At 39.9% G+C, this 72,089-nt stretch overlaps 2 protein-coding genes across 2 annotated transcripts; one reads left to right on the top strand and one right to left on the bottom strand.

Moving 5' to 3' along the window:
* Window positions 1-20,995: 20,995 nt before the first annotated feature.
* Window positions 20,996-32,417, top strand: LOC308397080 (uncharacterized protein; the record flags this gene model as incomplete). The annotated part of the gene is made up of 7 exons (XM_080882796.1): window positions 20,996-21,292; window positions 21,740-21,838; window positions 28,670-28,777; window positions 29,011-29,177; window positions 29,300-29,498; window positions 29,598-29,688; window positions 32,145-32,417. 7 exons carry the CDS (start codon window positions 20,996-20,998, stop codon window positions 32,345-32,347), a joined length of 1,164 nt encoding a protein of 387 aa, XP_080738922.1. The 3' UTR covers window positions 32,348-32,417.
* A 1,953-nt stretch (window positions 32,418-34,370) lies between these two features.
* On the bottom strand, window positions 34,371-37,787 carry LOC308396691 (serine/threonine-protein kinase pim-1-like; the record flags this gene model as incomplete). Its single annotated transcript, XM_080882201.1, has 9 exons — window positions 36,666-37,787; window positions 36,037-36,273; window positions 35,786-35,911; window positions 35,568-35,662; window positions 35,382-35,429; window positions 35,079-35,297; window positions 34,809-34,989; window positions 34,552-34,722; window positions 34,371-34,462 (listed from the first exon to the last, which is right to left on the bottom strand). Exons 1-9 carry the CDS (start codon window positions 36,724-36,726, stop codon window positions 34,371-34,373), a joined length of 1,230 nt encoding a protein of 409 aa, XP_080738327.1. The 5' UTR covers window positions 36,727-37,787.
* Between the last annotated feature and the right edge of the window lie 34,302 nt (window positions 37,788-72,089).

Raw genomic sequence — 72,089 nt, 5'->3', positions numbered from 1 at the left:
ATGTGGCGCCGTTTAAAAACTGAAACATGCCGACCATAGTTATATTGTGATGTTTCGGAGGTAAAACGTCAGTAAAACATCGACCTGTCCTCTACCATTTGTTAGAAGGCGACTGTGTTCTTCATTGTAACCATGAGTTAGAGTTGCAGTAAGCAGAATGAGTCGTTTCTGTCGTGCGATATGTGGGTATCGCTTCTCGGCCTTTTGGCTAAGATCAAGTGTAGTATCTGTTCTTATCAGTTACAAGGCGAGAAGCAATGTAGGATGGCGGCGACGTCGGCCAATTTTTCGGAGAGGAATACATGGTCGTATGGAACGAGGAATACCTTGAGATTCGAACTAATGGATAAAGAAAAGGATTTCCATGACAGAATTAATTTCGGACGAAGGATTCTTTATGATGCATTGAAGGTACAACCAGAGGAAATCTACTGCCTCCAGCAAAGCACGGCAAGTAAGCACTATGACGTGACTTTTTGCACGGGAGAGTACGCGGAGGAGGTGAGAAAGAGATGTGGTACAGAAGAAAATGAAGAACTAAAAAAATATATGGTAACCCCGTTATACAGGAACGATTATAGGATTTTAACGGTGCACATGTATAATCCCTGGGTTACAGAAGAGACCATTAAGTACTTCCTGGGGCGGTACGTTACAGTGCTCCCAGGGGTACGAAAAATAAAGGACGGGCTAGGCCTATGGACTGGAAAAAGACAGTTTCGGGTAAAACTTAAAATGGATATGACAACGGAAGATGGATACTGCCACCCGCCTGCAGTGTTTTCCATCGGAGCAGACAGAGGTTTTTTGGTGTATGCAGGACAGCCACAAGCATGCAGAAAATGCGGCAGTACGGGACATAATGCAGACAATTGTGAGCAGGTGAGGTGTAGGAGCTGCGGGAGAAATGGCCATATCACAAGAGACTGCAAAGAGCCTAGAAGGTGTCACTTATGTGGCTCAGATACACATATGGCAAGAGATTGCACTAGGCCCAGATCATATTCGGAAGCAGCTAAAGCAGGGACCGAGGTAGAGCGGTATGAAGAAACGGATATAGGAACAAATATTGGGGAAAGCGCACAAGAGGCGCCACCAGCAGAAAGGAATCAGACTAATGAGGAAGAAGGGGGGGGGGGAGAGGATGGGGCCGAACAAGGAGAAGAAGAAGGCGATAAGATGGGGGAGAAGCAGTGCGAAGAAGGACAAATATGGGAAGTGGCAGCTAAGCCACGAAGAAAGTCGGCCAAAAGGCGTAGGAAAGTGAGCTCGGGAGTCCCTCCAGGAGAGACTAATTTGAAAGAAGGTAAAGGAGAGCGGATGGAAGAGGGAGGGGAGATGGGAGCGTATGTGTTGAGAGGGACGCAGACTGAATGTATGCACACACCAATGAGTGATTTAACGAGTGATGGAGACGTTGAAGAAGAAGAAGTAGAAAGTGAAGAAAAATCGGAAGATTCATTTATAAAAAATTTGCTGGCGCAAGTCAACATGGACTAATAAGGGAGGGGAAAATGGACGACAGAGGTTTTTCTTTCTTTTTCTTTTTCGGCTCTAATTTTGTAAAGTTTTCCTTTTTTTCAGGGGATATGAAGATCAAAAAGACAACTAGGAGATGGTATCTGTTTTTTCTTTTGTTTCTTTGTTATAAAATTATTAAGTGCCCTCTGCTTAGGTGTATAGATACCCCTTTTTTTACTACAAAATGGTGAGGTTCCGAATAATTACGTTAAATGTAAGGGGGTTAAAAAATGCCAGAAAAAGACAAATGGTATATGAATTTCTGTTGTTTTATAATTTTGATGTATGTTTATTACAGGAGGTACATTTGAAGGACGAGAAGGATGTTGTTATTTTTTCGGAGCAGTGGAGGGGGGGTGAATCGGCATGGAGTATAGGAGGAGTATATGGGACAGGGGTGGGAGTGTTGTGTGGAAATAAAAGTATAAAAATAAAAGAAAGTTATACGGTGATACAGGGAAGAGTGATGGTGGTAGATGTAGAAAAAAACGGGGTCCAAAGCCGGATAATAAATGTGTATGCACATGTGGATCCAAAACAAAGAAGAGAACTCCTTTTGTCGATGGACACTTGTTTTATTACAAGGAAAAATATTATAGTGGGAGGGGATTTTAATGTATCTTTAGAAAAAGAAAAATTTTCTCTCCCATTAAAGACATTTATAAGACAATACGGGTTAACGGATGTTATGGGCAGACTTCTGGGGAAAAAAGTAGGGTATACATGGAGGAATACAAGGGGGGTACAGAGTAGGTTGGACTATATTTTGATAGATAAAAAGTGTAAAATTAAAGGGGGAAAAACGATTCCGGTTCTACTCACGGATCACCAGGCGGTAGAGGTGGATTTGGAGATAGAAGGGATGGAATACGGGAAGGGATATTGGAAATTAAATAATGAGGTGTTAAAGGAAAAAGATTATAGGGATAAATTTTTAGAGATCTTCCCTTTATGGGTGAAAGTAAAAGAACTTTATGGAAAAAAAGGGGATTGGTGGGAGGATGTAAAATGCAAGATAAAAAAATTTACGATAGAATATTGTACAGATAGATCTAAACGTAGAAAAGAAGAATTTAATATGTTACAAAAAGAAATAGAACATATTTATGTTATACAAAAGGAGGGGAAGGAAAAAAATGTAGATTTGAAAATTGAAGACTTAAAGGTGAGGCAAGAAGAGTTATTAGAGAGGAAGGCAAGAGCAGAAACATATAAATTAAAACAGAAAGAGTATGAGGAAGATGAAAGGTGTTCCGCATATTTTTTTAAAAAGATGAAAAGTAGGGATAAAAGGGGGGTTATAGAGAAATTGGAAAAGGATGGGAAGGAGATTATAGGGAGGGAAAGCATGTTGGGGGTAGTAAAAGAATATTACGAGGATTTATTTAGAAAAGAAAAAGTAGGGACAGAAAAAAGAGATGTTCTTTTGGGGTCATTAAAGAGGAGATTAGTAGAGGAAGATAGGGAGTTTCTGGAAAGGGAAATAACGATGGAAGAGGCATATAAGGTGGTAAAGGGAATGAAGGTAAATAGGGTACCAGGAATAGATGGATTAACGAAAGAATTTTATGAGGTATTTTGGGGAGTGATAGGGTTACATTTGTTGGAGGTCTTTAAAGAAATATTAGAGGGGGAAGAGATGGCGGAGAGTATGAGGACGGGTGTGATTTCGTTATTATTTAAGAAAGGGAATCCTCATTTACTTGATAATTATAGACCTCTCACTATGTTATGTGTAGATTATAAGATTTTAAGTAAGATAATTGCAAATAGATTGGTAGGGGTAATGTCGGATATAGTGGGAAGTGATCAAACGTGTGGGGTGAAGGGGAGACAAATTTCATGGAATATACAATTACATAGAGACATACTTGCATATGTAAAGGATAGAAAAATGGCGGCAATCTGTGTAAGTTTAGACCAACAAAAGGCATTTGATAGGCTAGATTACGAAATGTTGTGGGAGGTAATGACTAAGATGGGCTTGGGAAAACAATTTATAAGGTGGGTGAGGATCCTTTATAAAGAGATATATTCAAAAATCAAATTGAACGGGTTCCTCACGGAAAAAGTTCATCAAGCGAGGGGGTTGAGACAAGGGTGCCCGTTATCGGTGGTACTCTATGTATTATATGTTGAACCATTGGCTTGTGCAATTCGGGAGAATAAAAGAGTGAGGGGGATAATGATGCCGGGGGGGGAATGTTTGAAAATATCTCAATATGCGGATGATACTATACTATATTTAGCGGACGACGACAGTTTAAGAGAAGTTGTGGAAATATTAAAAATATATGAAGAAGTTACAGGATCAAAAATAAATAAGGAAAAGACAAAATATAAGTACTTGGGGACGTGGGAAGGTAGGAGGGAAAATATTTGTGATTATACTTTGTGTGAAGGTCCTATGGACATTCTAGGAATTTCTTTTGGGAATAAGGAGGGCGATGCTATTTGGAACTGGAAGGGGAAGATGGCAGAGGTGGAAAGGAAATTACGACTATGGAAAATGAGGAAGCTTACAATTACTGGGAAGGTGTTAGTGATAAAGAGTGAGGTGGTGCCGAAATTATTGTATCTAGGCTATGTGTTCCCGATGTCACAAGTATTTAGAGCACAAATAATGAGGGGAATATTTAATTTTATATGGGGAGGTTACGAGTACGTAAAGAGAGTACAAATGTATCAGGAGGTTGCCGATGGGGGAAAAGGGGTACCGAACATTCCGTTAAAGTTAGATACGATTTTTTATGCAAATGTGTGTACGCTGTTAAAGAAGCCATATATTCATAAATGTCAGATATTGTTATGGTTCTGGTTAGCTATTCCATACCGGTTTTTAATTGGGTGGGAAAATCAGGGGCCGAAGGCAGAGACAAGACCAGAATACTTTCAGAGGATGGTTAAGTGGGGAAAGAGACATATAGAGTGCAGGGAGGTGGATACAATACAAAATCATAAACTTCTGTATAAAAAACTGGCGAGGAATGCTAACTACAACCAGGGGATAGTGAGTTCGGAAGTTTGGGAATACGCACAGGATAAGAGTTATAAGAATGTTTTGAAAGATTTTAATTGGATGCACCTACATAGGAAATTACCTGTAAGGACTACGATGTATGCACATAATTTGGGGAAGTTAAAAGAATGTCCGAGGGATAATTGCACAGAGGAAGAAACGATTGAACACGTCCTATGGGGGTGCAAATATGCAAAAAAGGTATGGGCTGGAATGAAGAGGAGGTATAAGGGACTAGAGGCTTTGACATATGAGGAAATAACTTATCTTAGGCCTAAGGATAAAAAGAAGGAGGAAAATAAAATACGTTGTATGTTGTTATCAATTACAAAACTTAAGATATGGAGGGCAAGACAGGGGTATATAAGGGGGGGGGGTATGAATGGAAAGAGATGGGAACAATAAAGGATATAGAGAGGGAATTTGAGGGGATATATCGGCATGAATTACAAAGATGGGGAATAGACACGATTAAGGACAGGTGGAAGGATTATTATGAATGATGTAAAAGATGTTTTTGTGAAATATGAAAAGAATTCAATGGAATGTTGAGCAAATGGAAATGTAAGATGGTGTTGTAAGTAAAAAAAAAAAAGAAAAAAAAAATCTGTTCTTATCAGTTTAATATCTGATACGTCCCCTACCCGGGGACCATATATTAAATTGATTTTTGGAGCAGGGAGATGGAATAGGGGCTTGCTCCGTCCACTCCACGCATCGACCTGGTATTGCAGTATTTCTAGGAACGGTGCACCCCCTGAAGCTGTGAAAAACAAATGTCATTTGACTCAACAGTTTGTGCAAAGAAATTTCTTATACGCTAGATATATGCGTGCGTCTGCATATCTGGACATTGTCTTCGTGTAATCTTCCAAGGTTAGTCAGACTGAAATGTTGCGACTTAATATTTGTGAATGACTTACATTTAACTATTACCAGAATTACTAAATCCTGCCACTTGGACTGACACGTGGCTGGACACACACTTTCTATGGGAAATCAAAAAAATATGTCGTTTTGAACTGCAGTTACACTATTCTGGCTCCAATCCTGCAGTTACCTCTGTTGTCCACTAGAGACCAATAGAAGTCTTTAAAAACCGGAGGCTGCCATCTACAAGGACTCATGTTGATTATAGGTTTAACTCTTCTCTTTCTCTACATACTGCAGCTTTCTGTCCTCTGTGGCTGTAAATTACATCGTTTGAAAAAAAATAAACCACACAATTTTTTCTTGGCTTTTTAGCTAAAATCACCTGTATTGTCTGTTGTTTCCATTTGTGGATGGTTAATAGTGCAGAAGATTGTTTTTCTGTTTTCAGGATTACATGAAAACATTTTGGAACAGATCATTTTTGCATATAATAAATCTTAGGATAGTATTGGTTTTGATGATTTATAAAACAGCTGTGTGCCGTAGCCCTGGTAGTGTGGATCCTTAGTGTGTAAAGAGTAGATACCTCATGTAATATGTGTGAATGAAAATCCATGGACTTTATAAGAGTCCTCCATTTATGGCTATGATCCTAACAAACAAGATTAATACGTTTCTTTCTCCTACCAATCTTCCTGTTTCCTAAAGGAACACGCATGCACAATATATATGCACCAGGGTGGCCGAGTGGTTAAGGCGTTGGACTTAAGCTCCAATGAGCGCATGCTCTCGTAGGTTCAAACCCCACTCCTGGTATAATTTGGAGCCTCATGACTGGTAAACTGAAATGTATCTATGGGAGCAACAATGATCAATTGGAGTTTTTAGGAATTTGCTGTGAGCAATACCCAGTCACCCCCAAAAAAGCTGGGATGAAAGACAAATGAGAGGTCTGTGCCAAGGTCGCTCAGTCTTACTGTACATGTTATATGTAGAACCGTTGGCTTGTGCAATTAGGGAAAGCCCAGACATAACAGGAATACAGTTACCGGGAGGAGAAACATTAAAAATTTAACAGTATGTAATTATCATATTATGAAAACAATTATAACGCCAAGAAAGTTATAAAAATGAATTGAAGACGCTCCGTCTCAACGACCGCTGATTGGACTGCAGGCGACCACGTGATTTTGAATCTCATTAACCGGCATGCGCTGACCGGCGTTTCAGAAACTAAAGTGTCGTCATATATGTGGCGCCGTTTAAAAACTGAAACATGCCGACCATAGTTATATTGTGATGTTTCGGAGGTAAAACGTCAGTAAAACATCGACCTGTCCTCTACCATTTGTTAGAAGGCGACTGTGTTCTTCATTGTAACCATGAGTTAGAGTTGCAGTAAGCAGAATGAGTCGTTTCTGTCGTGCGATATGTGGGTATCGCTTCTCGGCCTTTTGGCTAAGATCAAGTGTAGTATCTGTTCTTATCAGTTACAAGGCGAGAAGCAATGTAGGATGGCGGCGACGTCGGCCAATTTTTCGGAGAGGAATACATGGTCGTATGGAACGAGGAATACCTTGAGATTCGAACTAATGGATAAAGAAAAGGATTTCCATGATAGAATTAATTTCGGACGAAGGATTCTTTATGATGCATTGAAGGTACAACCAGAGGAAATCTACTGCCTCCAGCAAAGCACGGCAAGTAAGCACTATGACGTGACTTTTTGCACGGGAGAGTACGCGGAGGAGGTGAGAAAGAGATGTGGTACAGAAGAAAATGAAGAACTAAAAAAATATATGGTAACCCCGTTATACAGGAACGATTATAGGATTTTAACGGTGCACATGTATAATCCCTGGGTTACAGAAGAGACCATTAAGTACTTCCTGGGGCGGTACGTTACAGTGCTCCCAGGGGTACGAAAAATAAAGGACGGGCTAGGCCTATGGACTGGAAAAAGACAGTTTCGGGTAAAACTTAAAATGGATATGACAACGGAAGATGGATACTGCCACCCGCCTGCAGTGTTTTCCATCGGAGCAGACAGAGGTTTTTTGGTGTATGCAGGACAGCCACAAGCATGCAGAAAATGCGGCAGTACGGGACATAATGCAGACAATTGTGAGCAGGTGAGGTGTAGGAGCTGCGGGAAAAATGGCCATATCACAAGAGACTGCAAAGAGCCTAGAAGGTGTCACTTATGTGGCTCAGATACACATATGGCAAGAGATTGCACTAGGCCCAGATCATATTCGGAAGCAGCTAAAGCAGGGACCGAGGTAGAGCGGTATGAAGAAACGGATATAGGAACAAATATTGGGGAAAGCGCACAAGAGGCGCCACCAGCAGAAAGGAATCAGACTAATGAGGAAGAAGGGGGGGGGAGAGGATGGGGCCGAACAAGGAGAAGAAGAAGGCGATAAGATGGGGGAGAAAAATGGGGAGAAGCAGTGCGAAGAAGGACAAATATGGGAAGTGGCAGCTAAGCCACGAAGAAAGTCGGCCAAAAGGCGTAGGAAAGTGAGCTCGGGAGTCCCTCCAGGAGAGACTAATTTGAAAGAAGGTAAAGGAGAGCGGATGGAAGAGGGAGGGGAGATGGGAGCGTATGTGTTGAGAGGGACGCAGACTGAATGTATGCACACACCAATGAGTGATTTAACGAGTGATGGAGACGTTGAAGAAGAAGAAGTAGAAAGTGAAGAAAAATCGGAAGATTCATTTATAAAAAATTTGCTGGCGCAAGTCAACATGGACTAATAAGGGAGGGGAAAATGGACGACAGAGGTTTTTCTTTCTTTTTCTTTTTCGGCTCTAATTTTGTAAAGTTTTCCTTTTTTTCAGGGGATATGAAGATCAAAAAGACAACTAGGAGATGGTATCTGTTTTTTCTTTTGTTTCTTTGTTATAAAATTATTAAGTGCCCTCTGCTTAGGTGTATAGATACCCCTTTTTTTACTACAAAATGGTGAGGTTCCGAATAATTACGTTAAATGTAAGGGGGTTAAAAAATGCCAGAAAAAGACAAATGGTATATGAATTTCTGTTGTTTTATAATTTTGATGTATGTTTATTACAGGAGGTACATTTGAAGGACGAGAAGGATGTTGTTATTTTTTCGGAGCAGTGGAGGGGGGGTGAATCGGCATGGAGTATAGGAGGAGTATATGGGACAGGGGTGGGAGTGTTGTGTGGAAATAAAAGTATAAAAATAAAAGAAAGTTATACGGTGATACAGGGAAGAGTGATGGTGGTAGATGTAGAAAAAAACGGGGTCCAAAGCCGGATAATAAATGTGTATGCACATGTGGATCCAAAACAAAGAAGAGAACTCCTTTTGTCGATGGACACTTGTTTTATTACAAGGAAAAATATTATAGTGGGAGGGGATTTTAATGTATCTTTAGAAAAAGAAAAATTTTCTCTCCCATTAAAGACATTTATAAGACAATACGGGTTAACGGATGTTATGGGCAGACTTCTGGGGAAAAAAGTAGGGTATACATGGAGGAATACAAGGGGGGTACAGAGTAGGTTGGACTATATTTTGATAGATAAAAAGTGTAAAATTAAAGGGGGAAAAACGATTCCGGTTCTACTCACGGATCACCAGGCGGTAGAGGTGGATTTGGAGATAGAAGGGATGGAATACGGGAAGGGATATTGGAAATTAAATAATGAGGTGTTAAAGGAAAAAGATTATAGGGATAAATTTTTAGAGATCTTCCCTTTATGGGTGAAAGTAAAAGAACTTTATGGAAAAAAAGGGGATTGGTGGGAGGATGTAAAATGCAAGATAAAAAAATTTACGATAGAATATTGTACAGATAGATCTAAACGTAGAAAAGAAGAATTTAATATGTTACAAAAAGAGATAGAACATATTTATGTTATACAAAAGGAGGGGAAGGAAAAAAATGTAGATTTGAAAATTGAAGACTTAAAGGTGAGGCAAGAAGAGTTATTAGAGAGGAAGGCAAGAGCAGAAACATATAAATTAAAACAGAAAGAGTATGAGGAAGATGAAAGGTGTTCCGCATATTTTTTTAAAAAGATGAAAAGTAGGGATAAAAGGGGGGTTATAGAGAAATTGGAAAAGGATGGGAAGGAGATTATAGGGAGGGAAAGCATGTTGGGGGTAGTAAAAAAATATTACGAGGATTTATTTAGAAAAGAAAAAGTAGGGACAGAAAAAAGAGATGTTCTTTTGGGGTCATTAAAGAGGAGATTAGTAGAGGAAGATAGGGAGTTTCTGGAAAGGGAAATAACGATGGAAGAGGCATATAAGGTGGTAAAGGGAATGAAGGTAAATAGGGTACCAGGAATAGATGGATTAACGAAAGAATTTTATGAGGTATTTTGGGGAGTGATAGGGTTACATTTGTTGGAGGTCTTTAAAGAAATATTAGAGGGGGAAGAGATGGCGGAGAGTATGAGGACGGGTGTGATTTCGTTATTATTTAAGAAAGGGAATCCTCATTTACTTGATAATTATAGACCTCTCACTATGTTATGTGTAGATTATAAGATTTTAAGTAAGATAATTGCAAATAGATTGGTAGGGGTAATGTCGGATATAGTGGGAAGTGATCAAACGTGTGGGGTGAAGGGGAGACAAATTTCATGGAATATACAATTACATAGAGACATACTTGCATATGTAAAGGATAGAAAAATGGCGGCAATCTGTGTAAGTTTAGACCAACAAAAGGCATTTGATAGGCTAGATTACGAAATGTTGTGGGAGGTAATGACTAAGATGGGCTTGGGAAAACAATTTATAAGGTGGGTGAGGATCCTTTATAAAGAGATATATTCAAAAATCAAATTGAACGGGTTCCTCACGGAAAAAGTTCATCAAGCGAGGGGGTTGAGACAAGGGTGCCCGTTATCGGTGGTACTCTATGTATTATATGTTGAACCATTGGCTTGTGCAATTCGGGAGAATAAAAGAGTGAGGGGGATAATGATGCCGGGGGGGGAATGTTTGAAAATATCTCAATATGCGGATGATACTATACTATATTTAGCGGACGACGACAGTTTAAGAGAAGTTGTGGAAATATTAAAAATATATGAAGAAGTTACAGGATCAAAAATAAATAAGGAAAAGACAAAATATAAGTACTTGGGGACGTGGGAAGGTAGGAGGGAAAATATTTGTGATTATACTTTGTGTGAAGGTCCTATGGACATTCTAGGAATTTCTTTTGGGAATAAGGAGGGCGATGCTATTTGGAACTGGAAGGGGAAGATGGCAGAGGTGGAAAGGAAATTACGACTATGGAAAATGAGGAAGCTTACAATTACTGGGAAGGTGTTAGTGATAAAGAGTGAGGTGGTGCCGAAATTATTGTATCTAGGCTATGTGTTCCCGATGCCACAAGTATTTAGAGCACAAATAATGAGGGGAATATTTAATTTTATATGGGGAGGTTACGAGTACGTAAAGAGAGTACAAATGTATCAGGAGGTTGCCGATGGGGGAAAAGGGGTACCGAACATTCCGTTAAAGTTAGATACGATTTTTTATGCAAATGTGTGTACGCTGTTAAAGAAGCCATATATTCATAAATGTCAGATATTGTTATGGTTCTGGTTAGCTATTCCATACCGGTTTTTAATTGGGTGGGAAAATCAGGGGCCGAAGGCAGAGACAAGACCAGAATACTTTCAGAGGATGGTTAAGTGGGGAAAGAGACATATAGAGTGCAGGGAGGTGGATACAATACAAAATCATAAACTTCTGTATAAAAAACTGGCGAGGAATGCTAACTACAACCAGGGGATAGTGAGTTCGGAAGTTTGGGAATACGCACAGGATAAGAGTTATAAGAATGTTTTGAAAGATTTTAATTGGATGCACCTACATAGGAAATTACCTGTAAGGACTACGATGTATGCACATAATTTGGGGAAGTTAAAAGAATGTCCGAGGGATAATTGCACAGAGGAAGAAACGATTGAACACGTCCTATGGGGGTGCAAATATGCAAAAAAGGTATGGGCTGGAATGAAGAGGAGGTATAAGGGACTAGAGGCTTTGACATATGAGGAAATAACTTATCTTAGGCCTAAGGATAAAAAGAAGGAGGAAAATAAAATACGTTGTATGTTGTTATCAATTACAAAACTTAAGATATGGAGGGCAAGACAGGGGTATATAAGGGGGGGGGTATGAATGGAAAGAGATGGGAACAATAAAGGATATAGAGAGGGAATTTGAGGGGATATATCGGCATGAATTACAAAGATGGGGAATAGACACGATTAAGGACAGGTGGAAGGATTATTATGAATGATGTAAAAGATGTTTTTGTGAAATATGAAAAGAATTCAATGGAATGTTGAGCAAATGGAAATGTAAGATGGTGTTGTAAGTAAAAAAAAAAAAAGAAAAAAAAATCTGTTCTTATCAGTTTAATATCTGATACGTCCCCTACCCGGGGACCATATATTAAATTGATTTTTGGAGCAGGGAGATGGAATAGGGGCTTGCTCCGTCCACTCCACGCATCGACCTGGTATTGCAGTATTTCTAGGAACGGTGCACCCCCTGAAGCTGTGAAAAACAAATGTCATTTGACTCAACAGTTTGTGCAAAGAAATTTCTTATACGCTAGATATATGCGTGCGTCTGCATATCTGGACATTGTCTTCGTGTAATCTTCCAAGGTTAGTCAGACTGAAATGTTGCGACTTAATATTTGTGAATGACTTACATTTAACTATTACCAGAATTACTAAATCCTGCCACTTGGACTGACACGTGGCTGGACACACACTTTCTATGGGAAATCAAAAAAATATGTCGTTTTGAACTGCAGTTACACTATTCTGGCTCCAATCCTGCAGTTACCTCTGTTGTCCACTAGAGACCAATAGAAGTCTTTAAAAACCGGAGGCTGCCATCTACAAGGACTCATGTTGATTATAGGTTTAACTCTTCTCTTTCTCTACATACTGCAGCTTTCTGTCCTCTGTGGCTGTAAATTACATCGTTTGAAAAAAAATAAACCACACAATTTTTTCTTGGCTTTTTAGCTAAAATCACCTGTATTGTCTGTTGTTTCCATTTGTGGATGGTTAATAGTGCAGAAGATTGTTTTTCTGTTTTCAGGATTACATGAAAACATTTTGGAACAGATCATTTTTGCATATAATAAATCTTAGGATAGTATTGGTTTTGATGATTTATAAAACAGCTGTGTGCCGTAGCCCTGGTAGTGTGGATCCTTAGTGTGTAAAGAGTAGATACCTCATGTAATATGTGTGAATGAAAATCCATGGACTTTATAAGAGTCCTCCATTTATGGCTATGATCCTAACAAACAAGATTAATACGTTTCTTTCTCCTACCAATCTTCCTGTTTCCTAAAGGAACACGCATGCACAATATATATGCACCAGGGTGGCCGAGTGGTTAAGGCGTTGGACTTAAGCTCCAATGAGCGCATGCTCTCGTAGGTTCAAACCCCACTCCTGGTATAATTTGGAGCCTCATGACTGGTAAACTGAAATGTATCTATGGGAGCAACAATGATCAATTGGAGTTTTTAGGAATTTGCTGTGAGCAATACCCAGTCACCCCCAAAAAAGCTGGGATGAAAGACAAATGAGAGGTCTGTGCCAAGGTCGCTCAGTCTTACTGTACATGTTATATGTAGAACCGTTGGCTTGTGCAATTAGGGAAAGCCCAGACATAACAGGAATACAGTTACCGGGAGGAGAAACATTAAAAATTTAACAGTATGTAATTATCATATTATGAAAACAATTATAACGCCAAGAAAGTTATAAAAATGAATTGAAGACGCTCCGTCTCAACGACCGCTGATTGGACTGCAGGCGACCACGTGATTTTGAATCTCATTAACCGGCATGCGCTGACCGGCGTTTCAGAAACTAAAGTGTCGTCATATATGTGGCGCCGTTTAAAAACTGAAACATGCCGACCATAGTTATATTGTGATGTTTCGGAGGTAAAACGTCAGTAAAACATCGACCTGTCCTCTACCATTTGTTAGAAGGCGACTGTGTTCTTCATTGTAACCATGAGTTAGAGTTGCAGTAAGCAGAATGAGTCGTTTCTGTCGTGCGATATGTGGGTATCGCTTCTCGGCCTTTTGGCTAAGATCAAGTGTAGTATCTGTTCTTATCAGTTACAAGGCGAGAAGCAATGTAGGATGGCGGCGACGTCGGCCAATTTTTCGGAGAGGAATACATGGTCGTATGGAACGAGGAATACCTTGAGATTCGAACTAATGGATAAAGAAAAGGATTTCCATGATAGAATTAATTTCGGACGAAGGATTCTTTATGATGCATTGAAGGTACAACCAGAGGAAATCTACTGCCTCCAGCAAAGCACGGCAAGTAAGCACTATGACGTGACTTTTTGCACGGGAGAGTACGCGGAGGAGGTGAGAAAGAGATGTGGTACAGAAGAAAATGAAGAACTAAAAAAATATATGGTAACCCCGTTATACAGGAACGATTATAGGATTTTAACGGTGCACATGTATAATCCCTGGGTTACAGAAGAGACCATTAAGTACTTCCTGGGGCGGTACGTTACAGTGCTCCCAGGGGTACGAAAAATAAAGGACGGGCTAGGCCTATGGACTGGAAAAAGACAGTTTCGGGTAAAACTTAAAATGGATATGACAACGGAAGATGGATACTGCCACCCGCCTGCAGTGTTTTCCATCGGAGCAGACAGAGGTTTTTTGGTGTATGCAGGACAGCCACAAGCATGCAGAAAATGCGGCAGTACGGGACATAATGCAGACAATTGTGAGCAGGTGAGGTGTAGGAGCTGCGGGAAAAATGGCCATATCACAAGAGACTGCAAAGAGCCTAGAAGGTGTCACTTATGTGGCTCAGATACACATATGGCAAGAGATTGCACTAGGCCCAGATCATATTCGGAAGCAGCTAAAGCAGGGACCGAGGTAGAGCGGTATGAAGAAACGGATATAGGAACAAATATTGGGGAAAGCGCACAAGAGGCGCCACCAGCAGAAAGGAATCAGACTAATGAGGAAGAAGGGGGGGGGGGGAGAGGATGGGGCCGAACAAGGAGAAGAAGAAGGCGATAAGATGGGGGAGAAAAATGGGGAGAAGCAGTGCGAAGAAGGACAAATATGGGAAGTGGCAGCTAAGCCACGAAGAAAGTCGGCCAAAAGGCGTAGGAAAGTGAGCTCGGGAGTCCCTCCAGGAGAGACTAATTTGAAAGAAGGTAAAGGAGAGCGGATGGAAGAGGGAGGGGAGATGGGAGCGTATGTGTTGAGAGGGACGCAGACTGAATGTATGCACACACCAATGAGTGATTTAACGAGTGATGGAGACGTTGAAGAAGAAGAAGTAGAAAGTGAAGAAAAATCGGAAGATTCATTTATAAAAAATTTGCTGGCGCAAGTCAACATGGACTAATAAGGGAGGGGAAAATGGACGACAGAGGTTTTTCTTTCTTTTTCTTTTTCGGCTCTAATTTTGTAAAGTTTTCCTTTTTTTCAGGGGATATGAAGATCAAAAAGACAACTAGGAGATGGTATCTGTTTTTTCTTTTGTTTCTTTGTTATAAAATTATTAAGTGCCCTCTGCTTAGGTGTATAGATACCCCTTTTTTTACTACAAAATGGTGAGGTTCCGAATAATTACGTTAAATGTAAGGGGGTTAAAAAATGCCAGAAAAAGACAAATGGTATATGAATTTCTGTTGTTTTATAATTTTGATGTATGTTTATTACAGGAGGTACATTTGAAGGACGAGAAGGATGTTGTTATTTTTTCGGAGCAGTGGAGGGGGGGTGAATCGGCATGGAGTATAGGAGGAGTATATGGGACAGGGGTGGGAGTGTTGTGTGGAAATAAAAGTATAAAAATAAAAGAAAGTTATACGGTGATACAGGGAAGAGTGATGGTGGTAGATGTAGAAAAAAACGGGGTCCAAAGCCGGATAATAAATGTGTATGCACATGTGGATCCAAAACAAAGAAGAGAACTCCTTTTGTCGATGGACACTTGTTTTATTACAAGGAAAAATATTATAGTGGGAGGGGATTTTAATGTATCTTTAGAAAAAGAAAAATTTTCTCTCCCATTAAAGACATTTATAAGACAATACGGGTTAACGGATGTTATGGGCAGACTTCTGGGGAAAAAAGTAGGGTATACATGGAGGAATACAAGGGGGGTACAGAGTAGGTTGGACTATATTTTGATAGATAAAAAGTGTAAAATTAAAGGGGGAAAAACGATTCCGGTTCTACTCACGGATCACCAGGCGGTAGAGGTGGATTTGGAGATAGAAGGGATGGAATACGGGAAGGGATATTGGAAATTAAATAATGAGGTGTTAAAGGAAAAAGATTATAGGGATAAATTTTTAGAGATCTTCCCTTTATGGGTGAAAGTAAAAGAACTTTATGGAAAAAAAGGGGATTGGTGGGAGGATGTAAAATGCAAGATAAAAAAATTTACGATAGAATATTGTACAGATAGATCTAAACGTAGAAAAGAAGAATTTAATATGTTACAAAAAGAGATAGAACATATTTATGTTATACAAAAGGAGGGGAAGGAAAAAAATGTAGATTTGAAAATTGAAGACTTAAAGGTGAGGCAAGAAGAGTTATTAGAGAGGAAGGCAAGAGCAGAAACATATAAATTAAAACAGAAAGAGTATGAGGAAGATGAAAGGTGTTCCGCATATTTTTTTAAAAAGATGAAAAGTAGGGATAAAAGGGGGGTTATAGAGAAATTGGAAAAGGATGGGAAGGAGATTATAGGGAGGGAAAGCATGTTGGGGGTAGTAAAAAAATATTACGAGGATTTATTTAGAAAAGAAAAAGTAGGGACAGAAAAAAGAGATGTTCTTTTGGGGTCATTAAAGAGGAGATTAGTAGAGGAAGATAGGGAGTTTCTGGAAAGGGAAATAACGATGGAAGAGGCATATAAGGTGGTAAAGGGAATGAAGGTAAATAGGGTACCAGGAATAGATGGATTAACGAAAGAATTTTATGAGGTATTTTGGGGAGTGATAGGGTTACATTTGTTGGAGGTCTTTAAAGAAATATTAGAGGGGGAAGAGATGGCGGAGAGTATGAGGACGGGTGTGATTTCGTTATTATTTAAGAAAGGGAATCCTCATTTACTTGATAATTATAGACCTCTCACTATGTTATGTGTAGATTATAAGATTTTAAGTAAGATAATTGCAAATAGATTGGTAGGGGTAATGTCGGATATAGTGGGAAGTGATCAAACGTGTGGGGTGAAGGGGAGACAAATTTCATGGAATATACAATTACATAGAGACATACTTGCATATGTAAAGGATAGAAAAATGGCGGCAATCTGTGTAAGTTTAGACCAACAAAAGGCATTTGATAGGCTAGATTACGAAATGTTGTGGGAGGTAATGACTAAGATGGGCTTGGGAAAACAATTTATAAGGTGGGTGAGGATCCTTTATAAAGAGATATATTCAAAAATCAAATTGAACGGGTTCCTCATGGAAAAAGTTCATCAAGCGAGGGGGTTGAGACAAGGGTGCCCGTTATCGGTGGTACTCTATGTATTATATGTTGAACCATTGGCTTGTGCAATTCGGGAGAATAAAAGAGTGAGGGGGATAATGATGCCGGGGGGGGGAATGTTTGAAAATATCTCAATATGCGGATGATACTATACTATATTTAGCGGACGACGACAGTTTAAGAGAAGTTGTGGAAATATTAAAAATATATGAAGAAGTTACAGGATCAAAAATAAATAAGGAAAAGACAAAATATAAGTACTTGGGGACGTGGGAAGGTAGGAGGGAAAATATTTGTGATTATACTTTGTGTGAAGGTCCTATGGACATTCTAGGAATTTCTTTTGGGAATAAGGAGGGCGATGCTATTTGGAACTGGAAGGGGAAGATGGCAGAGGTGGAAAGGAAATTACGACTATGGAAAATGAGGAAGCTTACAATTACTGGGAAGGTGTTAGTGATAAAGAGTGAGGTGGTGCCGAAATTATTGTATCTAGGCTATGTGTTCCCGATGCCACAAGTATTTAGAGCACAAATAATGAGGGGAATATTTAATTTTATATGGGGAGGTTACGAGTACGTAAAGAGAGTACAAATGTATCAGGAGGTTGCCGATGGGGGAAAAGGGGTACCGAACATTCCGTTAAAGTTAGATACGATTTTTTATGCAAATGTGTGTACGCTGTTAAAGAAGCCATATATTCATAAATGTCAGATATTGTTATGGTTCTGGTTAGCTATTCCATACCGGTTTTTAATTGGGTGGGAAAATCAGGGGCCGAAGGCAGAGACAAGACCAGAATACTTTCAGAGGATGGTTAAGTGGGGAAAGAGACATATAGAGTGCAGGGAGGTGGATACAATACAAAATCATAAACTTCTGTATAAAAAACTGGCGAGGAATGCTAACTACAACCAGGGGATAGTGAGTTCGGAAGTTTGGGAATACGCACAGGATAAGAGTTATAAGAATGTTTTGAAAGATTTTAATTGGATGCACCTACATAGGAAATTACCTGTAAGGACTACGATGTATGCACATAATTTGGGGAAGTTAAAAGAATGTCCGAGGGATAATTGCACAGAGGAAGAAACGATTGAACACGTCCTATGGGGGTGCAAATATGCAAAAAAGGTATGGGCTGGAATGAAGAGGAGGTATAAGGGACTAGAGGCTTTGACATATGAGGAAATAACTTATCTTAGGCCTAAGGATAAAAAGAAGGAGGAAAATAAAATACGTTGTATGTTGTTATCAATTACAAAACTTAAGATATGGAGGGCAAGACAGGGGTATATAAGGGGGGGGGGGGATATGAATGGAAAGAGATGGGAACAATAAAGGATATAGAGAGGGAATTTGAGGGGATATATCGGCATGAATTACAAAGATGGGGAATAGACACGATTAAGGACAGGTGGAAGGATTATTATGAATGATGTAAAAGATGTTTTTGTGAAATATGAAAAGTATTCAATGGAATGTTGAGCAAATGGAAATGTAAGATGGTGTTGTAAGTAAAAAAAAAAAAGAAAAAAAAAATCTGTTCTTATCAGTTTAATATCTGATACGTCCCCTACCCGGGGACCATATATTAAATTAATTTTTGGAGCAGGGAGATGGAATAGGGGCTTGCTCCGTCCACTCCACGCATCGACCTGGTATTGCAGTATTTCTAGGAACGGTGCACCCCCTGAAGCTGTGAAAAACAAATGTCATTTGACTCAACAGTTTGTGCAAAGAAATTTCTTATACGCTAGATATATGCGTGCGTCTGCATATCTGGACATTGTCTTCGTGTAATCTTCCAAGGTTAGTCAGACTGAAATGTTGCGACTTAATATTTGTGAATGACTTACATTTAACTATTACCAGAATTACTAAATCCTGCCACTTGGACTGACACGTGGCTGGACACACACTTTCTATGGGAAATCAAAAAAATATGTCGTTTTGAACTGCAGTTACACTATTCTGGCTCCAATCCTGCAGTTACCTCTGTTGTCCACTAGAGACCAATAGAAGTCTTTAAAAACCGGAGGCTGCCATCTACAAGGACTCATGTTGATTATAGGTTTAACTCTTCTCTTTCTCTACATACTGCAGCTTTCTGTCCTCTGTGGCTGTAAATTACATCGTTTGAAAAAAAATAAACCACACAATTTTTTCTTGGCTTTTTAGCTAAAATCACCTGTATTGTCTGTTGTTTCCATTTGTGGATGGTTAATAGTGCAGAAGATTGTTTTTCTGTTTTCAGGATTACATGAAAACATTTTGGAACAGATCATTTTTGCATATAATAAATCTTAGGATAGTATTGGTTTTGATGATTTATAAAACAGCTGTGTGCCGTAGCCCTGGTAGTGTGGATCCTTAGTGTGTAAAGAGTAGATACCTCATGTAATATGTGTGAATGAAAATCCATGGACTTTATAAGAGTCCTCCATTTATGGCTATGATCCTAACAAACAAGATTAATACGTTTCTTTCTCCTACCAATCTTCCTGTTTCCTAAAGGAACACGCATGCACAATATATATGCACCAGGGTGGCCGAGTGGTTAAGGCGTTGGACTTAAGCTCCAATGAGCGCATGCTCTCGTGGGTTCAAACCCCACTCCTGGTATAATTTGGAGCCTCATGACTGGTAAACTGAAATGTATCTATGGGAGCAACAATGATCAATTGGAGTTTTTAGGAATTTGCTGTGAGCAATATCCCCCCACCCAGTCACCCCCATAAAAACTGGGATGAAAGACAAATGAGAGGTCTGTGCCAAGGTCGCTCAGTCTTACTGTACATGTTATATGTAGAACCGTTGGCTTGTGCAATTAGGGAAAGCCCAGACATAACAGGAATACAGTTACCGGGAGGAGAAACATTAAAAATTTAACAGTATGTAATTATCATATTATGAAAACAATTATAACGCCAAGAAAGTTATAAAAATGAATTGAAGACGCTCCGTCTCAACGACCGCTGATTGGACTGCAGGCGACCACGTGATTTTGAATCTCATTAACCGGCATGCGCTGACCGGCGTTTCAGAAACTAAAGTGTCGTCATATATGTGGCGCCGTTTAAAAACTGAAACATGCCGACCATAGTTATATTGTGATGTTTCGGAGGTAAAACGTCAGTAAAACATCGACCTGTCCTCTACCATTTGTTAGAAGGCGACTGTGTTCTTCATTGTAACCATGAGTTAGAGTTGCAGTAAGCAGAATGAGTCGTTTCTGTCGTGCGATATGTGGGTATCGCTTCTCGGCCTTTTGGCTAAGATCAAGTGTAGTATCTGTTCTTATCAGTTACAAGGCGAGAAGCAATGCAGGATGGCGGCGGCGTCGGCCAATTTTCATGAGAGAAATACATGGATGCAAGGTACAAGAAATACTTTGAGATTCGAGTTGATGGAGAAAGAGGACGAGATTCATGACAGAATTAACTTCGGACGAAGGATCCTTTACGAGGCTTTAAAGATAAAGCCTGAGGAAATCTACTGCCTCCAGCAGAGTACGGCAAGTAAACATTATGATGTAACCTTTTGCACGGGAGAATGTGCGGAGGAGGTGAGAAGGAGATTTCACGGAGAAGAAAACGAAGAACTAAAGAAATATACGGTAACTCCTTTGTACAGAAATGATTATAGGATTTTAACGATCCATATGTATAACCCTTGGGTTTCGGAAGAGACAATTAAGTACTTCTTAGGAAGGTACGTCACAGTACTACCAGGAGTGCGCAAAATAAAGGATGGCTTAGGACTATGGACCGGAAAAAGACAATTCCGAGTCAAATTAAATGTGGATACGTCTACCGAGGACGGATATTGCCATCCACCCGCGGTATTCTCCATAGGAGCAGATAGGGGTTTCCTAGTGTATGCTGGGCAGCCCCAAGCGTGCAGAAAATGTGGCAGTACCGGACATAATGCGGACAGGTGTGAACAAATGAGGTGCAGGAGTTGCGGGAAGATAGGCCACATAACTAAAGACTGTAAGGAACCTAGAAAATGTCATTTGTGCGATTCAGAGACCCATATGGCAAGAGACTGTACTAGACCAAGGTCATATTCTGAAGCGGCAGGAAATGAACATTACAGAAAATCGGATGCAGAAGCTGATATCGGAAAAAGAACACAGGAGGCGTCAACGGCTGCCGAAGATCACCTTAACGAGGAGAGAGCTGGGAGCAAGGAAGGCGGAGTAGAGCAGAGGAATAAGGAGGAAGGAACATTACGTGAATCGGACGCCGAGAGAGAGAAACAAGCAGAGGACGGACAGGTGTGGGCAGTAGTAGCGAAGCCGCGGAGAAAATCAGCAAAGAGGCGGAGAAAGGTGAGCTCGGGTGCTTCTCCAGAAGAGACAAAAACGGAAAATAAAGAGGATAGGGAGGAACGGATCGAGCAGGTGGAAAATACGGAGGGACATGTTTTGAGGGGTACACAGACTGAATGCATGCATACCCCCTTAAGTGACTTCACTAGTGATGGGGATACGGGGGAAGAGGCTGAAAGCGAAGAAAAATCGGAAGATTCCTTTATTAAGAACTTATTGGCGCAGGTTAATATGAAGAGTTAAAAATGGGGATACTGAAATAAAACTCCTATGGTTTTGATTTGTTTTGGTTTTGTTTTTGAGACCCCTTTTTTTTATTTTATGTTTTAAGACATGGGAAACTTTCGAATAATAACATTAAATGTAAGGGGACTTAGGAATGCTCGGAAAAGAAAAATGGTTTATGAATTTTTGTTGTATTATAATTTTGATGCCTGCTTGTTGCAGGAAGTACATTTAAAAGATGAGGGGGATGTTGATCTCTTTACGAAGGAATGGAGAGGAGGTGAATCGGTCTGGAGTATCGGGGGAGTACATGGGACTGGGGTAGGAGTGTTATGTGGAAATAAAAGTATACGAATAAAGGACAGTTATACTTTAATACAGGGAAGGGTTATGGTTGTAGATGTGGAAAAAAGTGGGACACAAAACCGTATAATAAATGTGTATGCATATGTGGATCCCAAATTAAGAAGAGAACTTCTTTCAAAAATGGACACTTGTTTTATGACAAGGAAAAATATTTTTGTGGGAGGGGATTTCAACTGTTCACTGGAGAAAATAAAAACTACGCTCCCTTTTAAGACCTTTATAAAAAAAATACGGTTTAATAGATGTAATGGCCACACTACAAGGGAAAAGAGTGGGGTACACATGGAAGAATACAAGAGGAATGGAAAGTAGATTAGATTACATCTTGATAGAGAAAAAGTGTAAAATAAAACAAGGGAAAATAATACCGGCTTTGTTCACAGATCATCAAATGATAGTGGTGGATTTGGAGATAGAAGGAATAGATTATGGAAAAGGATACTGGAAACTGAATAACGAAGTACTTATGGAAAAAGAATATAAGGAAAGGTTTGCAGAGCTCTTCCCTTTATGGGAGGAGATGGAAAGCTTATATAAAAATAAATTGGATTGGTGGGAGGATGTAAAAAACAAAATAAAAAAGTTCACGGTGGATTATTGTACGGAAAGGTCCAGCGTAAGGAAAGAGGAATTTCGTATATTGCAAAAAGAAATAGAATATACTTATACACTACAAAATGAAAAAGGAAACAACAAAAACATGGACGAGAAAATGGAAAGTTTAAGATTGAAGCAGGAAGAACTACTTGAAAGGAAGGCAAGGGCTGAAACATATAAGATAAAGCAGGAGGAGTATGAGGAGAACGAGAAATGTTCGGCCTTTTTCTTTAAAAAGATGAAAAGTAAGGAAAAAAAGGGAGTTATAATAAAATTAGAGAAGGATGGGAAAATGATAGAAGGAAAGGAAAATATGCTTAAAACGGCGAAGGAGTATTATGAGGTCTTGTTTAGAAAAGAAAAATTAGAGGGAGAAAAAGGGGATTTTTTCTTAAAGAAAATAAAAAAGAGATTAACGGGAGAAGAAAGCGACAGTTTAGAAGGGGAAGTTACAATAGGGGAGGCATATAAAGTATTAAAAGGAATGAAGGCAAACAAAGTGCCAGGGATAGATGGATTAACAAAGGAATTTTACGAAACTTTCTGGGGAATGGTGGGGATACATTTGTTGGGAGTTTTTAAGGAAATCATGGAGGGAAAGGAGATGACAGAGAGTATGAAGATGGGTGTGGTTTCTATTCTATTCAAGAAAGGTAACCCACAACAACTTGATAATTATAGACCGTTAACTATGCTATGTGTGGATTATAAGATCCTGAGTAGGATATTGGCAAATAGACTCGCGGGAGTAATGATGCAAATAGTGGAGAAGGATCAGACGTGTGGGGTTAGGGGGAGGCAAATGTCTTGGAACGTGCAACTACACAGAGACATACTCACATACGTTAGAGATAGAAATTTGCCAGCACTATGTGTGAGCCTAGATCAACAAAAGGCCTTTGATAGGGTAGATTATGATTTTTTGTGGAGGGTAATGCAGTATATGGGTTTGGGAGAGAAATTTAAAAAATGGGTAAAAAATTTATACAACGGCATAAGTCTGAAAATAAAAGTAAATGGATTCCTTACAGAAAAAGTGTATCAAACAAAGGGTTTGAGGCAAGGATGTCCATTATCTGTTGTTCTTTATGTACTGTATGTTGAACCTTTGGCTTGCGCAATAAGGGAAAGCCAGAGAGTAAAAGGGATTCCGATGCCGCGGGGGGAAGTTTTAAAGATATCGCAGTATGCGGACGATACAGTATTATATCTGGCAGATGATGATAGTTTAAAGGGTGCGATAGAAATTTTAGATATTTATGAAAAAGCGACTGGATCAAAGATAAATAAAGAGAAGTCGATGTATAAATATTTGGGGACATGGGAGGGTAGAAGAGATAATATCTGTGATTTTACTTTGTGCCAAGGCCCAATGAATATTTTAGGAATCTCCTTTGGAAATAAGGAAGGAGATGAGCTTAGCAATTGGAAAAAAAGGTTAAGTGCGGTAGAAAAGAAGCTGGGCCTTTGGAAAGCAAGGAAATTAACAATTACGGGGAAGGTTCTGATTATAAAGAGTGAGGTGGTGCCGAAGCTATTACATCTGGCCTATGTGTTTTCGATGCCTCAGATCTACAGAGCGCAAATAACCAGAGCGATATTTAAATTTATTTGGGGGGGTTATGAGTATGTCAAAAGAACGCAAATGTATCAAGAAATTGAAGATGGTGGGAAAGGGGTACCAAATGTCCCTTTGAAGTTAGATACAATGTTTTATGCAAATGTATGCAAGCTATTGAAACAGAACTATGTCCATAAATGTCAAATATTGTTATGGTTTTGGTTAGCGATTCCATACCGTTTTTTGATAGGGTGGGAAAATAAGGGACCAAAGGCGGAAACTAGACCAAAATATTTTCAGAGGATGCTGGGATGGGGAAAGAAACACGCTGAATGTAAAGAGGTGGATACCGTACTAAACCATAAACTTTTATATAAGAAAATGGTATGGAAAGCTAATTATAACCAGGTACCGGTGAGTCCAGAAGTGTGGAAATGTGCACAGGATAAGACCTTTAAAAATGTTTTGAAGGATTTTAATTGGATGCATTTACACAAAAGGTTACCCGTGAGGATCATTATGTATGCACATAACTTGGGAAAACAGAAAAAGTGTCCGAGGGACAACTGCGTAGAAGAGGAAACAATAGAACACGTACTTTGGGGATGCGAATACGCAAAAAAGGTATGGGAAAGGGTAAAGGGGAAGTATAAAGGTTTGGGCATGGTGACTTATGAAGAGATTACCCTTTTCAGGGCTAACAGTATAGAAAAAGAGAGATACAAAATACGTTGTATGTTGTTAACAATTGTAAAAATGAAATTGTGGAAGGCAAGACAGAGTTGTATAACGGGAGGATATAAAGAGGGGGAAATAGGTACGACTAAAGCTGTAGAGAGGGAATTTGAAAAGACATACTGGCATGAACTACAAAAATGGGGAATAGACACGATCAAGGATAGATGGAAAGATTTCCCTTCCTTCTTTACTGCGAAGGCACCTAAAAAGTGGTGGTAGGTAAAGAGTAAGGAAGGGAGAAAGGGAAAAGGAGCAATGAAAAGCAATAAGTTATATGAATATGTTACATGAAAATGATTGTTTTGCGATGAATGAATGTGGGAAAGAAATGAAATGTAAATATGTCTTTGTAACGGAAATGGAAAAAGTTTTTTGAATTGTTGTGGAAAGAAAATAAAAGAAGTAAAAAAAAAAAAAAAAATCTGTTCTTATCAGTTTAATATCTAATACGTCCCCTACCCGGGGACCATATATTAAATTGATTTTTGGAGCAGGGAGATGGAATAGGGGCTTGCTCCGTCCACTCCACGCATCGACCTGGTATTGCAGTATTTCTAGGAACGGTGCAACCCCTGAAGCTGTGAAAAACAAATGTCATTTGACTCAACAGTTTGTGCAAAGAAATTTCTTATACGCTAGATATATGCGTGCGTCTGCATATCTGGACATTGTCTTCGTGTAATCTTCCAAGGTTAGTCAGACTGAAATGTTGCGACTTAATATTTGTGAATGACTTACATTTAACTATTACCAGAATTACTAAATCCTGCCACTTGGACTGACACGTGGCTGGACACACACTTTCTATGGGAAATCAAAAAAATATGTCGTTTTGAACTGCAGTTACACTATTCTGGCTCGAATCCTGCAGTTACCTCTGTTGTCCACTAGAGACCAATAGAAGTCTTTAAAAACCGGAGGCTGCCATCTACAAGGACTCATGTTGATTATAGGTTTAACTCTTCTCTTTCTCTACATACTGCAGCTTTCTGTCCTCTGTGGCTGTAAATTACATCGTTTGAAAAAAAATAAACCACACAATTTTTTCTTGGCTTTTTAGCTAAAATCACCTGTATTGTCTGTTGTTTCCATTTGTGGATGGTTAATAGTGCAGAAGATTGTTTTTCTGTTTTCAGGATTACATGAAAACATTTTGGAACAGATCATTTTTGTATATAATAAATCTTAGGATAGTATTGGTTTTGATGATTTATAAAACAGCTGTGTGCCGTAGCCCTGGTAGTGTGGATCCTTAGTGTGTAAAGAGTAGATACCTCATGTAATATGTGTGAATGAAAATCCATGGACTTTATAAGAGTCCTCCATTTATGGCTATGATCCTAACAAACAAGATTAATACGTTTCTTTCTCCTACCAATCTTCCTGTTTCCTAAAGGAACACGCATGCACAATATATATGCACCAGGATGCAGTGGCGTGTCTAGAAAATTTTTGTTGGGGGGGCCAGGTAGGGGCACAGATTTGGAGAAGGGTGGCAGATGTAATTGGCAGATAATGTTAAAAACAATTCTACCAACCGTTCACCATAATTCAATAACCCTGTAAACCTAATAACCGTAACCTTATTAGAATGAGATTTTAACCACTACGGTGCAAAGTGTTTAGATACTGTGTTGATTAAGTACAAGAGATACAATCAGTCAGTGTTTATTCAGCATTCAAGGACATCAATATTTGCATAGTATTTTTACTGACATGTAGTGCACATGTGTTTTGGGCAAAAACATTTTTGAATATTAAAATACGAACATTTTTAACATACAATTGGCAAATTAGCCAATTCCAATGCAAAACCAATGCCTGTTAAAAAAAAAAAAGAAGATAATCTTCTCACAAACTGGTGTTTGATTTTGAAACAGGAAAAAAGTGGAGAAACAACTGAAAAGACTAACATTTGAATAAAACCTGAAAGCAAGTAAATACTTTATATGCTGCCTTACTTTGGTAATATTGAGAACAACACTGGCTGATGATGAAATGCAGTCAGCTGGCATGGTGACACTGCCAGTATTAACCTGCAGGGCTGGACTGGGACAAAAAATTGGGCATTTTCACTACAGATTGGCCCACCAGGTATTAAAGCCATAAAGCCTTTGAATGAAAACAAATGCTGTTGTGACAGTGATGTACAGTCTTTTTGGTATATGTATGATTTCCATACATTTTACGTCAGATAAAAACTTTCTTCACAAGATTCAGATAATTATTTAATAAAAGCTAGATATTTTAAATGAGAATAAAAAAGAAAAGTATTTCTTTGTGCCCACCTTTCCCTGTTAATGCCCTACCTGGCCCCCTGGCAACACTTTGCTAGACCCGCCCCTGCACAGTTACCAGCTGTCAGCTACATAAAAAAAGGATCCTGGTGTTATTTATCTCTCAGAAACAGTTCATAACTTCAACTCATTCCTGTCACCTAAAAGGTAAACCTGTTTCTCCATCACCTGTTCAGCTCTGATGATTCAGTAAGGACATCTCCTGGTTTCATCTTCATGTTTCCCTCTCACCACATATCCAAACCGACATCATGACCAGCAGCTTTACAGCTTTACAGCTGTGGCTCCAGCAAACATTCTAACTAAATAAATTCTAACAACAGCTGATCAAGCTTAAACGTGCTGCTGCTGTTTAGCGCGACATCTGCTGGTTTCCTCTTTCTGGCTCAAAGTGGGTGATAAACAAACAAGAGAGACGATCAGCTGATCATTGATCAGTTTCATGATTGAAGTAGCAACAGGAGAGAGAGGAGAGATAATGAGAGGAGAAGAGGCAGCTGTGCAGCGTAAAGACAGAATAACTCCAGTTTTGTGTCTTTTTCCATCCTAGCTGAAGTCCGGGACAAACTGCGTCTCTTCTCAGCTCAATACCAAACGCGTAATATTTTCTCTGAATGAGGGACCATTCCATTTTTTAAGGAGCTGTTGGCAACTCTACTAACTAACCTTATGAATAAAATAAAGTTCACTATCAGTAACATCATAGCAACCGAACATCTGTATAAACTTGTCATGCTAGCTCACACAGTATGAGGTATTGTAACTGACTGTAAAAAGTCAGCACAACGAAAATAAACTCCACCTAAACTTGGTTTATATCTGACCCAGATAGACTGCAGGTCATAACTTCTTACCTGAAGTTCAGTTCACCTGACACTCAGACTGGTGGCCGCCTCGGGGCTCTCCTCCTGCTTCCCCTTCCCTCATCCACCTGCTGGCCTCTGTGGAAGCCCTGCCATAGCCACCACCAAACAACTGAGTTATTTTTACACATCGACCTGCATCTTATAACTCATAACTCTTATGTTAAGTGGGGGAACTTGCACAATCGGTGGCTAACTAAATACTTTTTTGCCCCACTGTACACTCACTGGCCAAATTTTTGTTAGATACACCTGTTGAGCTGCTCATTAGGTCAAATACCTAATCAGCCTATCACATAGCAGCAGCTCAGTGCATTTAGGCATGTATACATTAATAAGATGACCTGCTGAAGGTCAAAGGGGATTTAAATGACTTTGAACATGCATTGTTGTTTGTGTCGGACAGGCTTGTCTGAGTATTTCAGAAACTGTACAACCATCTAACCGGTTTATAGAAAATGGTCTGAAATGGAGGAAATCTCCTGTGAGCAGCACTTCTCTGGGAAAAAATCACTTGTTGGTGCCAAAGATCAAAAGCGGAATGAGCAGATTACTTACAGCTGTAAGGAAAGCAACATGAACTCAAATACCCACTTACTTCAACCAAGTTATCAAGAAGAGCACCGCTGAAAGCACAATACGTTGAACCTCGAAGCTGATGGCCTAGTGTCACCTGCTGGATAGAGGTGAAAACACAAAGCAAACAATGTCTCTTTCATCTGTTTCACAGCATGCACGGGAACTGGAAACTCGCCGAAGGGAGGCAGAGGAGAGAGAGCGGAGGAAGCAGAGGGAGGTGCAGCTGGAACTGGAAAGACAGCTGAAAGAGGCTGTGATGGTAAAAAAAAAAGTTTTCCACTTGACACCAATTATGTACAGTCTTTTCTCCTTGACTTTGATCTTTGAGAACTCCAGCAAAATGTTGACTGTCATTATAAAATTCACACCTAGTCTTTAATGATTTGGAAAAATGGTTATGACAGTCCAGGAAAAGGTAATTCAGGAATAGGTCAGTTTATACCGCTCTGTTGGTGCATCTGTTTATGTAGCTGTGTGTGTGTGTGTGCATAGATAAAAGACAGCATGCAGGCTGAGATGCAGGTGAAGGAAAAGGAGGCTGAACAACAGAAGAAGAGGATCAGGGAGCTGGAGCTGACACAGCAGCAGCTGGAAGTTGCCCTTAATATGGAGATCCAGGCTCGGCTGGAGGAGGAGAGGGCCAGACTGGAGCTTGAGCGGTAACAATGGATTTCTAACTCTTATTATGGCCCTTTATTATTTTATTTGTGATGGAGATCTGAGATATCCATGAGAAGTATTAACATTTTCAGTTGCTTCTTCCCTTTTTCCCCTCCTTCAGGTTGCTGCAGGCTGAAGATGAAAAGAGGAAACATTTCCAGCTCCTCCAGGAGCAGCAACGTACAATGCAAAACCTCAGCCCCATACAGGAGCTGTCAGATGGCAGTCCCGATGAGGACACCCCCTCAGCCCTCAACTCTGCCTCTCAGGAGCTCCAGGATCTGCAGGCATCTCGCCAAAGAAGTCACCAGCGTCTGGAGGTGAACAAGTTTGTTTTGACTGGCTTTGTGAGCAGCATCTTATTTAGTGCTCTTCTAAAACAACACTGATGAAGATGCCTGCATGATTTTTGTTTCCAGGAGGTCCAGGAGAGGCTGAGGAATGCCAGTCAACAGGTACGGCACTGGAACATCCAGCTGAACCGACTGATGACCCCCATTACTCCTGCAGGTGCGGTATTCACTTTGCCTCTTTGCAGCACAGACTTCTGGAACAGAGTGTTAGTATAGTTAATAACAGTGTAGACCAGGGGTGTCAAACTCAAATACACAGTGGGCCAAAATTCAAAACTGGATCAAAGTCGCGGGCTAACTTTAATAATTATTGAAATATATTTATTCCTCCAGATATAAGAATGAATCTTTTCTTATGGACTCAAACACATTTTGCTGAAAAACTGAATATGGAACAAGCAAAGCTTAATACTAAACAATATATATTAGCTGTATAATACCAGTAGGCCAGCTCTAATAGTAATTTGGTATGGCTTCGCGGGCCAAATGTAATTAGGTTGCGGGCCAAATTTGGCCAGAGTTTGACACCTATGGTGTAGACCATATAATCTGTCAGATAATTGCATTAAAATGCTACAAAAGGCACCTACCCCCAAACATGTCAAGAGATTCATTCAGTGACGTGAATGAAAGAATCTGACTCACCTCAAGTTAATTAAAATTAAAAATAAATCTTATTATGATTTAAACACGGAAATCTTAAAACGAAAAATAACCGCATGCACAGTTGTTACAGGCTGCAAACATGTTTTATACTGCTTTGAAGTCTGGGACAGCATCATAAGAGGCATAACTGATCTCACCATAGTCCCATGAAGACTCAAGATGAGTGTTTTCACGACTGCCATCTTGGTGTTTTGAAATCAGGCATGATGAATGAAGGGAAGAACTGTCTGTTAAGGTTCTCAGTCGTTCAGGTCATCGTAGTCTAAGGAGCTTGGAAAGAAAAGCATCTGGACTTCTTTAAGTTTCTTGAAGAGCATTTCACCTCTCATTCAAGAAGCTTCTTCAGTTCTCTGAAGAAATTCTGAACTGAAGAAGCTTCTCAGATGAGAAGTGAAACATCTTCAAGAAACTTAAAGAAGTCCAGATGCTTTTCTTTCCAAGCTCCTTAGACTGTAGTTAAACTTCACACACTGGACTTGTCAGTCACACATCCTTCGCCAGTAGGCATTCCCAGAATGATCTTTCCCCTTCTGACGCTTAGAATGACCAAATATGTGCAAAATGGACAATTCCACATGCCACCATGTCAGTCTTTTATTAAATATGACATGAAACAAATGACTGAGCCATTAAATTTGTCACAAAGGTGTTCACCTAATTCCAGGCAAATGGAATAGACTTCTATGGGACCATAAGTCTTTTTGCACTTTGACATTTGTTTTACTTTTCAGATCTGTAACCTATAACTTTTATACTGTATGTGTTTTGATCATAGGAGTCTACGGGGACTTACTTACTTTTAGCACGTTTAGCAGTTGATGTTGGCTTCTTTTTTCAGTACTGGAGCTTCCTGCTCATTGAAGACTTTTCTAAAAGGAAATGCTTAATCCAAAATGGCGTTTTAAGGGCTTGGATTAATGTCAATTTCAGCAAATATTCTTTCTTATGTTAAAAGAACATGGATCTCTGTCAGTGATAACTTCTGACTTTATAACTCAAATTTTAAGAGAGAGCTTCACTGCTAAGCTCTCATCTGTGTGGGTGTCACGGTTCGCTTGAGGACTCACACGCAGGACTCAGAGGCACAGTCTGTATTTATTACAGTTCCACCAGGTGTATATACAAACAGTGCAGGGGATAGTGCTATATACAAAGCGGTGACAGGGAAAAGGCTCTGGGGAAATCCAGGTAGGGAAAAGACACTTGCTCCTCTTCTGACTCTCTCTCCAAACACCGCTCGGGGGATGCAGAGTCGGGTCCAGGGGATCTATGTACAGAAGGAAACACACGTTAGAGGTTTTGCACAGGGAAGCAAAAGAGAACTTGCTCAGAGCCGGGCTGCACTGACGCGAGTCACACACAACGATCCAGTGATGAGTAGAAGCCACTCCCTGGCTTAAATGCTGGCTGCACTGATGAGGCCCAGGTGTTTCCTCCTCAGAGGGGCGTGGGCCGAGGGCGTGAACCCACCATGAGTTCCGCCCTGGCGAGAGAGAGAGAGAGAACACTACTAGTCAGCGGCCTGCTGATCCCCTGGCCGTGACAGTGGGGTTCAAATCCCTTATTCAGATTAAGATTTTATGTGACATTACATTGGCAAAAATTAAATTTACTTGAATAATGTGAGTATTGGAGTAAGTACTTGAGTAGTTTTTGAATAACTTTAATTTTGTAATGTGCATATTTTATGAATAATGATGTTTCAATACTTTAATCTACTGAATAAGTAAGAATTAGACTTAATAATCTTTTTACTTTAAAAAGGGAAATTGTGTACAATCTTTTATTCTCCAAAATGCACATAATAAAAATGTTTTGGGGAATGTATATGCTTTTTAAAAACCAATTGCTTCTTACTTGATGCATGCTATAACTTTCAGCAAAACTGAACTAAAATTTGTTAACAAGCTTACCAAATAAGAAATGTTTTGTGAATTTTCTTTGCAGAGCGACTGGAAAGCCGGCTGTTATCAAAGCCCACATGCCCTAAAAAGGAGGACGCGCTGGCCAGTAATGAGTTCATCACTAAGTTTAAGATAAGAGTTGATCAGAATAGAGGCGATGATGAAAGTCTGGAGCATCAGTTGGAGGCTGCCAACCTGTCTGATGAATCGTTCGAGGCCCAGACAGAAGTCAACGGACAAATATGATCACAGACATTTTAAAAACGCGAGTTGAGAGTTAAGGGGGAAAATATTGTAATAAGTATATATTTGAATTGCACACTAAGATATAAAGTGATGGCAGCGAGCACAGTGTTGCAGGATTTAATTAAAAACACATCTGACTAAGACCAACTGAAATTTAGAGTTGTGTATAATAAAGTTTATTCATGATTAATAAAACAAATCTGTAATAATTTTCTTTCTCTTTTGTCCATCTGAATCTCGCTACAGCTTAAATAAAAGAAAAGAATGTGTTTTGAATATATTAAACTATTCTCTCTTTTTCTTTCTTTCTTTTTTTCTTGGTGGGTTTTCTTTTGCAATCAAACGCAACATTATACAATTATATAGTATAGTAAGAAATATCCTTTAACTTAATTTAGTATTTGTTTTTTCATTTTTGTTTTTATTGTTTCCCCTTCAGTTTTGTGCTCATAACATGTTCTAATCTGACATATTATGCAGTAAATTATTTTTGCAATAACTTAACAGGCCATTGTGGGAGCCAACATTCACTTATCAAAGACATATTTGTATATTCTGTGGGCTGCTTTATGGTTGTGTCATTTAGAAACATAAGCCACAACAGACTTCCACTGGAGAGTACTTAAAAATGTATTTTTATGTAAAGATATTTTAATAACTACTATATTAAGGGAGAACCTATTGTTACATGGATTAATTGTACAAACTGTAGAGAAATAAGTTTAAGCGTGCAACTTTTTATTCATTTTTAACTGTATTAATGTTTTTATGTTAATACAGCCGCCTCATATCTGTTTCCTCAGTGTTTTTTAAACCATGTACTCCATCTATGAGTAAGAACATGAATAAATTCCTTTCCAAATTTGTAGTTCTTTTTTCCAACACACAGATGCAGGTATTCTTTTGCACCAAGGCGTTAAAGAAATGCTAAGAAAAAATGAAAATACTACGTTGCAACCTGTGTGTGTGTGTGTTTATATATCTGTATCTATATAGATATAGATATATATGTGTATTCGTACCCTTTTTTCATCATCTAGTTTCCTGTGCCAGATCTTCTACTGATCCACTGAGGCAGACATGTAAAAAACATGAACTAAAGCATATTTCTGTATATAAACAGGACTTTAAATCTTTATCAACAGCTACTTTAGAGGAAATTCTTCAATAAACTGCAACCAAAGGCTCAACTCAGAGGACAAAACCCAACCTGTTATAAATAGTGTGACACCAAACTTTCTCTTGTGTAAAGTTACAAATAGGAGTAATTATCCACAGAAGCTTTTATACATAATGAAGTTATAATTCGTCCTGTAGAAATTGTACATTTAAGCTATATAGTTCCCTCTGTGATAACTCTGCTATGAATGCCTCTTATTAACTTTTATGCTTTTACAACCCACTATGAGCAAACACTCAGCAACAGTGGGAAGGGAAAACTCCCTTCTTGAAGGAAAAAACCTCTGGTAGAACCTGGAAATCTGTCTAAACTAGTTGGGGGTTAGAGCAACAGATGCAAGTCTTCAGATCATTTGCAGTGTGACTGTCTTTGTGCACACTTTGACCTGATTCAGTTTTCTTATTTGTCAAAATGCACCATGGGTAAAAAAAACAAAACAAAACAAAATAGTAATGAAGGAGAATCCTCAGCAAAGATGAATTAAACAAGTTTTATTTTGATCCAATTTTACTTTAAGTAAAACACATCTTTATTTGATGACTTTAATGTCATCAAATAAAGACAGTTTTGATGGAGCTCCTGACCCAGCCCAAGCTCTCTATGAAGACGAGGAAAAACTCCCCAGGGGGCCAGATCGATGGGAAGAAACCTCGGGAAAGCCCATTCAAAGAGAGATCCCCTTTCCTGGGATGGCTGGGGCGGTTACAGGAAGTCCGAAAAAGCTAATTTTTTATTTATTTATTTTTTAAGATTGACCCATTCCTGTCCAACAGAAAAAAGAAAGGAGGTTACCACAATGTATCACACTTATATGATAAGGTGTGAATTGTGTGTTTGTGTGTGCTATCTTAGCCAGGGGTGAAGCTGGAGCTCCTCCAGTGTTGGGCGCTTCTCCGGGACTGTAGTTAAACATGCCTCCAAGAAATTCTGGCATTCTTGAAAGAAAGAAAAGATCAAAAAGATGAAGATGATAGTTCTAGTGATCCAAGACATCAGTGAATCTGGAAGTGTGAAGTTTTCTTACCTGTGGACAGACGCTTTTTGATGCTCAGTTTCTTTGCGAGGAACCTCTCGGTACTAAAGTGCCGTGCATGAAGCGCTTCATACAACACCACTCCCATTTGCCACACCGTGGTGGGTCCACACCTGTAGCAGCTCCTCCTGTACCACTCGGGAGGGGTGTGAAGAGGAGTGCCTAACAAACAGACACAATTACAATTTCTTCTAAAACAAAAGACACAAATTGCTACATCTGTGAAAAGCAGGAGCAGAATATGTTACCATAGAAGACGCGATACAGAGATCGCTGTTTAACAAAGCAGCTCAGTCCAAAGTCAATGATGCGAACTCGAGGCACATCGGAGCCGGTCTCAATCAGAATGTTTTCTCCCTTGATGTCCCGATGAAAGATGTGTTTATCCTCAAGTTCCTTTACAGCATCAACTAGTTGCTTCAGAATGACCTGGAAAAGATGAAAAACACAATAATGAGTTAATGCTTTTCTGCCTTGATTGAATGCTGTACAGTCTAAGGCTCTCCCAGTCAACCTACCTTGGCCTTGTCCTCTGGTAAGGTTCTTCCATATTCTGCTTTGTATTTTTGCAGGTCCACAGCGGGGACAGGTCTCTCCAGCACCAGGATCAGCTCTTTGCCAAGGTCGAACCACTCCAGCAAGGACACAGGTGCTGATATTCCCACTGACCCTTCTGCTTCACCTGCAAGTTTAACCATAATGGCCACTTCCACCGAGAGCATCTTCCCGCTTTCATCCTGAAATATTACAACAAAGTGGATGATGAGGAACGCCGCATTCAATCCAGTAATGTAAAACTAATTCAAGTGTTGGACGCTTACCGCCACTTTGCAGTAGACTTTATTTTTGGGAATGTGTTTGATGGCAACCTAGAAGACACAGAGCATTGGTGAGCATTTCCTCAGTATGACATAATGAAAGGTGGAAACACAGCAGACGTTTCAGTTTACGATATTATCCATTATCTGCGTTACTGCCTGTCTTACTACCATCATCTGAACACTTACTGGAAAACGATCTTCTATCCGGTAGCCAGAAAACACTGCTCCGCAGCCTCCTTCTCCGAGCTGGTGCTCCTCCACATATCTGGCTTGGAATTCACCTGAACAGACAAAACAGCAAATCTGGTTTTATTACAGCTGTGACACAAATTACTCTCCTCTGTAGCCTAAATGTTCCTTTTGCCCTTCCCCTGAATATAAAACCCAAGCTGCTTGCTACTTACGTTTTTGGTCTGCCACTGATTTTTTGTCCTGGTCCACATTCCTTTTTTTTTTCTTGGGTGACTCTCTGTCGTCTCCCGTGGCCTTTCTTTTGCCATTTTTTGCGCACACCTGTTTGTTGTTCAAGTCTGGAGATGTGGAAAACACCAAAAGCATATCAGCTCACTGGATGATAGACACAAACACTAAACACCAATATCTTAAACCTAGCAACCACACTTAATCTACCCCCTTATTCAACAAATTAGCCTACCTTTACCAGAGTCCAACGAGGAGGATGCTTGCTCCTTGTCACCGCTCATATGGTCAAGAAGTTTAGCCCTCTTTGCTCTCTTTGTTGTGTCCTCTTCATCTTGCACAACCTTGCGCTTCACTCCTTTGACCACATCTGAGCTGGTGGAAGGACCAGCCTGCTCAGCGACCCTCCTCCTTTTCATTGGGGTCTTCTTTTCAGGACTGGCCTTTCTTTTAGCAGTCCTGCTCTTACAATCTATAAACGACAACAACACAGTGGTGAAAAAGAGTCCCCGACATCAAGACTGGAAGCAGTTTGATGGCAAAGAATTTGAAATTGCTTTTGCTTAAATGATCACAAGTTTAATCTTGGGATGAAAAAAATAACTGATCAGTGCGAGTTGATACTAGGTTTACTAAGTCTTAGATCTTGATGGCACTTGTTGGTCTGTTTTTACTGTTGAGTCCAAGAATAAACTTATTACATTATTTTACCAAAAGACCGGTAACCTTTCTTTGATTAGACATCTTGTATTAAAGCTATTTTCAATTAAACATATGATTCAATTGCTCCAAAAATGATTCACACAGTGTCAACATTTCTAGGATTTGGATTTTACCAGGATTTGATTTTATTATTTTACTTACCTTGATCTCCCGAATCTTTCTTATCGGCTGGAGTGGCAATTTTTCTTGTTTCCTTTTTCATTGTAATTTCGGAGACCCTTTAAAATCGAAAATGTAAACCGTAATGAGCTAAGATTGAGTTAATATTCCTTCAAATGTGCACCCTTCAAATGCTTGACTTTTCTAACTGAATTCTGTAAGTGAGCTTTATAAGTAAACTCTGGAAACTACGGCAACACAACATAGAATCTTGCCTTTCAGTGACTTCACTGACTGCCAGTAGTTCAAAGTAGTTTACAGAAAAACACTGGCAGACAAAGCCATAATATTTCTTATAATTCAATCATTTCATATCAATTAAACAGTTTCTTTCATTATCTTTCATCATTTGTATAAAGACCTCATCTATGGATGACAGTATGAAGATTTGTGGTTGACCACACACATTATAATAAACACAGTGTCAGCTACATTGTCATCTGATTTAAAGTATTTATTATGTACATTTAACTGTCATGGTAGTGAGTCTGTGACCCAGTGTTTTGTGTTTGTTCATTTATATTCATTGATTATTCTTATGTATGTTTTTGGTTCTCTTTATTGTTTTCTTCTTGTGTTATATTCTTAGGCTTTAGGTTTCTGTTACTTTGCCTTGCCCCTGTGTCCCACGTGTCATGTCTAGTCACTCTTGTTTCCATGTTCCCCAATTTCTCCCCAGTCAGTCATGTCTCTGTGTCAACTCTGTGTCTTTGTAAAAGTCTCTTGTTTGCTGTTTTACTTTGATAGTCATGTGTGCTGTGTTAGTGTTTTCATGTCTGTGAAGGTTCTCAGTCATCTAGGTCATCGTAGTCTAAGGAGTTTGGAAAGAAAGCGTCTGGACTTGAAGTTGCTTGAAGATGTTTCACCTTCTCGGATGAAAAGAACTTAAACTTTGCTTGAACATCTTCAAGCAACTTAAAGAAGTCCAGACGTTTTCTTTCTAAGCTCCTTAGACTATGTTAGTGTTTTCAGTTTTCCTTCCCCATGGTCTTGTTGTTTGTGATTTCTCGCAGCTGTGCTCTCATCCTGTGTCTTATTCCCTCATTTATCCCTCTGTGTATTTAAGCCCATTGTTTTCCTCTGTTTGCTGTTGGGTTATCTGTGTATCATCCATGACAATTTAATGAAATAGCAAATGCAACTACAATTTCAATGAGATTCATTCCTGGCATTCTACTGCGGTGGCTGAAAGTAGACACCAAGCATTATCACTGTAACTGATGTAAATATTGGACTTGGAGGGGATTCGTCTGATAGACTGATGCAAACATTACTGTGAGGAAATTTTTGAATCTCCCAATTTTCTTTCTTTCTGAAAGAAAGAAAGTTGGTTACTGTATCACATTTGTATGGCAAGATGTGAATTCAGTATGCGTGTGTGTTTGTGTCAGAGAGGAGTTTATCTGAGCCAGGGGTAAAGCAGGAGGTCCTCCAGCATTGGGCACTTCTCCAGGACTTTGTTAAAACTTGTTTTCAAGACGTCTGAAATGAAAGAAGGACAAGAGATATCGAGATGATAATTCCAGTGATTCAAGCGATCACATTGATTTTCTGCAAAATTTTCGTTTTGAGAGTCATTCGGCTGGGCAGGGGGTATAACACATCTGCAATGCAGCAACATCTGCTCTCTGGGCCTGTGTGAGAGTGTTATCTCAATGGCGGGAATGAGGATGTTGGAATTTGGCATCTCAGGCACCAACTCATCTCTTTCCTTAACCGGGCTCACCAGAGATTGGTTTCAGCCTCTCTCCATGCTTTAAGGAGGTTGAGTTGATAAATCTGACTGGCCCCTCCCCTGTCTGACCCTATCTCTTCATAGTCAACACCAATGTTCTCACCGTGTGACCATGAACGGTCCTTACCACTTGGCAAGTAATTTCGAGCTAGAAGAAGGGAGTAAGACAAGCACTTTATGTCCCTGTGAAAATACAACTACATTTTATCAAATATCACTAAGCAGTCCTTACCTTTAAATACAGCCTGGTTTCTTTCTCTTTCTTTCTATATCTCTGAGTGAAGTTAGCTCTCATTCTTTCTCTTCCTGTGAAATACAGCAAGTAGAGCTTTAGATAGCAACACACTGTAACACAGTTAGTGTTTGTTGAGGTGATAGAAATGCTGCATTTGAAATTACCTGACACAACATTTTACTCCCTTTTATGTTCACTCCTTTTTTTCTGAAGTACCGCAAATTATGGGCACGTGGGGTTGTTCTGGTGTTGTGCTAAAAATAAATAAATCAACACTACAGTACATGGTTTGTTCTTTCATCTCTTTTTATGCGACATCCTCTACTGATTAAAACGCGACTGCCTTTCACTGTTTAGGCTCAAATCTCATTGTTTGAAGGCCTGCAGTGACGTGAAATATTAACTTCCCCCAAATGCGTTAAACCCAAAGTAACGAGTTTGTTTTGAAAATATACGGAGTGGAAACTACAGATATTTGTAGTTTTGCACGTCTTTCTTCCTCCACCAGAGGCCATAGGCGCTGTCGATCTTGTATGTCCTCCTGCAGCAACATCTCTGCGAAGCTGATGCCTTCTTGCTTGCAGGTTGAAGAATCTTTGGTGCGCCTCCACAATTCTTCTTTAATTCGCCTCTGTGTGGATAGAATAATGATGTTTCTGTTTCTGCCATCAACTTGTTTCCCTAAGCGGTGGACAATATCAACAGCCTCTTCTAAGTTCAAGTCAGGGGCAATCTTCTGAAGCGTTTGCAAAACCTTCACTCTAATGTTTTCGTCTTTGTCTTCCTTCACCCCTTTCAGTTTTAGGCACCACCTCATTCGGTAGCGCTCTTGTTCTCTCACTCTTCTTTTCAAGTCTTCGTTTTCTTTAAGCAGCAGTTCATTCGCATTTGCCAGTTTAACAACTTTCAGTTTGCAATCAGCTATCTCTGCAGCGTTAAACTCTACAGCCTTAGCCAAGCTGGCAACCATAGCTGCACTTTGTCTGTTTTGTTCCTTGATATCCTCCAGTTGTGCTTCAAATTTTTTGTCAAGTCCCATAATGGCTTCAAAAATAGTTTTATTGGAGATATCATCTTCCTTCGCTGAAGATTTTGTTCTTTTCTTTCCTCTGGCGGTTGTTTTCGTCTCCCTGTGAGGTGTCATGCCGAGCAGATGTCAGAATTGAGTTCAAGCAAAGTTGACTCTTTTGGTGATTACAGTTTGTCCGGGCGGGCTGTGCGTCTTATTTCATCTGCAGACACGTCGTTGGATGAGGAACAGCTCATGTTGGCATTAGTGGCAGTCAGGATGGTGGCATCTTCCAGAGGGAAGGTCAGGTCGCTGGTCTCTCTGAGCAGGACGCTGTCCACCAACAAGCCCGGTTCCACGGCTGGAGATTACCCTCCTCCGGCTGAAGCCCCCGCTTTTCCCCCGAACAGCGAGCCAGCCGCGGTGCCTCACCCAAAAGCAGCGGCTGCTCCGTGCTCCTCTTCCCCAGTCAGGGCAGCCAGTTTGTGGGCATGGGCAGAGGACTTTTGAAATACCCCAACATTAAAGAAATGTTCACCATAGCCCAGAAGATCCTGGGTTACGACCTGCTGTCTCTGTGTCTGGAGGGCCCCGAGGACGAGCTGCAGAAAACCCCAAAGTAAGTGCCAGATAAATGTCTGGAAAAGGACAATAACTGCAGGTCCTGCCTTCTTAAATGTGGCCATTTTATCTTTAAAAAAAAAAAAAAAATACTGCTACAGTAATATTAATTTATATTTAAAATGTGCGCACATTATGTATGAAGGTGTGGATGAATGATGCTTGTTGTAAGAAAGCATTTTGAGTGCCCAGTAGAAGAGCATCTTTCAAATGCAAAGTTTCTCATTTCAACTTTAATTACTGCACATGATTACGGCGATAAGAGTAAATAAGGCTTCCAACAGTGGTTATTTCTTATTATCATATCTTATTTTTATTGGTTTTATCAGTAGATTGTTGTTTCACTCCCACCAAAAACATCACCGTAAATAATCTTCTGATTCTGAATGACCATTTAAAAAAATAAACAAATTGTTCTGAGTTAATTTCAGTTACGGATGTATCAGTGACGTAAATGATATATTGGTCATAATCGGGAGGCTGTTACATTTTTATTTTTTTTTTACTTGTTTTGACTTGTCTTTCTGGGGCGATGAACTTTGCAGAAGGTAGAAAGATTTCTTTTTGGGGTTTTTTTGTGCATTTGTTAGCAAGAAGAGGCAGTCGCTTATTAAGCTTAACGCAGGAATGCTTTACAAACATTCAGAGATGGACTTACACACTTGCTTTACTTCTCTCGGGGATAACTTTGTCGGAGATGAAATGCCAGGTTGCTAGCGAAGCTCCAAATGCTATCCAGACCACCGACAGGTCCCGCATGCCACAGCCGCTCTATCACGTGATGCATACTGCTCCGACGTGCTAACGTTCTGAGGTGAGTTACGGCATGTTGCAAGTTTTGCGAGGTGATTTCGTGATATTTAATGGATCGGATTACATTTTTTATTTTTCTCCGATATCCGATCCAGTAATTTAGGTCAGTATCGGACCGATACCGATACGTAATATCGGATCGGTCCATCTCTAATTTATATAATGTCAATACTATCAAATTTATTCTGATTTATGTTTATTTATGTTCTTAGGGCTGCGCTCTTCTGGACAGAGATCTCTGATGTTGTTCCTGGGATCTGCTGGAGCCGCTCACCTAGCTTGGGAGTCACCAAACCGAGTGTTCCAATTACCACTGGGACCACTGTTACCTTAACCCTCCACATCTTCTCGAGCTCTTCTCTGAGCCTTTGGTATTTCTCAAGCTTCTCGTGCTCCTTTTTCCTGATGCTGTGCAGGGTGTACCCTGCCTCTCGCCCTATGACAGCTGGGATAGGCTCCAGCGCCCCCCGCGACCCTGAAAAGGATAAGCGGAAGCAAATGGATGGATGGATGGATGGATGAATTTCAAATAAGCTCAATGTTTGTTTATTGTGCTTTAGTTATTTGTTGGCATTAGTTTATTTGTAAAATGATCCCATGCAATACAATTCTACTGTACTGCATTCTTTTTTGTTATTTTTATTCATCAGTCATCAACAACAAAGTTTGTTTTGTTTGTTTGGGGAATGTATTTTTTCGATCTGTTAGTTTTTGCAAATAAAAAAACTTTTAGTTTTTGTATTTCTATTTCAGATAACAGAGAAGCATATTTTTAACATAACTGCTGTGTACTGTAAACAATCGCTTTCAAGCACATTCACAGATCATTACGTTGTGGTTTATGAGCACTAGTGCTAATCATTTAAACAAGTAAATGCCCTGCATTTGTATAGCGCTTTTCTAGTCCCTAAGGACCCCAAAGCGCTTCACACTACATTCAGTCATTCACACACTGGCGATAGCAAGCTACATTGTAACCACAGCTGCCCTGGGACGCACTGACAGAGGTGGACACTGGCGCCACCGGGCCCTCTGACCACCACCAGTAGGCAAACATGGGGTTAGTATCTTGCCCAAGGATATTTGGCATGCAGCCAGGAGGCAGCCTGGGATCAAACCACCAACCATCTGATTAGTGGCTGACCTGCTCTGCCACCTGAGCTACAGCCACCCAATAGTAAAATACTTAAAACACATTCAAGTATTCTTGACAGAATTGCAGTGTGCAGAAAAGACACTGAGTAAATACTGTATATTTCCTTCCCATGAGTATTATGTCAGTCAGTTTGATCGTCATCATTTTTACAAATGATAGAAAAATATATACCATAATAATACAATAGCTACAATAAATCACACCGTGTTCTTAAAAATGGTTGTAAAAGAATCAAACATTTATCACTAGTGTCCTTATCCTCACACTTCTATATTTTCCTTCTGCCTTAAAAATATGTTTCTGAATAATCAAAGCTAAATGTAAATGAAGATGGTGTAGAAGCTCTAAACTAGCTTCAGTATAGCTTTATATATATATTTTTAAACTGCATGTTAACTACACTTTTTTTTAAATGATAAGTTAAACTGCTGTTGGACAGTTAGACCTGTGAGTAGTATCTATAAAATTTCTGTTATTAAGAATAGCTTGCAGCAACATATAATACTATATGTTGGATAGTTTGGTTTATGTGATCTGTTCGGGCTGATGTGAGTAAATGAGATGTACATATTTCAGTGCTTTCCTCTTTATGCCTTTAATAATGAAGATTAAAAAGGATTTAAAAATGGAGGATTTAGTGTTTAATAGCACATTACAGGGTTTCTTTTATGGGTCTTTTTTTTTTTTGCATGTGAAAGTTTCTAAAAAAGCAGAAGTACTAATGAGGAGGTTTTTGTCACTGTCTAAATCACTGTGGTACAGCTGCACTGGCAGAGTCATCCCATGTCTGACAGTAATACACTGCAGAGTCTCCTGTCTCTGCTCGCTTGATAATGAACTGGTAATCAATGTTTGATGAGGACTTAGAGTTGAATCTGTCTGAGGAGAATCCTGTTCCAAAGCTGGGTGAGCTGCTAGAATGATAAAATCTTAGAACATACTGAGGAACCGTTCCAGGAACTTGTTTATACCATCTAACAGAATTCCCATCATCTCTCTCTATGTTACAGTTGAGAACAACTTCTTGACCTGGAGAAACTGTGTGGACAGCAGGTGTTTGGGTCAACACAATCACTGCATCAACATCTGCCAGGAAACACAGAAAAAATAGAAGTTTAAAGTTTAGCTCTAAATATGGACTAAAAAATGGAATAAGAAGATCTTACATGTTAGAGCAGTGATGAGAGTGCAGAAGGTCCACAGCATGTTGTCAGTGTGAGGTGTAAATGATCTTTACTGTTTAGAGATGTGAGTAGGAGAAGAGAGCTGGAGCTTATAAAGAGGAGAGGCAAACTAAAGGAGGAGGAGATTAAAGAAAACTACTTTCACTCATAGATTAAATGATTCATGAGCAGTTTCACATTGTTGTTCATTGTTGTTTCCGATTCATATTCATCATTCATGCTCAAGTCTGTCATAAAATAATATTCTTGAAAAAGTTGTTGTAGCTGTTAGTGTGGCTCTCATTTTGGCCTTCTGTTGCTGTAGCCCATCTGCTTCAAAGTCAGATGTACGGTGCTCCCAAACATGCTCTTCTGCATAGCTTGTTTTGAAACATTGCACCAAAAACTGCTGCTCGCTGGATATTTTCTCATTTGAGTCCACCATCCCTGTAAACCCTATGGCCGAGTGGTTAAGGCGTTGGACTTAAGCTCCAATGAGCGCATGCTCTCGTAGGTTCAAACCCCACTCCTGGTATAATTTGGAGCCTCATGACTGGTAAACTGAAATGTATCTATGGGAGCAACAATGATCAATAGGAGTTTTTAGGAATTTGCTGTGAGCAATATCCCCCCACCCAGTCACCCCCAAAAAAGCTGGGATGAAAGACAAATGAGAGGTCTGTGCCAAGGTCGCTCAGTCTTACTGTACATGTTATATGTAGAACCGTTGGCTTGTGCAATTAGGGAAAGCCCAGACATAACAGGAATACAGTTACCGGGAGGAGAAACATTAAAAATTTAACAGTATGTAATTATCATATTATGAAAACAATTATAACGCCAAGAAAGTTATAAAAATGAATTGAAGACGCTCCGTCTCAACGACCGCTGATTGGACTGCAGGCGACCACGTGATTTTGAATCTCATTAACCGGCATGCGCTGACCGGCGTTTCAGAAACTAAAGTGTCGTCATATATGTGGCGCCGTTTAAAAACTGAAACATGCCGACCATAGTTATATTGTGATGTTTCGGAGGTAAAACGTCAGTAAAACATCGACCTGTCCTCTACCATTTGTTAGAAGGCGACTGTGTTCTTCATTGTAACCATGAGTTAGAGTTGCAGTAAGCAGAATGAGTCGTTTCTGTCGTGCGATATGTGGGTATCGCTTCTCGGCCTTTTGGCTAAGATCAAGTGTAGTATCTGTTCTTATCAGTTTAATATCTGATACGTCCCCTACCCGGGGACCATATATTAAATTGATTTTTGGAGCAGGGAGATGGAATAGGGGCTTGCTCCGTCCACTCCACGCATCGACCTGGTATTGCAGTATTTCTAGGAACGGTGCAACCCCTGAAGCTGTGAAAAACAAATGTCATTTCACTCAACAGTTTGTGCAAAGAAATTTCTTATACGCTAGATATATGCGTGCGTCTGCATATCTGGACATTGTCTTCGTGTAATCTTCCAAGGTTAGTCAGACTGAAATGTTGCGACTTAATATTTGTGAATGACTTACATTTAACTATTACCAGAATTACTAAATCCTGCCACTTGGACTGACACGTGGCTGGACACACACTTTCTATGGGAAATCAAAAAAATATGTCGTTTTGAACTGCAGTTACACTATTCTGGCTCGAATCCTGCAGTTACCTCTGTTGTCCACTAGAGACCAATAGAAGTCTTTAAAAACCGGAGGCTGCCATCTACAAGGACTCATGTTGATTATAGGTTTAACTCTTCTCTTTCTCTACATACTGCAGCTTTCTGTCCTCTGTGGCTGTAAATTACATCGTTTGAAAAAAAAAACCACCACACAATTTTTTCTTGGCTTTTTAGCTAAAATCACCTGTATTGTCTGTTGTTTCCATTTGTGGATGGTTAATAGTGCAGAAGATTGTTTTTCTGTTTTCAGGATTACATGAAAACATTTTGGAACAGATCATTTTTGCATATAATAAATCTTAGGATAGTATTGGTTTTGATGATTTATAAAACAGCTGTGTGCCGTAGCCCTGGTAGTGTGGATCCTTAGTGTGTAAAGAGTAGATACCTCATGTAATATGTGTGAATGAAAATCCATGGACTTTATAAGAGTCCTCCATTTATGGCTATGATCCTAACAAACAAGATTAATACGTTTCTTTCTCCTACCAATCTTCCTGTTTCCTAAAGGAACACGCATGCACAATATATATGCACCAGGGTGGCCGAGTGGTTAAGGCGTTGGACTTAAGCTCCAATGAGCGCATTCTCTCGTAGGTTCAAACCCCACTCCTGGTATAATTTGGAGCCTCATGACTGGTAAACTGAAATGTATCTATGGGAGCAACAATGATCAATAGGAGTTTTTAGGAATTTGCTGTGAGCAATATCCCCCCACCCAGTCACCCCCAAAAAAGCTGGGATGAAAGACAAATGAGAGGTCTGTGCCAAGGTCGCTCAGTCTTACTGTACATGTTATATGTAGAACCGTTGGCTTGTGCAATTAGGGAAAGCCCAGACATAACAGGAATACAGTTACCGGGAGGAGAAACATTAAAAATTTAACAGTATGTAATTATCATATTATGAAAACAATTATAACGCCAAGAAAGTTATAAAAATGAATTGAAGACGCTCCGTCTCAACGACCGCTGATTGGACTGCAGGCGACCACGTGATTTTGAATCTCATTAACCGGCATGCGCTGACCGGCGTTTCAGAAACTAAAGTGTCGTCATATATGTGGCGCCGTTTAAAAACTGAAACATGCCGACCATAGTTATATTGTGATGTTTCGGAGGTAAAACGTCAGTAAAACATCGACCTGTCCTCTACCATTTGTTAGAAGGCGACTGTGTTCTTCATTGTAACCATGAGTTAGAGTTGCAGTAAGCAGAATGAGTCGTTTCTGTCGTGCGATATGTGGGTATCGCTTCTCGGCCTTTTGGCTAAGATCAAGTGTAGTATCTGTTCTTATCAGTTTAATATCTGATACGTCCCCTACCCGGGGACCATATATTAAATTGATTTTTGGAGCAGGGAGATGGAATAGGGGCTTGCTCCGTCCACTCCACGCATCGACCTGGTATTGCAGTATTTCTAGGAACGGTGCACCCCCTGAAGCTGTGAAAAACAAATGTCATTTCACTCAACAGTTTGTGCAAAGAAATTTCTTATACGCTAGATATATGCGTGCGTCTGCATATCTGGACATTGTCTTCGTGTAATCTTCCAAGGTTAGTCAGACTGAAATGTTGCGACTTAATATTTGTGAATGACTTACATTTAACTATTACCAGAATTACTAAATCCTGCCACTTGGACTGACACGTGGCTGGACACACACTTTCTATGGGAAATCAAAAAAATATGTCGTTTTGAACTGCAGTTACACTATTCTGGCTCCAATCCTGCAGTTACCTCTGTTGTCCACTAGAGACCAATAGAAGTCTTTAAAAACCGGAGGCTGCCATCTACAAGGACTCATGTTGATTATAGGTTTAACTCTTCTCTTTCTCTACATACTGCAGCTTTCTGTCCTCTGTGGCTGTAAATTACATCGTTTGAAAAAAAAAAAACACACAATTTTTTCTTGGCTTTTTAGCTAAAATCACCTGTATTGTCTGTTGTTTCCATTTGTGGATGGTTAATAGTGCAGAAGATTGTTTTTCTGTTTTCAGGATTACATGAAAACATTTTGGAACAGATCATTTTTGCATATAATAAATCTTAGGATAGTATTGGTTTTGATGATTTATAAAACAGCTGTGTGCCGTAGCCCTGGTAGTGTGGATCCTTAGTGTGTAAAGAGTAGATACCTCATGTAATATGTGTGAATGAAAATCCATGGACTTTATAAGAGTCCTCCATTTATGGCTATGATCCTAACAAACAAGATTAATACGTTTCTTTCTCCTACCAATCTTCCTGTTTCCTAAAGGAACACGCATGCACAATATATATGCACCAGGGTGGCCGAGTGGTTAAGGCGTTGGACTTAAGCTCCAATGAGCGCATTCTCTCGTAGGTTCAAACCCCACTCCTGGTATAATTTGGAGCCTCATGACTGGTAAACTGAAATGTATCTATGGGAGCAACAATGATCAATAGGAGTTTTTAGGAATTTGCTGTGAGCAATATCCCCCCACCCAGTCACCCCCAAAAAAGCTGGGATGAAAGACAAATGAGAGGTCTGTGCCAAGGTCGCTTAGTCTTACTGTACATGTTATATGTAGAACCGTTGGCTTGTGCAATTAGGGAAAGCCCAGACATAACAGGAATACAGTTACCGGGAGGAGAAACATTAAAAATTTAACAGTATGTAATTATCATATTATGAAAACAATTATAACGCCAAGAAAGTTATAAAAATGAATTGAAGACGCTCCGTCTCAACGACCGCTGATTGGACTGCAGGCGACCACGTGATTTTGAATCTCATTAACCGGCATGCGCTGACCGGCGTTTCAGAAACTAAAGTGTCGTCATATATGTGGCGCCGTTTAAAAACTGAAACATGCCGACCATAGTTATATTGTGATGTTTCGGAGGTAAAACGTCAGTAAAACATCGACCTGTCCTCTACCATTTGTTAGAAGGCGACTGTGTTCTTCATTGTAACCATGAGTTAGAGTTGCAGTAAGCAGAATGAGTCGTTTCTGTCGTGCGATATGTGGGTATCGCTTCTCGGCCTTTTGGCTAAGATCAAGTGTAGTATCTGTTCTTATCAGTTACAAGGCGAGAAGCAATGTAGGATGGCGGCGACGTCGGCCAATTTTTCGGAGAGGAATACATGGTCGTATGGAACGAGGAATACCTTGAGATTCGAACTAATGGATAAAGAAAAGGATTTCCATGACAGAATTAATTTCGGACGAAGGATTCTTTATGATGCATTGAAGGTACAACCAGAGGAAATCTACTGCCTCCAGCAAAGCACGGCAAGTAAGCACTATGACGTGACTTTTTGCACGGGAGAGTACGCGGAGGAGGTGAGAAAGAGATGTGGTACAGAAGAAAATGAAGAACTAAAAAAATATATGGTAACCCCGTTATACAGGAACGATTATAGGATTTTAACGGTGCACATGTATAATCCCTGGGTTACAGAAGAGACCATTAAGTACTTCCTGGGGCGGTACGTTACAGTGCTCCCAGGGGTACGAAAAATAAAGGACGGGCTAGGCCTATGGACTGGAAAAAGACAGTTTCGGGTAAAACTTAAAATGGATATGACAACGGAAGATGGATACTGCCACCCGCCTGCAGTGTTTTCCATCGGAGCAGACAGAGGTTTTTTGGTGTATGCAGGACAGCCACAAGCATGCAGAAAATGCGGCAGTACGGGACATAATGCAGACAATTGTGAGCAGGTGAGGTGTAGGAGCTGCGGGAAAAATGGCCATATCACAAGAGACTGCAAAGAGCCTAGAAGGTGTCACTTATGTGGCTCAGATACACATATGGCAAGAGATTGCACTAGGCCCAGATCATATTCGGAAGCAGCTAAAGCAGGGACCGAGGTAGAGCGGTATGAAGAAACGGATATAGGAACAAATATTGGGGAAAGCGCACAAGAGGCGCCACCAGCAGAAAGGAATCAGACTAATGAGGAAGAAGGGGGGGGGGGGGAGAGGATGGGGCCGAACAAGGAGAAGAAGAAGGCGATAAGATGGGGGAGAAAAATGGGGAGAAGCAGTGCGAAGAAGGACAAATATGGGAAGTGGCAGCTAAGCCACGAAGAAAGTCGGCCAAAAGGCGTAGGAAAGTGAGCTCGGGAGTCCCTCCAGGAGAGACTAATTTGAAAGAAGGTAAAGGAGAGCGGATGGAAGAGGGAGGGGAGATGGGAGCGTATGTGTTGAGAGGGACGCAGACTGAATGTATGCACACACCAATGAGTGATTTAACAAGTGACGGAGACGTTGAAGAAGAAGAAGTAGAAAGTGAAGAAAAATCGGAAGATTCATTTATAAAAAATTTGCTGGCGCAAGTCAACATGGACTAATAAGGGAGGGGAAAATGGACGACAGAGGTTTTTCTTTCTTTTTCTTTTTCGGCTCTAATTTTGTAAAGTTTTCCTTTTTTTCAGGGGATATGAAGATCAAAAAGACAACTAGGAGATGGTATCTGTTTTTTCTTTTGTTTCTTTGTTATAAAATTATTAAGTGCCCTCTGCTTAGGTGTATAGATACCCCTTTTTTTACTACAAAATGGTGAGGTTCCGAATAATTACGTTAAATGTAAGGGGGTTAAAAAATGCCAGAAAAAGACAAATGGTATATGAATTTCTGTTGTTTTATAATTTTGATGTATGTTTATTACAGGAGGTACATTTGAAGGACGAGAAGGATGTTGTTATTTTTTCGGAGCAGTGGAGGGGGGGTGAATCGGCATGGAGTATAGGAGGAGTATATGGGACAGGGGTGGGAGTGTTGTGTGGAAATAAAAGTATAAAAATAAAAGAAAGTTATACGGTGATACAGGGAAGAGTGATGGTGGTAGATGTAGAAAAAAACGGGGTCCAAAGCCGGATAATAAATGTGTATGCACATGTGGATCCAAAACAAAGAAGAGAACTCCTTTTGTCGATGGACACTTGTTTTATTACAAGGAAAAATATTATAGTGGGAGGGGATTTTAATGTATCTTTAGAAAAAGAAAAATTTTCTCTCCCATTAAAGACATTTATAAGACAATACGGGTTAACGGATGTTATGGGCAGACTTCTGGGGAAAAAAGTAGGGTATACATGGAGGAATACAAGGGGGGTACAGAGTAGGTTGGACTATATTTTGATAGATAAAGTGTAAAATTAAAGGGGGAAAAACGATTCCGGTTCTACTCACGGATCACCAGGCGGTAGAGGTGGATTTGGAGATAGAAGGGATGGAATACGGGAAGGGATATTGGAAATTAAATAATGAGGTGTTAAAGGAAAAAGATTATAGGGATAAATTTTTAGAGATCTTCCCTTTATGGGTGAAAGTAAAAGAACTTTATGGAAAAAAAGGGGATTGGTGGGAGGATGTAAAATGCAAGATAAAAAAATTTACGATAGAATATTGTACAGATAGATCTAAACGTAGAAAAGAAGAATTTAATATGTTACAAAAAGAGATAGAACATATTTATGTTATACAAAAGGAGGGGAAGGAAAAAAATGTAGATTTGAAAATTGAAGACTTAAAGGTGAGGCAAGAAGAGTTATTAGAGAGGAAGGCAAGAGCAGAAACATATAAATTAAAACAGAAAGAGTATGAGGAAGATGAAAGGTGTTCCGCATATTTTTTTAAAAAGATGAAAAGTAGGGATAAAAGGGGGGTTATAGAGAAATTGGAAAAGGATGGGAAGGAGATTATAGGGAGGGAAAGCATGTTGGGGGTAGTAAAAGAATATTACGAGGATTTATTTAGAAAAGAAAAAGTAGGGACAGAAAAAAGAGATGTTCTTTTGGGGTCATTAAAGAGGAGATTAGTAGAGGAAGATAGGGAGTTTCTGGAAAGGGAAATAACGATGGAAGAGGCATATAAGGTGGTAAAGGGAATGAAGGTAAATAGGGTACCAGGAATAGATGGATTAACGAAAGAATTTTATGAGGTATTTTGGGGAGTGATAGGGTTACATTTGTTGGAGGTCTTTAAAGAAATATTAGAGGGGGAAGAGATGGCGGAGAGTATGAGGACGGGTGTGATTTCGTTATTATTTAAGAAAGGGAATCCTCATTTACTTGATAATTATAGACCTCTCACTATGTTATGTGTAGATTATAAGATTTTAAGTAAGATAATTGCAAATAGATTGGTAGGGGTAATGTCGGATATAGTGGGAAGTGATCAAACGTGTGGGGTGAAGGGGAGACAAATTTCATGGAATATACAATTACATAGAGACATACTTGCATATGTAAAGGATAGAAAAATGGCGGCAATCTGTGTAAGTTTAGACCAACAAAAGGCATTTGATAGGCTAGATTACGAAATGTTGTGGGAGGTAATGACTAAGATGGGCTTGGGAAAACAATTTATAAGGTGGGTGAGGATCCTTTATAAAGAGATATATTCAAAAATCAAATTGAACGGGTTCCTCACGGAAAAAGTTCATCAAGCGAGGGGGTTGAGACAAGGGTGCCCGTTATCGGTGGTACTCTATGTATTATATGTTGAACCATTGGCTTGTGCAATTCGGGAGAATAAAAGAGTGAGGGGGATAATGATGCCGGGGGGGGAATGTTTGAAAATATCTCAATATGCGGATGATACTATACTATATTTAGCGGACGACGACAGTTTAAGAGAAGTTGTGGAAATATTAAAAATATATGAAGAAGTTACAGGATCAAAAATAAATAAGGAAAAGACAAAATATAAGTACTTGGGGACGTGGGAAGGTAGGAGGGAAAATATTTGTGATTATACTTTGTGTGAAGGTCCTATGGACATTCTAGGAATTTCTTTTGGGAATAAGGAGGGCGATGCTATTTGGAACTGGAAGGGGAAGATGGCAGAGGTGGAAAGGAAATTACGACTATGGAAAATGAGGAAGCTTACAATTACTGGGAAGGTGTTAGTGATAAAGAGTGAGGTGGTGCCGAAATTATTGTACCTAGGCTATGTGTTCCCGATGCCACAAGTATTTAGAGCACAAATAATGAGGGGAATATTTAATTTTATATGGGGAGGTTACGAGTACGTAAAGAGAGTACAAATGTATCAGGAGATTGCCGATGGGGGAAAAGGGGTACCGAACATTCCGTTAAAGTTAGATACGATTTTTTATGCAAATGTGTGTACGCTGTTAAAGAAGCCATATATTCATAAATGTCAGATATTGTTATGGTTCTGGTTAGCTATTCCATACCGGTTTTTAATTGGGTGGGAAAATCAGGGGCCGAAGGCAGAGACAAGACCAGAATACTTTCAGAGGATGGTTAAGTGGGGAAAGAGACATATAGAGTGCAGGGAGGTGGATACAATACAAAATCATAAACTTCTGTATAAAAAACTGGCGAGGAATGCTAACTACAACCAGGGGATAGTGAGTTCGGAAGTTTGGGAATACGCACAGGATAAGAGTTATAAGAATGTTTTGAAAGATTTTAATTGGATGCACCTACATAGGAAATTACCTGTAAGGACTACGATGTATGCACATAATTTGGGGAAGTTAAAAGAATGTCCGAGGGATAATTGCACAGAGGAAGAAACGATTGAACACGTCCTATGGGGGTGCAAATATGCAAAAAAGGTATGGGCTGGAATGAAGAGGAGGTATAAGGGACTAGAGGCTTTGACATATGAGGAAATAACTTATCTTAGGCCTAAGGATAAAAAGAAGGAGGAAAATAAAATACGTTGTATGTTGTTATCAATTACAAAACTTAAGATATGGAGGGCAAGACAGGGGTATATAAGGGGGGGGTATGAATGGAAAGAGATGGGAACAATAAAGGATATAGAGAGGGAATTTGAGGGGATATATCGGCATGAATTACAAAGATGGGGAATAGACACGATTAAGGACAGGTGGAAGGATTATTATGAATGATGTAAAAGATGTTTTTGTGAAATATGAAAAGAATTCAATGGAATGTTGAGCAAATGGAAATGTAAGATGGTGTTGTAAGTAAAAATAAAAAGGAAAAAAAAAAAATCTGTTCTTATCAGTGATAAGGCGAGAAGCAATGCAGGATGGCGGCATCATCGGCCAACTTCCATGAGAGGAATGCATGGATGCAAGGTACAAGAAATACTTTGAGATTCGAGCTGATGGAGAAAGATGAGGAAATCCATGACAGAATTAATTTTGGACGGAGGATCCTATACGAGGCTTTAAAGATACAGCCTGAGGAAATCTACTGCCTTCAGCAGAGCACGGCAAGTAAACATTACGATGTAACCTTTTGCACGGGAGAATGCGCGGAGGAGGTGAGAAGGAAGTGTATTGGAGAAGAAAACGAAGAATTGAGAAAATACATGGTAACCCCTATGTACAGAAATGATTATAGGATCCTAACTGTTCATATGTACAACCCATGGGTTTCTGAAGAGACTATTAAGTATTTCTTGGGAAGGTACGTTACAGTACTACCAGGAGTGCGGAAAATAAAGGATGGCTTAGGCCTATGGACCGGAAAAAGACAATTTCGAGTCAAATTAAATGTGGATATGGCCACCGAAGACGGGTATTGCCACCCGCCCGCGGTGTTCTCTATTGGAGCGGATAGGGGCTTCCTAGTGTATGCCGGGCAGCCCCAAGCGTGCAGAAAATGTGGTAGCACCGGACACAATGCGGACAGTTGCGAACAAATGAGGTGCAGGAGTTGCGGAAAGATAGGCCATATAACAAAAGACTGCAAGGAGCCTAGAAAATGTCACTTGTGTGATTCGGAGACGCACATGGCAAGAGACTGTACTAGGCCAAGGTCATATTCTGAAGCGGCAAAATCTGGAACTAAAGACGGATATCATAGAAAAACGGACACAGAAACTGATACTGAAAGGAGAGCACAGGAGGCGCCAACGGCTGCCGAAGATCAGACTAATGAGGAGAGAGATGGGAGCAAGGAAGGTGGAGCAGAGCAGAGAAAGGAGGAGGGAGGAAATCCACGCGAACTGGATGCCGAGAGAGAGAAACAAGGGGAGGACGGACAGGTGTGGGAAGTAGTAGCGAAGCCTCGGAGAAAATCAGCTAAGAGGCGGAGAAAGGTGAGCTCGGGCGCTTCTTCAGAAGAGACTAAAATGAAAAGTAGAGAGGACAGAGAGGAACGGACCGAGGAGGTGGAAAATGTGGAGGGACATGTTCTGAGAGGTACACAGACTGAATGTATGCACACGCCTTTAAGTGACTTAACTAGTGATGGGGATACGGGGGAAGAGGCCGAAAGTGAAGAAAAGTCGGAAGATTCCTTTATAAAAAACTTGCTGGCGCAAGTTAATATGGAGAGTTAAAAATGGGGATTTCGGAATAAAAGAAGATTTTTTAGGTTACTTAATGCAGTTATTTAATTTTTTCCTCCGGACTTTAATTATAAACGTATTCCCATGTTTTTGTTTGGTAATGATTTGGTTTTGTTGTTAAGATATGGGAAAATTCCGAATAATTACTTTAAATGTAAGGGGGCTTAAAAACGCCCGAAAGAGGAAAATGGTTTATGAATTTTTGTTACATTATAATTTTGATGTTTGCCTACTGCAAGAAGTACATCTAAAGGATGAGGGGGATATTGACCTTTTTACGGAGGAATGGAGAGGAGGTGAATCGGCTTGGAGTATAGGGGGGGTACACGGGACTGGGGTCGGAGTGTTATGTGGAAACAAAAGTATAAGGATAAAGGAAAGTTACACGTTAATACAGGGAAGGGTGATGGTTGTAGATGTGGAAAAAAGTGGAATGCAAAACCGGATAATAAACGTGTACGCACATGTGGATCCAAAGTTGAGAAGAGAACTACTCTTAAAAATGGATACCTGTTTTATGACAAAAAAAAATATTCTGGTGGGAGGGGATTTCAACTGCACCTTGGAGAAGGAAAAATCCTCCCTCCCCTTCAAGACTTTCATAAAAAAATATGGTTTGATAGATGCAATGGCTACACTACAGGGGAAACAAGTGGGGCACACATGGAAGAATACAAGAGGGGTGGAAAGTAGATTAGATTATATATTGGTAGACAAAAAGTGCAAAATAAAGCAAGGAAAACTAATACCGGCACTGTTCACGGATCATCAAATGGTAGAGGTGGAAGTGGAGATAAAAGGAACAGATTATGGAAAAGGTTACTGGAAACTAAATAATGAAGTACTTATGGAAAAAGAATATAAGAAAAAATTTGCAGAGCTCTTCCCCTTATGGGCAGAGACGGAGAAGTTATACATGAATAAACTGGATTGGTGGGAGGATGTAAAAAATAAAATAAAAAAGTTCACAGTGGATTACTGTACGGAAAGGTCAAGAGCTAGGAATGAGGAATTCCGCACGCTGCAAAAAGAAATAGAATATACTTACGCACTACAAACAAAAGAAAAAAATAAAAATAAGGACGAGAAAATAGAAATTTTAAGATCGAAACAGGAAGAATTACTTGAGAGGAAGGCAAGGGCTGAAACATATAAATTAAAACAGGAGGAGTATGAGGAGAACGAGAAATGTTCCGCTTTTTTCTTCAAAAAGATGAAAAGTAGGGAAAAAAGGGGAGTCATAACAAAATTGGAGAAGGATGGGAAAATGACGGAAGGGAGAGAAGATATGTTAAAGGTGGCGAAGGAATATTATGAGGAGCTGTTCAGCAAAGAAAATCTAGAGGGAGGGAAAGGGGATTTCTTCTTGAAGAAAATAAAGAAGAGACTAACGGGAGAAGAAAGGGAAAGGCTAGAGGGGGAAGTGACAATAGAGGAGGCATATAAAGTAATAAAAGGAATGAAGGCAAATAAAGTGCCGGGAATAGATGGTTTAACAAAGGAATTTTATGAAACCCTTTGGGGGGTGGTGGGGATACATTTGGTGGGAGTCTTTAAGGAAATCATGGAGGGAGAGGCGATGACAGAGAGTATGAAGATGGGTGTGGTTTCCGTATTATTTAAGAAAGGCAACCCACATCAACTTGATAACTATAGACCGTTAACCATGTTATGTGTGGATTATAAGATCTTGAGTAGGATATTTGCAAATAGACTTGCAGGAGTAATGTCGCACATAGTGGAGAAGGATCAAACGTGTGGGGTACGGGGGAGGCAAATTACCTGGAATGTGCAACTACACAGAGATATACTTACATATGTGAGGGATAGAAACTTGGCAGCAATATGTGTGAGCTTGGATCAGCAAAAGGCCTTTGACAGGGTAGATCACGAATTTTTGTGGAGGGCAATGGAGTATATGGGGCTGGGAGGGACCTTTATAAAATGGGTAAAGAATTTATATAAGGGCATAAACTCGAAAATAAAATTAAATGGATTTCTTACAGAAAAGGTGTATCAAACAAGGGGTTTGAGACAAGGATGTCCATTATCTGTTGTGCTTTATGTACTTTATGTTGAACCTTTGGCCTGTGCAATAAGGGAAAGCCAAAGAGTGAAAGGGATAATGATGCCACGGGGGGAATGTTTAAAAATATCACAATACGCGGACGACACGATATTATATTTGGCAGATGATGATAGTCTAAGGGATGTGATAGAAATTTTAAATGCTTATGAAAAAGCGACGGGATCTAGGATAAATAAAGAGAAGACAAAGTATAAATATTTGGGGATATGGGAGGGTAGAAGAGATAACATCTGTGATTTTACTTTGTGTGAAGGTCCAATGGATATTTTAGGAATCTCTTTTGGAAACAAGGAAGGCGATGAGCTTTGTAATTGGAGAGAAAAGATGAACGCGGTGGAAAAGAAGTTGGGTCTTTGGAAAGTAAGAAAATTATCAATCTCGGGGAAAGTTTTGGTTATAAAGAGTGAGGTAGTGCCGAAATTACTACATTTGGCCTACGTGTTCCCGATGCCACAGATATATAGAGCACAAATAATGAGGGGGATATTTAAATTCATATGGGGGGGTTACGAGTATGTAAAAAGACTACAAATGTATCAAGAAATAGAAGATGGTGGGAAGGGGGTACCAAATGTCCCGTTGAAGTTAGATACAATGTTTTATACAAATGTGTGTACATTATTGAAACAGACTTATGTGCATAAATGTCAAATATTGCTATGGTTCTGGTTGGCGATACCATACCGTTTTTTGATAGGGTGGGAAAATAAGGGACCTAAGGCGGAGTTTAGACCAAAATATTTTCAGAGGATGGTGGGATGGGGAAAGAAACATCCGGAATGCAAAGAGGTGGATACAGTATTAAACCATAAACTTCTATACAAGAAAATGGTACGGAAAGCCAACCAAAATCAGGTACCGGTGAGCCCAGAAGTGTGGAAACTCACACAGGATAAGAGTTTTAAAAATGTCATAAAGGATTTTAATTGGATGCATTTACATAAAAGGCTACCTGTGAGGGTTACTATGTACGCACATAATTTGGGAAAACAGAAAAAGTGTCCGAGGGACAATTGTATAAAAGAAGAAACAATTGAACATGTACTATGGGGATGTGAATACGCAAAAAAGGTATGGGAAGGGGTAAAGGGGAAGTATAAAGGTTTGGGGACGGTGACTTATGAAGAGATCACCTTCTTTGGGACTAAAGGTACAGAAAAAGAGAGATATAAAATACGTTGCATGTTGTTATCAATTGTTAAACTTAAGTTGTGGAGGGCAAGACAGAGTTGTATAATGGGGGGATACAAAGAGGGGGAAATTGGGACGATCAAGGCTATAGAAAGGGAATTTGAAAAGATATATTGGCATGAACTACAAAAATGGGGAATAGACACAATTAAGGACAGATGGAAAGATTTCTCTCCTTTTTTTGCTCTGAAGGTACCCAAAAGGTGGTGGTAGGTAAAGTGTAAGGAAAGGAGGAAGGGAAAAGGAGTAATGATAAGCTATACGTCAATGAAAATGTCATATGAAAATGTTAATCAGTTTGTCATGAACGAATGTGGGGAAAAATGGAAATGTAAACTTGTTATTGTAAAGGAAATGGTAAAATGTTTTTGAATGATTGTGGAAAGAAAATAAAAAGAAGAAAAAAAAAATCTGTTCTTATCAGTTTAATATCTGATACGTCCCCTACCCGGGGACCATATATTAAATTGATTTTTGGAGCAGGGAGATGGAATAGGGGCTTGCTCCGTCCACTCCACGCATCGACCTGGTATTGCAGTATTTCTAGGAACGGTGCACCCCCTGAAGCTGTGAAAAACAAATGTCATTTCACTCAACAGTTTGTGCAAAGAAATTTCTTATACGCTAGATATATGCGTGCGTCTGCATATCTGGACATTGTCTTCGTGTAATCTTCCAAGGTTAGTCAGACTGAAATGTTGCGACTTAATATTTGTGAATGACTTACATTTAACTATTACCAGAATTACTAAATCCTGCCACTTGGACTGACACGTGGCTGGACACACACTTTCTATGGGAAATCAAAAAAATATGTCGTTTTGAACTGCAGTTACACTATTCTGGCTCGAATCCTGCAGTTACCTCTGTTGTCCACTAGAGACCAATAGAAGTCTTTAAAAACCGGAGGCTGCCATCTACAAGGACTCATGTTGATTATAGGTTTAACTCTTCTCTTTCTCTACATACTGCAGCTTTCTGTCCTCTGTGGCTGTAAATTACATCGTTTGAAAAAAAAAAACACCACACAATTTTTTCTTGGCTTTTTAGCTAAAATCACCTGTATTGTCTGTTGTTTCCATTTGTGGATGGTTAATAGTGCAGAAGATTGTTTTTCTGTTTTCAGGATTACATGAAAACATTTTGGAACAGATCATTTTTGCATATAATAAATCTTAGGATAGTATTGGTTTTGATGATTTATAAAACAGCTGTGTGCCGTAGCCCTGGTAGTGTGGATCCTTAGTGTGTAAAGAGTAGATACCTCATGTAATATGTGTGAATGAAAATCCATGGACTTTATAAGAGTCCTCCATTTATGGCTATGATCCTAACAAACAAGATTAATACGTTTCTTTCTCCTACCAATCTTCCTGTTTCCTAAAGGAACACGCATGCACAATATATATGCACCAGGGTGGCCGAGTGGTTAAGGCGTTGGACTTAAGCTCCAATGAGCGCATTCTCTCGTAGGTTCAAACCCCACTCCTGGTATAATTTGGAGCCTCATGACTGGTAAACTGAAATGTATCTATGGGAGCAACAATGATCAATAGGAGTTTTTAGGAATTTGCTGTGAGCAATATCCCCCCACCCAGTCACCCCCAAAAAAGCTGGGATGAAAGACAAATGAGAGGTACAGTCTTACTGTACATGTTATATGTAGAACCGTTGGCTTGTGCAATTAGGGAAAGCCCAGACATAACAGGAATACAGTTACCGGGAGGAGAAACATTAAAAATTTAACAGTATGTAATTATCATATTATGAAAACAATTATAACGCCAAGAAAGTTATAAAAATGAATTGAAGACGCTCCGTCTCAACGACCGCTGATTGGACTGCAGGCGACCACGTGATTTTGAATCTCATTAACCGGCATGCGCTGACCGGCGTTTCAGAAACTAAAGTGTCGTCATATATGTGGCGCCGTTTAAAAACTGAAACATGCCGACCATAGTTATATTGTGATGTTTCGGAGGTAAAACGTCAGTAAAACATCGACCTGTCCTCTACCATTTGTTAGAAGGCGACTGTGTTCTTCATTGTAACCATGAGTTAGAGTTGCAGTAAGCAGAATGAGTCGTTTCTGTCGTGCGATATGTGGGTATCGCTTCTCGGCCTTTTGGCTAAGATCAAGTGTAGTATCTGTTCTTATCAGTTTAATATCTGATACGTCCCCTACCCGGGGACCATATATTAAATTGATTTTTGGAGCAGGGAGATGGAATAGGGGCTTGCTCCGTCCACTCCACGCATCGACCTGGTATTGCAGTATTTCTAGGAACGGTGCAACCCCTGAAGCTGTGAAAAACAAATGTCATTTCACTCAACAGTTTGTGCAAAGAAATTTCTTATACGCTAGATATATGCGTGCGTCTGCATATCTGGACATTGTCTTCGTGTAATCTTCCAAGGTTAGTCAGACTGAAATGTTGCGACTTAATATTTGTGAATGACTTACATTTAACTATTACCAGAATTACTAAATCCTGCCACTTGGACTGACACGTGGCTGGACACACACTTTCTATGGGAAATCAAAAAAATATGTCGTTTTGAACTGCAGTTACACTATTCTGGCTCGAATCCTGCAGTTACCTCTGTTGTCCACTAGAGACCAATAGAAGTCTTTAAAAACCGGAGGCTGCCATCTACAAGGACTCATGTTGATTATAGGTTTAACTCTTCTCTTTCTCTACATACTGCAGCTTTCTGTCCTCTGTGGCTGTAAATTACATCGTTTGAAAAAAAAAAAAACACCACACAATTTTTTCTTGGCTTTTTAGCTAAAATCACCTGTATTGTCTGTTGTTTCCATTTGTGGATGGTTAATAGTGCAGAAGATTGTTTTTCTGTTTTCAGGATTACATGAAAACATTTTGGAACAGATCATTTTTGCATATAATAAATCTTAGGATAGTATTGGTTTTGATGATTTATAAAACAGCTGTGTGCCGTAGCCCTGGTAGTGTGGATCCTTAGTGTGTAAAGAGTAGATACCTCATGTAATATGTGTGAATGAAAATCCATGGACTTTATAAGAGTCCTCCATTTATGGCTATGATCCTAACAAACAAGATTAATACGTTTCTTTCTCCTACCAATCTTCCTGTTTCCTAAAGGAACACGCATGCACAATATATATCCACCCGGGTGGCCGAGTGGTTAAGTCGTTGGACTTAAGCTCCAATGAGCGCATGCTCTCGTGGGTTCAAACCCCACTCCTGGTATAATTTGGAGCCTCATGACTGGTAAACTGAAATGTATCTATGGGAGCAACAATGATCAATAGGAGTTTTTAGGAATTTTCTGTGAGCAATATCCCCCCACCCAGTCACCCCCAAAAAAGCTGGGATGAAAGACAAATGAGAGGTCTGTGCCAAGGTCGCTTAGTCTTACTGTACATGTTATATGTAGAACCGTTGGCTTGTGCAATTAGGGAAAGCCCAGACATAACAGGAATACAGTTACCGGGAGGAGAAACATTAAAAATTTAACAGTATGTAATTATCATATTATGAAAACAATTATAACGCCAAGAAAGTTATAAAAATGAATTGAAGACGCTCCGTCTCAACGACCGCTGATTGGACTGCAGGCGACCACGTGATTTTGAATCTCATTAACCGGCATGCGCTGACCGGCGTTTCAGAAACTAAAGTGTCGTCATATATGTGGCGCCGTTTAAAAACTGAAACATGCCGACCATAGTTATATTGTGATGTTTCGGAGGTAAAACGTCAGTAAAACATCGACCTGTCCTCTACCATTTGTTAGAAGGCGACTGTGTTCTTCATTGTAACCATGAGTTAGAGTTGCAGTAAGCAGAATGAGTCGTTTCTGTCGTGCGATATGTGGGTATCGCTTCTCGGCCTTTTGGCTAAGATCAAGTGTAGTATCTGTTCTTATCAGTTTAATATCTGATACGTCCCCTACCCGGGGACCATATATTAAATTGATTTTTGGAGCAGGGAGATGGAATAGGGGCTTGCTCCGTCCACTCCACGCATCGACCTGGTATTGCAGTATTTCTAGGAACGGTGCACCCCCTGAAGCTGTGAAAAACAAATGTCATTTGACTCAACAGTTTGTGCAAAGAAATTTCTTATACGCTAGATATATGCGTGCGTCTGCATATCTGGACATTGTCTTCGTGTAATCTTCCAAGGTTAGTCAGACTGAAATGTTGCGACTTAATATTTGTGAATGACTTACATTTAACTATTACCAGAATTACTAAATCCTGCCACTTGGACTGACACGTGGCTGGACACACACTTTCTATGGGAAATCAAAAAAATATGTCGTTTTGAACTGCAGTTACACTATTCTGGCTCCAATCCTGCAGTTACCTCTGTTGTCCACTAGAGACCAATAGAAGTCTTTAAAAACCGGAGGCTGCCATCTACAAGGACTCATGTTGATTATAGGTTTAACTCTTCTCTTTCTCTACATACTGCAGCTTTCTGTCCTCTGTGGCTGTAAATTACATCGTTTGAAAAAAAATAAACCACACAATTTTTTCTTGGCTTTTTAGCTAAAATCACCTGTATTGTCTGTTGTTTCCATTTGTGGATGGTTAATAGTGCAGAAGATTGTTTTTCTGTTTTCAGGATTACATGAAAACATTTTGGAACAGATCATTTTTGCATATAATAAATCTTAGGATAGTATTGGTTTTGATGATTTATAAAACAGCTGTGTGCCGTAGCCCTGGTAGTGTGGATCCTTAGTGTGTAAAGAGTAGATACCTCATGTAATATGTGTGAATGAAAATCCATGGACTTTATAAGAGTCCTCCATTTATGGCTATGATCCTAACAAACAAGATTAATACGTTTCTTTCTCCTACCAATCTTCCTGTTTCCTAAAGGAACACGCATGCACACTATGTATGCACCAGGGTGGCCGAGTGGTTAAGTCGTTGGACTTAAGCTCCAATGAGCGCATGCTCTCGTGTGTTCAAACCCCACTCCTGGTATAATTTGGAGCCTCATGACTGGTAAACTGAAATGTATCTATGGGAGCAACAATGATCAATAGGAGTTTTTAGGAATTTGCTGTGAGCAATATCCCCTCACCCAGTCACCCCCAAAAAAGCTGGGATGAAAGACAAATGAGAGGTCTGTGCCAAGGTCGCTCAGTCTTACTGTACATGTTATATGTAGAACCGTTGGCTTGTGCAATTAGGGAAAGCCCAGACATAACAGGAATACAGTTACCGGGAGGAGAAACATTAAAAATTTAACAGTATGTAATTATCATATTATGAAAACAATTATAACGCCAAGAAAGTTATAAAAATGAATTGAAGACGCTCCGTCTCAACGACCGCTGATTGGACTGCAGGCGACCACGTGATTTTGAATCTCATTAACCGGCATGCGCTGACCGGCGTTTCAGAAACTAAAGTGTCGTCATATATGTGGCGCCGTTTAAAAACTGAAACATGCCGACCATAGTTATATTGTGATGTTTCGGAGGTAAAACGTCAGTAAAACATCGACCTGTCCTCTACCATTTGTTAGAAGGCGACTGTGTTCTTCATTGTAACCATGAGTTAGAGTTGCAGTAAGCAGAATGAGTCGTTTCTGTCGTGCGATATGTGGGTATCGCTTCTCGGCCTTTTGGCTAAGATCAAGTGTAGTATCTGTTCTTATCAGGGAGTTCCTCAGGGGAGGACTCCAGGGTCTTCCCCTCTGACTCACCAAATGAGGTTTCCTTCCTTAACATAGTTCTGCAGTCAACGCCAAAGGAGCGGATGGTAAATGCAGCTCTGCGACAAAGGCCGTCACCTAGAGTACGAAAAGGGAATAGAGTGGCGGTCCCCTCTTCGGAACCCGGAGAGGTGAAGGAAGAGTTACACTCACAAGAAATAAATTGATGGTATGCCCCCCCAAAGTTTGGGTTGAGCCTTTGAAGAGAACAATCTTTCCTTAGTTTCATAATGACTAGCTTGTGTTCTGTATTAATCTTCATGGCTCTGACCTTCTCATCCATAAATGTCAGGAGTGTTAGGTCTAAAGTAAGAGCCCAAAGTGTTCTATCCTTCTTGAATAGTGTAACATCAGATGTTATTTTAATACAGGAATGTGCTATACCTTTCCTAAAAGCATATGGTCAGTGGCAGGATATGTGGCCACAAATGTCCATCTGGAGTGGATCAAATGAAAATAAAAATGATGGAGTAGCCATATTGGTGAAAAACCCTCTGGTGTCGGTGAAGGGAAGTACTGTAGTAAGTGATGGAAGAGCACTTGTTGTTAACCTTATTTATATGGAAAAGGAATTTAAGCTCTTGAACATTTATGGCCCAAATGACAAACACGAAAGATATGATCTTTTAGAGGCTTTGCAACCCCACTTGTTGGGAAAAGCGCCTTTAGTGTTTGGAGGGGATTTTAACTGTATTTTAAACAGGAAAGATAGAAAAAGAGCCACACAAGATGTGAAGATTGATAAGACGTCACTTTTACTACAAGGTTTAGTCAGAGACTTTAAATTGATAGATTGTTTTCCAACGGTTCATCCAATGGAGGAGGGTTTTACTTGGTATAGTGGAAACGGTGACAGGGCCTCTAGAATTGATTATATCTTTGTTAGAGACTTTTCACCAGTAGAGGCCACTTTGATGCCCGTCTTTTTTTCTGACCATCTGATGTTAACTGTTAAAATTTCCCTTGAACTAGATATAACAATGGGGAGGGGAGTGTGGAGGTTAAACTGCTCCCTACTGGAGGATCAGGATCTGCTCAGACAGTATAAGGAGAGGTATACTGAATGGCAGACTCTCCAGGATTTCTATGCAACACGTGTCTCATGGTGGGAAATGGTGAAGTGTAGGACTCGGTCCTTTTTTAAACAAGCAGGAAAGAGAAAGAAGGCCGCAAAAGACAGGTGTATGAGAGGACTACAGAAAAGGTTACAGAGGTACCATCTCTTAAATAGGTGGGGTTTACACTTCTACGAAGAAATTAGAGAGGTTAAAAAAGAAATGCAGAAAATAGCAAATGATAAAAGTATGGGAGTCATACTAAGGAGTAGAGAGAGAGCGAGAGAGGAGGGAGAAAAATGTACGAGATACTTTTTCAAAAAAATTATGAACAAACCTGGCTCTGTCTCTCAGCTAAGAAACAGAGCTGGAGAAAAAGTAGTGAGTACTGAAGGTATAATAAAAGTGATTGAAGAATATTATGAAAACCTGTATGGGGAGAAAAATGTGGAGGAAAGAGTCATTGAGCAAACCCTGGAATATATTGATAAGATTGTTGAGTCTAGTGATATGTTAAGTCAACCTTTTACTACAGCCGAGTTAGGTCAGTGTCTTAAGAGTTTTAAAACTGGAAAATCCCCTGGTTTAGATGGCCTGCCGATTGAGTTTTATCTGACATTTTGGGATATTTTAGCTACTGATTTACTTTCAATTTTTACAGATTTTAGTGAATTAGATAAGCTGCCTGAAAGTTTTAGAATGGGTTTAGTCACACTCGTTCATAAAGGGAAGGATAAAACTCTCTTGGAAAATTGGAGACCGATTACGCTTTTAAACTGTGACTGTAAATTATTCAGCAAGCTTCTAGCAGAAAGGACAAGACCGGTTTTGGACCAGATAATCCACCAAGACCAAGCATGTACTGTAAAGGGCAGGAAGATCACGGATAGTCTGGTGTTGATTAGAGACACGATTTGTTTTGCTCGAAAGAGAAACAAGCGACTGATTGTTTTGAATTTAGACTTTGAAAAAGCCTTCGATAGAATATCTCACCGGTACCTTTTTAAAGTTTTGCAGAAGATGGGATTCCCAGAAAGGCTTATATCCTGGGTAAAGTTGTTGTACACAGATATAAAGAGCAGATTTGTCATGAATGGGACCCTGACGAATGCAGTTCAGGTGAACTGTGGTTTACGACAGGGATGTCCCCTGTCCGCTCTTTTATATGTTATTTGTATTGAACCCCTGGCACAAATTTTGAGGAAAGATAAGAGTATAAACGGGATGAACATACCTGGGAGTGGGGGGCAGGTGGCAAAGTGTGTACTGTACATGGATGATATTAGCATCCTGTGTACAGACATATCCTCGATGAGAAGGACTTTTGAAGTTACGGACTGGTTCGGAAGGGCTTCGGCCTCTAGACTCAACAGGGGCAAGACTCAGGTACAATTCTACGGGCCATGGGAGACTATAGAATTGACTGGACTTGGAATAAATGTGACACAAACCGACCAAAAAATTTTAGGGGTTAGATTTGATAAGGATGGTGGAGGAAAGGCAAATTGGCCGGGAATGATAGGAAAAGTGAATCAACGATTAGGCCTATGGAGACTGAGAAAGCTGACTCTTGGAGGGAAGGTTTTAGTAATTAAGGCAGTGATTTTACCCTTGCTTCTTTTAGTCAGCGCAGTCTTTTTGCCACCAAAGGACGTATTGTTAAAACTAGAACGAGCCATCTTTTACTTTCTATGGGACTCCAAATGGGAGAGACTTAAAAGAGGGATAATGAAGAAATTAAAGGAAGATGGTGGCAAAGGAGTCCCAGATCTGTATTTATTCATGGGAAGCCTCTATACAAGTAGCCATATGAGACAGGCTACGAGTCCTAATAGTAATCCTCTGACACAGGCATGGGTTAGATTTTGGTTAGGTAGCTACCTAAGACAAAAGAAAATCCTGCCAGTAGATCTTAGAGTCCCCGTCTCCTTTGATGTTCCTGAAGCCTATGTAGAGCTGAAATCCTTTTTAACCTCCTTTAAATTGGAAGATCAGAGTTTGGACATTTTAACAAAACATCATTCTCTCATTTCAGTTGTGCAGGAGAGGGGAGAGGTGGTCCCAGTCAGAGGCCTCCCTATTGGAGAGGCCATAGAAGTGTGGCGTCTGACAAACCATCCCGTCCTTTCTAACAGGCTCCAGGATGTGTCCTGGATGGTGGCTCATGAGATTCTCCCAGTCAGGGCTGTCATGCACTCCAGAGGAATGTCGACAACAGAAATGTGTCCCCGACCGGGTTGTGGCGCGCCTGAGACGGTGAGGCACCTACTCTGGGAGTGCAGTGCTGCTATAGACCTGTGGGACATGGCCGGCTCCTTAAATTTCCCGTACTTACCAGCAAGGGAGGTCCTGACAGCAAACCTAATCCTCTATGGGGTGAGCCAAGGAGTGAAAACGCAAAGAAAAGGCTTTGAAAAGCAGTGGCTCGCCCTTGCTGCTATAAAAGACGCCATTTGGACCTCCAGAAACTTGTTGGTGAGCAAGCACACGCAGATCCCCCCCGTGGCTGCTCTCCGAATGGCAACAGCAACAGTAAAAGAGATCTGTGCCAGAAATACTAAGTTGAGAGAGCAGCCGCAAAGAAGAATCGCCTCTGTGCCCATTCGGATGGAGGAGCCGGGTTCGCACATAGAAAGGTCTAAGCAGCAACAGCCTGGCTCTCCGGGAGAGGTCGGTGTGGAAGGAGCAAGTTGGGGAGAGTCCCCTCTGAGCACCGGAAGCTTGTGAAGGGATGGGATGGTTTTTTTTTTTTTTTTTTTTTAAATAATTTAAATTCTCTATGAAAAAAAAAAGGAAAAAAAAAAAAAAAAGGAAAAAACATTTAAATATTTGTTTTCCTGTTGTATTTTAAAAGGGGATGGGAGATAATAAAGAAGTAATCCTTTTAAATGGGGTGGGCTTATGAAAATAAATGGGATGATGATGATGTTGTTATATGTCTGAGTATCAATAAAAATTTTTCCAAAAGAAAAAAAAATCTGTTCTTATCAGTTTAATATCTGATACGTCCCCTACCCGGGGACCATATATTAAATTGATTTTTGGAGCAGGGAGATGGAATAGGGGCTTGCTCCGTCCACTCCACGCATCGACCTGGTATTGCAGTATTTCTAGGAACGGTGCACCCCCTGAAGCTGTGAAAAACAAATGTCATTTGACTCAACAGTTTGTGCAAAGAAATTTCTTATACGCTAGATATATGCGTGCGTCTGCATATCTGGACATTGTCTTCGTGTAATCTTCCAAGGTTAGTCAGACTGAAATGTTGCGACTTAATATTTGTGAATGACTTACATTTAACTATTACCAGAATTACTAAATCCTGCCACTTGGACTGACACGTGGCTGGACACACACTTTCTATGGGAAATCAAAAAAATATGTCGTTTTGAACTGCAGTTACACTATTCTGGCTCGAATCCTGCAGTTACCTCTGTTGTCCACTAGAGACCAATAGAAGTCTTTAAAAACCGGAGGCTGCCATCTACAAGGACTCATGTTGATTATAGGTTTAACTCTTCTCTTTCTCTACATACTGCAGCTTTCTGTCCTCTGTGGCTGTAAATTACATCGTTTGAAAAAAAAAACACCACACAATTTTTTCTTGGCTTTTTAGCTAAAATCACCTGTATTGTCTGTTGTTTCCATTTGTGGATGGTTAATAGTGCAGAAGATTGTTTTTCTGTTTTCAGGATTACATGAAAACATTTTGGAACAGATCATTTTTGCATATAATAAATCTTAGGATAGTATTGGTTTTGATGATTTATAAAACAGCTGTGTGCCGTAGCCCTGGTAGTGTGGATCCTTAGTGTGTAAAGAGTAGATACCTCATGTAATATGTGTGAATGAAAATCCATGGACTTTATAAGAGTCCTCCATTTATGGCTATGATCCTAACAAACAAGATTAATACGTTTCTTTCTCCTACCAATCTTCCTGTTTCCTAAAGGAACACGCATGCACAATATATATCCACCAGGGTGGCCGAGTGGTTAAGGCGTTGGACTTAAGCTCCAATGAGCGCATGCTCTCGTAGGTTCAAACCCCACTCCTGGTATAATTTGGAGCCTCATGACTGGTAAACTGAAATGTATCTATGGGAGCAACAATGATCAATAGGAGTTTTTAGGAATTTGCTGTGAGCAATATCCCCCCACCCAGTCACCCCCCAAAAAGCTGGGATGAAAGACAAATGAGAGGTACAGTCTTACTGTACATGTTATATGTAGAACCGTTGGCTTGTGCAATTAGGGAAAGCCCAGACATAACAGGAATACAGTTACCGGGAGGAGAAACATTAAAAATTTAACAGTATGTAATTATCATATTATGAAAACAATTATAACGCCAAGAAAGTTATAAAAATGAATTGAAGACGCTCCGTCTCAACGACCGCTGATTGGACTGCAGGCGACCACGTGATTTTGAATCTCATTAACCGGCATGCGCTGACCGGCGTTTCAGAAACTAAAGTGTCGTCATATATGTGGCGCCGTTTAAAAACTGAAACATGCCGACCATAGTTATATTGTGATGTTTCGGAGGTAAAACGTCAGTAAAACATCGACCTGTCCTCTACCATTTGTTAGAAGGCGACTGTGTTCTTCATTGTAACCATGAGTTAGAGTTGCAGTAAGCAGAATGAGTCGTTTCTGTCGTGCGATATGTGGGTATCGCTTCTCGGCCTTTTGGCTAAGATCAAGTGTAGTATCTGTTCTTATCAGTTACAAGGCGAGAAGCAATGTAGGATGGCGGCGACGTCGGCCAATTTTTCGGAGAGGAATACATGGTCGTATGGAACGAGGAATACCTTGAGATTCGAACTAATGGATAAAGAAAAGGATTTCCATGACAGAATTAATTTCGGACGAAGGATTCTTTATGATGCATTGAAGGTACAACCAGAGGAAATCTACTGCCTCCAGCAAAGCACGGCAAGTAAGCACTATGACGTGACTTTTTGCACGGGAGAGTACGCGGAGGAGGTGAGAAAGAGATGTGGTATAGAAGAAAATGAAGAACTAAAAAAATATATGGTAACCCCGTTATACAGGAACGATTATAGGATTTTAACGGTGCACATGTATAATCCCTGGGTTACAGAAGAGACCATTAAGTACTTCCTGGGGCGGTACGTTACAGTGCTCCCAGGGGTACGAAAAATAAAGGACGGGCTAGGCCTATGGACTGGAAAAAGGCAGTTTCGGGTAAAACTTAAAATGGATATGACAACGGAAGATGGATACTGCCACCCGCCTGCAGTGTTTTCCATCGGAGCAGACAGAGGTTTTTTGGTGTATGCAGGACAGCCACAAGCATGCAGAAAATGCGGCAGTACGGGACATAATGCAGACAATTGTGAGCAGGTGAGGTGTAGGAGCTGCGGGAAAAATGGCCATATCACAAGAGACTGCAAAGAGCCTAGAAGGTGTCACTTATGTGGCTCAGATACACATATGGCAAGAGATTGCACTAGGCCCAGATCATATTCGGAAGCAGCTAAAGCAGGGACCGAGGTAGAGCGGTATGAAGAAACGGATATAGGAACAAATATTGGGGAAAGCGCACAAGAGGCGCCACCAGCAGAAAGGAATCAGACTAATGAGGAAGAAGGGGGGGGGGGGGGGGGGGAGAGGATGGGGCCGAACAAGGAGAAGAAGAAGGCGATAAGATGGGGGAGAAAAATGGGGAGAAGCAGTGCGAAGAAGGACAAATATGGGAAGTGGCAGCTAAGCCACGAAGAAAGTCGGCCAAAAGGCGTAGGAAAGTGAGCTCGGGAGTCCCTCCAGGAGAGACTAATTTGAAAGAAGGTAAAGGAGAGCGGATGGAAGAGGGAGGGGAGATGGGAGCGTATGTGTTGAGAGGGACGCAGACTGAATGTATGCACACACCAATGAGTGATTTAACGAGTGATGGAGACGTTGAAGAAGAAGAAGTAGAAAGTGAAGAAAAATCGGAAGATTCATTTATAAAAAATTTGCTGGCGCAAGTCAACATGGACTAATAAGGGAGGGGAAAATGGACGACAGAGGTTTTTCTTTCTTTTTCTTTTTCGGCTCTAATTTTGTAAAGTTTTCCTTTTTTTCAGGGGATATGAAGATCAAAAAGACAACTAGGAGATGGTATCTGTTTTTTCTTTTGTTTCTTTGTTATAAAATTATTAAGTGCCCTCTGCTTAGGTGTATAGATACCCCTTTTTTTACTACAAAATGGTGAGGTTCCGAATAATTACGTTAAATGTAAGGGGGTTAAAAAATGCCAGAAAAAGACAAATGGTATATGAATTTCTGTTGTTTTATAATTTTGATGTATGTTTATTACAGGAGGTACATTTGAAGGACGAGAAGGATGTTGTTATTTTTTCGGAGCAGTGGAGGGGGGGTGAATCGGCATGGAGTATAGGAGGAGTATATGGGACAGGGGTGGGAGTGTTGTGTGGAAATAAAAGTATAAAAATAAAAGAAAGTTATACGGTGATACAGGGAAGAGTGATGGTGGTAGATGTAGAAAAAAACGGGGTCCAAAGCCGGATAATAAATGTGTATGCACATGTGGATCCAAAACAAAGAAGAGAACTCCTTTTGTCGATGGACACTTGTTTTATTACAAGGAAAAATATTATAGTGGGAGGGGATTTTAATGTATCTTTAGAAAAAGAAAAATTTTCTCTCCCATTAAAGACATTTATAAGACAATACGGGTTAACGGATGTTATGGGCAGACTTCTGGGGAAAAAAGTAGGGTATACATGGAGGAATACAAGGGGGGTACAGAGTAGGTTGGACTATATTTTGATAGATAAAAAGTGTAAAATTAAAGGGGGAAAAACGATTCCGGTTCTACTCACGGATCACCAGGCGGTAGAGGTGGACTTGGAGATAGAAGGGATGGAATACGGGAAGGGATATTGGAAATTAAATAATGAGGTGTTAAAGGAAAAAGATTATAGGGATAAATTTTTAGAGATCTTCCCTTTATGGGTGAAAGTAAAAGAACTTTATGGAAAAAAAGGGGATTGGTGGGAGGATGTAAAATGCAAGATAAAAAAATTTACGATAGAATATTGTACAGATAGATCTAAACGTAGAAAAGAAGAATTTAATATGTTACAAAAAGAGATAGAACATATTTATGTTATACAAAAGGAGGGGAAGGAAAAAAATGTAGATTTGAAAATTGAAGACTTAAAGGTGAGGCAAGAAGAGTTATTAGAGAGGAAGGCAAGAGCAGAAACATATAAATTAAAACAGAAAGAGTATGAGGAAGATGAAAGGTGTTCCGCATATTTTTTTAAAAAGATGAAAAGTAGGGATAAAAGGGGGGTTATAGAGAAATTGGAAAAGGATGGGAAGGAGATTATAGGGAGGGAAAGCATGTTGGGGGTAGTAAAAGAATATTACGAGGATTTATTTAGAAAAGAAAAAGTAGGGACAGAAAAAAGAGATGTTCTTTTGGGGTCATTAAAGAGGAGATTAGTAGAGGAAGATAGGGAGTTTCTGGAAAGGGAAATAACGATGGAAGAGGCATATAAGGTGGTAAAGGGAATGAAGGTAAATAGGGTACCAGGAATAGATGGATTAACGAAAGAATTTTATGAGGTATTTTGGGGAGTGATAGGGTTACATTTGTTGGAGGTCTTTAAAGAAATATTAGAGGGGGAAGAGATGGCGGA

The sequence above is a fragment of the Rhamphochromis sp. 'chilingali' genome (genome assembly GCF_963969265.1).
Source record: "Rhamphochromis sp. 'chilingali' genome assembly, chromosome: 5".
NCBI lineage: Eukaryota > Metazoa > Chordata > Actinopteri > Cichliformes > Cichlidae > Rhamphochromis > Rhamphochromis sp. 'chilingali'.
Note: the sequence above shows the minus strand (reverse complement) of the source record. Positions and strands in the feature narration are given on the sequence as shown.